Source organism: Pagrus pagrus (assembly GCF_965226575.1).
Source record: "Pagrus pagrus genome assembly, chromosome: 1".
NCBI classification, from domain to species: domain Eukaryota; kingdom Metazoa; phylum Chordata; class Actinopteri; order Spariformes; family Sparidae; genus Pagrus; species Pagrus pagrus.
The window spans coordinates 20,173,472-20,245,560 of NC_140185.1; the positions used below are offsets into that span (position 1 = coordinate 20,173,472).

A 72,089-nucleotide genomic window follows, 5' to 3' on the forward strand; every position below is an offset into this window, starting at 1 on the left:
GTCTGTCTATCCTGAGCTTTATCAGATAGAAGCTGTCATAAAAGAGACAGAAAAGTCCATTTGTACGCTTGAACCCAGCGCTCCCTCACATTATGTGGACATTAAAATTAAAAACGCATATTTCCCAAAATGTTGAACTATTCCTTTAAGGTTCCAATCCAGACTGTAACTCAGATCAGCTCTTTAAATCAGTGACCAGAGAAAATGATCATGATGATGATAATGTAATTTGAAGTTATCGTTCTTTCTTTGGAATCACAACACAGCAGTTTGGTGGTGTTGTGAAGTAGCATGAGATCATGAGAGTCCTTTCTTACATTGTTAAACAACCCTCATTACAGATGAATATATATACTGTATCTGACGTGAGTCAGACAGATATGTTCAAGGACGAGGTACTGTATTACAGCCTCACACTCGGCTGTATCATCTGGTGTTTCCTTGAAGATGTAGTGACAGAAACCACATGAAACGCACTTTTATCTCGAATAAAACAACAGATCTTTTGGTATTTTAACATTTTTGTAAACATTTTGGATACTGCAAGTACACAACTAAACAAATGATATGGAATAAAATATGTAGTACTACAGTAGTTGTTTTAAGGTGCAAATGTAACATAGCCTACAATATCTTTAATTCTGCAAAAAAAAAAGGGTGAAAATGTATTTAATTACATCTGTTACTTCAAAGAAAGAAGTGCTTTAGTATCCACCCAGATTTTGTATATTATGTATTGGATTTTGTCTTTTCGAAAGAAGCTGAATCAGAACTTAAATCCAATGTTTACTACAGGGATTTTGCAATGCAATCATGTACACAAATACTCTCCTTCACCTGAAAACAACTGCGAAGTTAACATAGTTGTTTGGAATATGTACACCTGCTTTTTTTAACACTGCTCTTTCACCCAGTCGATCCTTTTGATTGTGTGATGTCTCTCAAATCAACCCAACCTGTCAGTATTTCCTCCCTTCAGTCTGTGGTGTGAAGGTTTCATGCCAGAAAGCAACAAAAATGTTGAAATCACTCTATAATGGAAAATATTAATGCTTCAGCACAAGAGCTTAGGTCTCACCCTGAGAAAAAAAACAGTTTTGTACTCCAATGTCAAGTTATTTCTCAATTCTGAACCAGAAAAATAATTTTTAGGCAGATATGATGTGAAGAAAACTGGTTTTTACAGTTAGGTGAAGGATAAAGAGGTCAATTCTGGGCTCCAGTACAAAATAAGTTTAAGAACTTTACTTGAGTATTTCAATTTTATGCTCCTTTGTACTTATGTTGCACCATATTTCAGCTGGTAATGTTATACGTTTAACTTCACTACATTTATCTGACAGCTGTAGTTAATCAAAGGCATTTAACACGAACATATAAAACATGATGAAAATTGCACCAGTTTTATGCTGGAAGTTCATCATGTGTTTTGTATGTAAAACACTGTATTAAAATGCAAATCAGTATATAAATACAATCAGCTCCACTTCAACCAACTACAACATTAAAAATGTTTTTTTTAAAAACACATTAATGCATCAGTGTTTTATCAATTTGTGTATAAATAACACAAATTGATAAAACACTATTTTTACTTTAATACTTTTGTGCATTTTGCTGATAATACTTCAATGCATGACTGATACATGTAATGGAGTATTATCCCAGTCCGAATAATTCTTCCTGTCGAGCTAACAAATTGGATGTGTTAAACATTTGGTAAAACATCACAGTAGTATGGAGAAATTAAGGTGGAGACTGATAACCAATATCTGGATCAGATATACATTTGCAATAAAAATGTAAATCTTTGTGTAACTAAGTACTATTTACTCAAGTACCCTACCCTAAGTATGCCAATTTTGAGGTACTTTAGTTCTCTATTTTCATTTTCTGCTACTATACTTCCACCCCAATACTGTTACTTGATCAATTTAGTTAGTTACTTTGCAGATTCAGATTATTCAGTGTTGATGGGCTATTACTCGTGACATGGAACAAATCAGATATTGTTGTGGGTGGGACACTGAGTGAGACTACAGAGTGGTGACTACAGAGAAGAGGATGCTGCATCAGACCTATAGTAGCACATTTTTAAATTAATTTATTCTATCCCCAAATGGACAAAAAAAACCATAAATCAAAAATTGGAAAAATGCTGAATATTGGCCCTGATAGTCAGCCAGGTTGGTAATATGTCTACCCCTAAAGCACACACTCATGCACCACTCAGACAACTAGGACAACAATAACAATTTGTCTATTTTGTAACACTACCTATTATACTTGCTCCGGGTAATATACTTCATATTTCTGATAGTCTCGGCTCTCTTGCCTCCTACATCCACACATTCAGTTGACAGAGAAATAGAAGCACAGAGGCTGCAACAGACTTAGCAGACAGACAGACAGCAGGACGCGCAGTAGACACGCGGTACGTTTCCTGTCATGTGGTGTGATCATGTATCATTGGTCAGCATGCTGGGTCAGACCCTCGCAGCATCAGTCCGGAGAGAGGGCCCACCCTCCAGATGGCCGCGGTCCAACAGGTGGTCCCAAAGTGGGGGTGGGGCTGAGAGGTCTGACATCTGCCATCCACAGCTAACCCCTAACACACACACACACACACACACACACACACACACACACACACACTCACACATATTGCACACAGTAGCACAGAGTAGTTTGCAGCGACACCTTTTCCTCCGTGTTCTACATATCTGCTGCAGTGAGATCTGCGGGCCCCGGGGCTCAGTCTCCTACTGTCTGTCTGTTTCCTATCAGATTTCACACTCATCTCACACATCGCGGCTCAGTGTGTGCTCATTTCCATGGCTCAGGCTTCAAACAATGACAACTCATTAGCATGTATTGTATGGCCTTGGATTGTCGCGTAAGAAAAGAATGAATATGGATTCTGTGCACGGGTCTTTTGTTTTGTTTTATTTTCATTTACTCATAATCTTGAGTTTGTTGTAGCTGTTTGCGCTCTACCACAGAGCTATACTGTGCGCAGCCTTGTACTTGTTAGTTTACTGATGTTTATTTAATTGCTTATATAATAGTGATGCTACACAGGAGACGTTGCTGACTGGCAAAAACCCTATCACTATATCAAGTAGGATTTTAGTTCCTGTGCGGAAAATTCGACTTTTGGACAAATAAACCATCACAGGGAGATTGTGTTAACTCGGGTAACTCAAAACAGTAACATAGGACACTTAGCTTATATTCTCTAAACACTCAGTGCACACTTTGTTCCATTTCTCTCGCCTGTCATTAGGGGACAGATTTGTGTTGTGGCAGACTGAAAGAGAGAAAACAAACTGAAGAGCATGTTAATTAATCCTGGCATATTGACAACAGTCTGACAGAGTAGCTTTGTGTTTTGCAAACATGTTTCATAATTGTTCATATGGTAGAGTATCATCACATAATTGATAGCAATGATCATTTGAGTTACAGGAAGTACCTGCTTGATTAGCCACTGTACTAACTACCTCACCTGCCAAAATGACTATTAAAGGAGACATACAGTAGTATGCTCATTTCCATTTGGGTTACAAATATAATAGGTTTACATGCTTTATTGCTTAAAAAACACATCAGTTTTCTAATACTGACCAGTGCACCAGCACTGTATTCCCCTTCTGTCTGAAACGCTCTGTTTTAGTGTTTTTCTCTTTAAGGCCCTCCTTCTGCATATCCAGTCTGCTCTGATTGGTCAGCTCACACATGCCTGAGCCAGCACTGCTCACCATGTTTCCGGTTGGCTCTGTCATGTTTTGAAGCTTTTAGCTTCACTTCTACCGTGACTATGGGCATATATTGTGCAAATGTATGACATGGTGATGTAGTGTGATGTCACATGGTCCTGGAATTAAAGGCAGGACTACTGAAGAGGCGTTTCAGGCACTTCAGGAGCAGTGTTTCTCAGAGATCCCGTTGGCTTGGACTTTGGGTTTTTTTATTTTAAACACCTTTTACGTGCACAAGAACCCATATAACACACTGAAGGAAAGGAAAAAAACTGAAAATGCATAATATGTCTACTTTAAAGATTCAAAATCATAATGTGTCAGATTTTCCACTTCAAAAATGAAGAATTACGTCAGTTGTACACAAAACTTACACACAAGTGTTCAACCAGCCATTGTGATTCATTTTATAAACCAACTTCCTTCTCTTGCATAGAGTTGACAAAGTTAACCATCAATGTCACACATTCAAAACTAAAAATAAGGTTTAACACAGAAGGGTATCATTCTTTCCCTAAAAAGTCAACTATTACATAAATATTAGGGAATGTTTTACTGTAACTGAAAGGTTTTTGTTTTTTTCAGGACTTCATGTATCATTTAATCTGGAACAAAATTCCTAGCACAGTTTAACAGACAAAAGATAATCATGGGTAAATAATCAAACCATGTATTCTGTACAGTATGAAACTGAATCAATAATCCTTGTCTCTTTGCATCATGTTTGTGAAGATAGTGTTGCTTAAATAAACATTTTGATTTGTTAATTAATGTTGATACCATTTACAGAATTAATTTTCTTGTGAGAGACACGTGATACTTCTCAACTGACATTGAAGTGACTTTCAAATGTATTTGGAGTTCCTACGTAGATGGCTTTGTCAGAAAGGAAACCAGCAATAGTTAATGACAGGTTAATGACAAGTTTGCAAAAAGATTTTTGTGTATAGTCAGAAAAACTCCCTGCATCGATGTAAGACACTGCGATCTCACTGTGAAGGTTCTGGTGAACTTGCTGCTAAAGTTGAATTATTCATCAGATGTCACAGCCATTCTTTTCCACCTTCAATTGACAGGTGTCTAGGTGAGTCCATATGGCTCATGTGCCTGGATACACACACATATGTAACCGCGAAGGGTGGGAGGTGCTGGGGAGCGACAATAGATGATTGGTAGTATGTTGTATGTGTGTGTGTGTGTGTGTGTGTGTGTGTGTGTGTGTGTGTGTGTGTGTGTGTGTGAGAGTGTGTGTGTGTGTGTGTGTGTGTGTGTGTGGTAGAGGTCTCGCTAGCACCACAAGCGTATGGCTAAATTAGTCTCCGCTATCCCTCCATCACACCTGCTCTCAGAGCCTGCAGCTGTCACTAAGCACATGTCTGTCTGTTTATAAAGGGTTTTATGTTTCATCCATTGATCGATGCATTAGGTGCAAACTATGCCAATTCTGTGCGCTCTTCAGCTTAAAGAAATAATCATGTTATAATTTTCAAAATAACCGGATAATAATTCAGTCATCAAAACTGAATCAAAACTCAGCATCAGAGACTCTCAGCTGCACTGCTGTTACTGCCGCCAATGTCATTGAATGTCACTAAGTAAATGTACTTAAATTCTGTACTAGAATTTTACTTTACTTTACTGCTCCTTTTTTACTTCTACTCCAATGCATTTCAGGGTGAAAATCTTTAGAGATTTCTTAATCTCATAAACAATGCATTTGTTATAGATTAAAGGTGCAATATGTATCAATTTTAGTTGAAAACACTGAAAAAAGTGTATGTCTATGTCTTGTGTTGCAGAGATATCTATGCATGCTAACCAGCCAGCTCCGGTCTTCTTGTTCCAAAGCTCACACTGGCAGTGTGAACATCAACACTCCTCCTGACTTCTGAGCTGAATTGGCACCACTTTGACCTTTAACAACCTTAACTCACATCTTAATTCATCAATTAAGATAATCTATTAAGAACAAATATTTGATTATTCCTTTCTGGAAAACAATGTATTCTTAGTTGTTCATCACATCCAGTTCCAGTGAGCCTAAAACTGATAAATATCACATTTCTATTAAAATACTAAATCAAAACTAAACTTTAAGCCACCGCCTCTCCTTTACTTTCCTGCTGCTGCTGCCCTCAACTGACCTCTCTCCACTTTGCCTTGAATGGTTAAATCGCTGTATCTCTTTGCTCAGGTCTTTAATGTCTCCTCTCTGTCATCTCATTAACTAAAATGTTATGCCCGGCCATGTTTTCTCCCCCCCCCCCCCCCTCGTATTGTGCAAAACTCTGAACAAAAGAAGAGCAAGGAAGAGCAAATGGACTAGAATGAAAGTGGACAATGGACCACAGAAGTAAAAGGTTAAAAGGTCACTTCGGTCACGACCCCTATGGTCAGTTAGTAGCAATGTGGTCTGTGCTGCCACCACCTCAGCAGCTTGTTACTGCTGGTCAGGTCACCTCCGTCTGCCCCCACATTCAACCACACACAGCAGGCTTACAAATGATAAAGAATATGTGGGCAGTATATAAATACACTTAATAAATACAGTATGTATTTTTCTCATGTCTCCTTGTTACTTCTACATTAATTTCTTTTTTTATGCCTCTGCTATCTTTCCACTTATGCTAAGTGACACGGTGTGACCTTCCTCCAGTGTACAAGCTGGCTCCCAGAGCCTGCAGAGACCATCACAATATTGCTTTTGAAAGAGGTCCAATAAACAAACAATTACAAGAGAGGAAGACGCATCGGGCTGAATTGCTTCACGATGGTGAAGCGTTTAATTTCTGATTTCACAGTCTTTTGGAAGAGGGGACAGGGGGCCAAGCCAAACAGCAGTCACTTTCCCAGGAACACACACACACACACACACACACACACACACACACACACTGCTTCACTCTCTCGCACACACACACTATTATTCTCATGCCCGACTGTCTTTTTAACGGCCCGTAATTACGCCCTCATAGCCTTATGTCATGGCTCCCATTTTCAATTTAATGTATAGATGTAATGCACTGTGGCCCGAGGAAAACATCCATCTCTATCTGGGTTTTTACATGCTGCTCATATTGAATAATTCAATTTGCAGCCATATATAATCACTAAATATTGTGGAGAGTGACCACAGTTTCAATACTCACCTAATGGATTGATTCAGTTATAACAGTGGGCTGGAGTAAGTAGTTTTCCTACCGGCTTGTGTAACCACAGTGTAGCCATAAAGACCAACATTAAGCTCCACACAGATCAATACAGACCACTGGAGAGGGGTGGTGGGGGAAGATGTCTTGAGTAAGAGCATGATGAAGCTTTTTTCCTTAGTGAAAGTTAAATGTTCTTTCCATATAAAACATTCCTTAATGCTTTTTCTTCTTCTACAAGATGCATTGGTGCTACACAACAGTAATAACTGTAATTAAATCTGAGGATAACTAAAGCAGTGATTAGTGGTCACAACATACATCAGAGATGGATGTAATAAATAATAGAAATCTACCAAAAGCAAGTTCCTATAGCTCACATTACTGTTACTTTCCAGGTGATTGTGTCTAATATTAAATGAGACATGTTATGTTCATTTTCTGGTCCACAGTTTGATATTGGGTTACTACTACAATAGGTTTACATGCTTTAATGCTCAAAAAACACATCAGTTTTCTCATACTGTCCAGTGCTGCAGCGCTGTATTCTCCAGTCTCCTCTGATTGATCAGGTCACACATGCCTGACCCAGTGCCGCTAACAACAACAAAGGAGCTGTGCTAAATAACTTCTTAAGTACCAAACTAGCCACTAGGTGTTCATTATGCAAATATGTGAGATTGCATTTCTGTAGCGCTTTTCCTGTACCTCTGACCGCTCAAAGCGCTTTACAACACAAGCTTTACACAGACACCGCGTTCATGGTACTGCTCACAAATTAAACAGTATGCAACTTTTAATAAGAGATCAGGAGCAGATTTAAAGTTACTTTGAAAGGTCAAAAGCCAAAAAATACTCAACAGGTTATCTCTTCATATTCTTCAAGCTACTTGAGAAAAAGTAGAAGCACCAAAATTGAACTAATGTATTAAAATGACTGATTCAAAAAGACTGGCTCCTTCCAACTTGTTAAATATTAATATCTTAATTTGCTCGCAGCGGTGTAATGGTGTAGTTCGTCCAGGTGCTGCTCTGACTACTGCACGTTATATACTGTTGGGAAGCTGTTATGTTGTATGAAACTATTAAAGGTAGCAGGTAACTCGGGAGTTAATGTACTCCAGAAGCAAGTACAATATTTCTCTTACATCTATTTCTGCCTTTTTGCATAGGTTAGAGTTTGCACTATCGCTAAAACGTGATGAATTGGGGGTTAAGAACCCAGTCATGATGTAATTAATAAAGAAAATTAATCGTAAGAGGATATAAAAAAGAAAGTAAGGTATTTCTTTCTGAGAAATGAGAGTCTCACAAAAATGAAACGCTCAATTTTACCACCAGAACTGAAGCAGTGATACTGACTTGACTTAATAATTGCAACTTGTGTGCCGATGCAATAATTCTTATATACAGCAAAGAGTATAAAGTGTGAGTGTCTTATGGACTCATGAATCCCTCCACTTTCTCTCTGCACCCTCCCGCTTTCTAATTTTGACACACACACACACACTGAACCCATACGTGCGCTCGCCTGCCCCCATTGTTCCTGTGATATTGTTCTCAGTGGATTTGTGTGTATCATTCGCCCCCCTGATGCATCTGCCAGCCCGGGTCCATTGTGCAGCAGTGTGCCACACAAACAGGCCTCAATTAGCCAGGCTGTGCCTTTCTGTAGCAACGTGATTGTTTTGGCCTGGTCTCCATCGCAGCACCTGTCTCACACATGTTGGAGTCCTTTGATGGGCTGTAACTTAACCCCTGTTCAAATTAGCCAGGGGGTAAAAATAGCATGTTCGTGGTCACGTTCTGCTAATGATTAGTTCAGTTAAGATCTCTTTACTGCACAAATTATTACAACAAACTGTGGGTCAGTGTGCATGACACAAATGCCATTTTTTATTTGAGAACAGTTGAAGGGCATATTAGGTATTTACACATATAAATGGCTTATTGTACTTATGTCTGAGTTACCTGGAGAGATCACGCTGGTCTGATCACTGCTGTTCTCAAGGGCTTTTAGATTAGTAAGGTCAGTCGTTGTGGAGCTCACTTGAGCTGAGACTGAGGTTGATGAGCTCTGAATCACGACAGTCATCATAGGGTCACACAGGTTGTCCACTTACTACTATATTCAGAACATGTAGCTTCAAAAAATGAATCTGTAAATGTGGAAATTGTATTCCATTGTTAAGCATCATCTATTCACTCATTAATTAAAGTTATTTTAAGTTAAATTAATTCTGAATTCAAATATCCTCCTTGAGGCAAGGCTGGAAGAAACTCATTTCTATTAACACTTTCAGTACTTTAGCTATCAGCCTCTTAAAGTCTCTTGAACGATGAAACAATGAAAAACTGGATGTGCTTCAGATTTTCTTTGTCAAAATAACTAGGACCATTTGGAAATAAGGTAACAACCACTGCATAAAAGAACATTAATGTACTGGGATTCAGTGGAGTGCTTTTTCAGAGAGTTTTCAGCGGTCTCCAAAAACATTGCATGTATTACTCCCCTCACTTTTCTTATAAAACCAATACTGCTAGAGACGTTGTCCTCAATTTAATCTCATGGTCATAAATGTTTTGTATCTAAACTCTGAAAATATCTTAATACAGGCATTTCAGATGATTAAGTTGTTTTTTTTATCAAGCACTCTCAAGAGATTTCCTGCAATGAAGGTTAAATAAAGACAAAAGCTGCTATGGATTTAAGATTCTAACTAGAGCCACAAACTTCGAGGAAACAAGGGTTGCAATCAATTGTCCAATTTTTTTACCCAGAGAATGATGTGAATGCTGATCGCTGAAATGATTACCACAGTTTAAACAAACAGCAAAAGAAATTGCAATGTCTGGCCCAAGCAAATCATAAATCCAGCCTATAAATCATGTTAAATATTTGCACATTAAAGTGCCATAAATATTCCAAATGACAAACTTCATCATATTTTATTCAACAAATCAAGATTATCCATTAACCTTCCTGTTCCTTTTTAATCACATTATAATCATGAGAAAGAAACTGCATGCACTGAAGGTTTTTCAAAAGACACATAGCAAGCAAAAAAAAGAAAAACAAAAAAAATCAATCAAGGTGAAAATGTTGAGAGACAAAGAAGAGTGTGTTTATCCAGGCCCCTATATATAAAGTCTGAGCTACTACCTCAAGTATACTGAACAATCACGTGGGGTTGCCTTGCGGAGACGAGGGGGAATTAACAAAAGCATTTTTACGAGAAATGTTCTTATAACATACAATATTGGATCAATCACCTGGCCTAAATATCAATAATGTGTCTGACATTTGGGTTCACGTCTGTTAGGATCGGCTGGGAACTTTGACAAATCCGACTCTCCCAACTGAATGATGAGTGGATAATGAAAGCCAGAGCAGTTTGTAACACTTGTAAGGAGACAGTTTTCTCAACCAAAGAGGAGCCGAACAGCACTCACAACACGTGTCCAACTCACATGTACACATGAAACAATCGGAAATACACAACAGCTGACTCATGCTAGTATCCACCACAGTCTGTGACCTACAGTGTTGTTATTGATCCTTAGCTGCCATTTAGGGTCACAGTGCTCCTGACAGGACTTCAAACGGACCGAGCACACAGTTGGCTGAAATCACACCAGGGACGCTACTAACTCCCTCTGATCAAAGGTCAGTACTGAAACAATCAATACACTCTGTCATAAAAATACAGTTTCACGCTTTAATAATCTCCACATCGTGACTTTATTTGGATATTTGCATCTCATTTAATTAGGTAATCAAACAATACTTGAGTGAGGTTGTTGTTTCAAACCTTTATTTTGATATAATAAAAAAAACAACATATTTTGTGAAGAGGCAGACAAAGAAGTAAACTAGCTGGAAATGCACGATTTTCCCGTTTGTGAACATTTCATGCAAATTTAATGCAAATCCACACTGAATTATAGAAACATGAAAATACACTAATTGTGGCAGCGTAGACGCAACAGTGTGAAACAGAAGCCACTGCATATTTCACTTATCATAATATGACACTGAAACCCTCTTTGTAAAATATTAAAGAAGTACAAAGTAAAATCATTGTTTTCTTTGGTTTCCATATGTCAACATCCGCTGACATGCATTTCATCTCTGTCCGCACGGATGAAGCAGAGGTAAATATTATCTTGTGTACAAAAAGCTACTGTTAATCTGTTCTCAAACTTCATGGTTTAAAAGAACCGCAGCTAATTAACCGCACACCAAAACAGGAATACATTTTAATATTGATCCCCTTATGTCCCTGGTGCATTGTCTGTGTGCATATGTGTGTGTGTGTGAGTTTTTTTGTGTGTGTGTGTGTGTGTGTGTGTGTGTGTGTGTGTGTGTGTGTGTGTGTGTGTGTGTGCGTGCGCGTGTGCGTGTGTGCAGGCAAGAGTATGATTATGAATATTTTAAGAGCACATTTAACATGGCGAAGCCGGAGCAGGCTCGGTGAGGGATTTGCGCCTACTCTTCAGCTAATGACCCCAGGCGCTTCCAGCAAAGCTTCTTCATATTTTAAAGAAAGTCGATAGAGCTGCAGCCCAGTCAGCAGCATTAAGATTCATACAGACGCCACAGGGACCCTGAAAAAATTAATAACACGCGTGTCTAACAATCCTTCCTGCGATTTAGTGGAGCACCCAAGCTCTCTGCCTGAAATGCAAAGTAGTAATGAACACACAGATAAGATAAATTCTGAACATGTATCCCCTAACACACGTACACCCACTCTCTCCTTCATCTCCCTCTCAACAAACACACCCATCACCTTCCCACACTCCTGACCGAAGGTATCCAAACACACTCTCTTTCACCGCTCTGCTCTCTGCGATTTTACTGTCTACTTGTCTCCCTCTTTTGTCACTCTGTCTCTCCTTCTCTTAAAAATGAGAAGAAAGGACAAATCCAAGGGCTCTGAAAGACCCAAGACAGCACTACTGAACAAAAGCTTTTTTTTTTTTCACTTTGCCTGGCTATAATGAATTTTTCAAGACCTCATCTGCAGATGTGCAGAGGCATTGACAGGTCCTCTCGCTGCAAGGTTAGCCATTGTCTGGAATCCATCTAAACAGCTCTTTACTTGCTTACAGTTTGCCAGAAGTGTTCACACTATACTGCTGCTCATGCTTCCTATCGTCCAACAAGACTGGGATGCTGGGAGCTAAGTGCACACAAAACAGTACAGTATGTTTGTATGCATTCCTTACTTCTTTGAAAAAATACAAGAACACAAAAACACACTGGCACACAGGTTTTGCTCGAGCTTCACAGCAAAATAGCATTGCAGCATTCTCCTAAACAACTGATGTAGATGGGGACTTTACAGCTTGTCAGGTGTAATCCGTAATCCAAGTCTACAGAAGCCCAGAGATCCCAAACTGATTTAAAAAAAATGTTATTTAAACCATCTGCGCAAGCTCATGCACCTTCTTCAAACTGGATGTGCGCTAATGCTTTTACCTTTGCAGCTACAATGAAGACTTCTGTTTAAAAGGGGTATAAATAAAGTCGTTTCAAATCGTTTTGGGATCTCTGGGCTTCTGGAGACTTGGATTACATTGGACAAGCATTATGGAGCCATTGTATCTGTTGTTTTTATACGTTTTAAAACAAGTCCCCATCTACATCAGTTGTTTGGGAGAATGATGCAACACCGTTTTGCTGCGAATCTCAAGAAATGTTCTGTGGACTACAAAACTTCACCTGACTTTCTATCCGCATGCTGTGAGAAGACAATGACCGAATTTTCATTTTTGGGTGAACTTATCCTTTAATTGTATTTACTTATCAAGATAAATCAATCATTATCTCACTGAGTGCATGCACTTCAAGGGCAAGCTAGATGTTAGTAAGTTGAAAAATAAATTACATAAAATGCACAGAAATATGTAGAATTTAGGGAGTTTTGGAGGCGCTGTACTGCAGCGGGCTTCTCTTCGATTCAGGCTCTGCCCTCCCTGGGAGGCTAGACAACATATGGCACTGTCTCTGAGAGAACAACACACCACCCAAGCAGCCTCGCAGCCTCAGAGTGTGTGTTTGTTACTATGCATGTGTGTATGTGTGTGTGTGTGCGTGAGAGCGGGTGAGGGTGCCTGTAGTATGTGCAGATGATGGAACGAGAAAGATGCCTGCCAAGTTTCTTTGCATGGCTGAAGAAATAAATTGATTATGTATAGGAAATGTATGTTTTTTTTCCCTTTCACATAAGCTTAACAGACATTAAACATGCCAAACATTTACAAGGCTGTCAGAGCGATTATAAACAACCATGTCCAGAATCTATTTTTATCCAAGCTGTATCATGAACACATTTTAAAACTGATGGGAAATCAAAGAACTAACGGTTTTACTTTGCATCTGGATGTAATATAGTGCAAAAAATATGCAAGTGTGGCTTCAATGAGATGCTATAACCCTTTCAATGCTCAGAGGCAGCATATTGTTGAGGATGCAGAGTTAGTGAGCTGAATTAGACAGCGAGGGGGAGGCGGGGGGCGGAAGTCCTGATCGTCTGTCTAGCAGCAGAATATTTTCCATTTTCATGTGTGTGAGTTAAAAGGGAAAGAGGAGAATCAATAAAGCATTAGTGGAAAGCCATCAAAATATTCTGGAGCGATCTAAAGCTTATTACAGCCAGCAGGTCAGGAAGTTGGGTATCATTTATTTAAGGTGAGTTACCTTAAGACTACAGTTAAATCAACTTTATTCCGTCCATTTGACCACGCCGTCTGCCTCAGTTATTCAGAGAACGTGTAAATTACAATAACAAGTTGTGGCCGTTTTCACGTAACCTTTAATGTTATACAGTGTTTCTCCCTGATTAGTTTGGTTGAGATCTGCTCTCTATGTTTTTTCAACCCAACCCAAACAATGCAGACCCACACCATATAACAACATCAAATCCTCTGGTGGGGGCACCTCTCTCTTAGGCTATGATGAGAGGCTCATGTAAGCAGCTCATCAGCAGCCTGTTTGCCCATATGTGCCTCACACCCCACAGTCCCCAGTGGGTCTTGGCTCTGTGCAGTGATACCATCTCATCTGCCAACATGGACCACTTGGAAAAACCCCCAATCCCTCTTCTGGTTGGCCTATCCTGCCCTCACTGGCTAGTGTTATGAGCTGCACAGAGAATGTAGCCAGTCGGTCCACCAAGTCAAGTGCCCAGTTAAGGGCTGGCCAATAGCAGCTGAAGAAATGCAGGTGAATACTGAATAAGAGAGGTTAAGCATTCAATGAGAAGTCATCATGTGAACTGAAAATCAGTGGAAGACAATGAGAGCAAGCACATATTGTCCAACAGTAAACACACACACACACACACACACTGTGCATTAGCAGGAAGTGAATCTTTACAAATGTACTTTTGAGAGGGAGAAGCAGTAGTTTTGTTTTGTCAAATCGCTAAGGTCTGAATCCTCAGGGCCAGTGCTGATGATGACATATGCTGTGGGAAGCAGACAGACTGGATAGCAGGGTCCAGTGTCATATCTGCAGTGTGTGTCTGCAGGTCCCGCGCGGCGACGGTTCGCTTATCCCCCCGCCACCGCACATATGTTTGGGAAACGGAACAGTTGGACGTGGCCGAGGGCTAAAATGGGTCAGACCGACACAGATGGAGGAAAAACTCCCACTGGGTCACTGTCAGATGACTAACACCCACACAAAAAAGTGAGAGAATATTTATGTGTGTGTGTGTGTACCTACTTGTTTATGTGTCTAAGGGGTGATACAGTCAAATTTTGACAAATTTTAACAGCTTGCTGGCAACATCTCTGTTGAAACAAGGATAGACAAAAACAAGTTTTGAATTTAAATTGGGTCATGCAGTGCCTGAGTAGCCGAGAGCAAACCATGAACTCTGAATAAAACCAGAGGGTGTCAAAAAATGTTTAACATTACATTTGGCTTTCTGCTTTTTTAACTCCTCTTCCTTGACTTGACTTCATGTATAAACACAACCAAAGCCATATGATCATTAACTTGAGTCTTCGTCTCATTTAATACTGCAACTGTGACCACAATAAACACACTGTATTTATTTCTTTATTTATTTTACAAAATGCTTCTATCAAACTTGACCGACATAACAGCTGACATTTTGGATAAATTGAAAGCTTTGGGTTTTTGCCCTGGGAACATCAGAGCTTCTCGACAAGAAAAATCAATTGAGAGTGCAGGAAAACCCAAACACATCCCTGGACAGATGGAGAGGAGTTGGCATTAAATGCACCTCAGTGATTAAGTGGAATCATCCAGACCAGTAGATTGTATATTCCACAACAAGAGGAAGTGCCACTGAAACAATCAAGCATTAAATAAAGCAGCGTTACATTATACCGTCGTCTTTCCAAAACAAGGTGTTACTAATAAGATCTTTGGGAGCACATCTCACAGGTGCCATTGGAAATTCTCCCTCAAGAGACGAGGTAATCTGCAGACAAAGCTGTCCTATTCTTTATCAGCAATCCATGGTGTCACAGCTAAAATGTATTCAGAGCGCTTCAGGCAAATGTCCTTGGTTGTCAAAACCTCCATTAGAAATGGAATGTGAGGCAATAATTGCAGAGTTGAAAGGTCACACATCCATTTGTTCATTATGAAAATTGAAGGGAAAATTCTTTCAGTATAATCCTCGGCTGACTTTTGATTCGATCTTTCCCAACACAAAGAGATCGGCCGATGCTGCCTGACGAAGCCCGAAACGCATTATTTTGCTGCCACTTATGGGGTTTTTTTCTCACTTTTGTAGATTTGAGGGTTTAGAAAAAACACCTTTGGTAAGCCAAGAGCTTCCACTCGTCTGTCTCCCTGGGCCTTGTTGAAAAGCACTTGTGTTCGACGTAGATACAACATGTGGAGAATCATCACAGAGCATCCGCCGTCTTTCACCTCAAATGAACCATGCCATGACATGATGACACAAAAAGTCCCTTTGCGCAGGATACAAGCCATGTTGTCAACCGTGCATTAGTATGTGGGTGGCATGTGCTCTGTGAGGCAGTCATATGTTTACAGTGAATCTCTTGGATGAAAGTCAAGTTTGCAGCTGCAGCCTCGAAATAATTCATCGCTCCCCTTTTTACCCGGGAGGAGCCACAGGTAGTTGATGAAGTGGCAGTGCCAAGACTCCCAACTGGCGAAGACGAAGCGCAGCTGCCAGGAGTCAGCGCGGCCAGATGCCGCTGCTGATGTACCATGTGTTCCAAGCAGGGCAACAGTGTGTTTGTGTGTGAGCTGGGGTGGGAGGGGAGAGAACGGAGCGCTTGCCAAGACATTCTCACATTGATGCCAACCTGACACATGCTTGGGTACTCCCCACGGTTTGTGTTACCATCTCAGCCTCTCTCACAGATCTGTGGGGGGTCCCCTCTTTCCCTTTTCCTCAGATGCAGTCTTTTGCCAAGATGGGAGTTGGCGCCTGCTTGCGGCCGTCCAGCCCATCAGTGGTGAGATCCTTTCAGGTGGTCTTTGCTGAATGGTGTGTTGGCAGCAGGCCATCGCAGCAGAATGCCAGCTTCTGCTAGATACTCTGTCTATCATGTTTTCGCCATAACCGTAACCATAACTCCTCACGTCTTGTCTTCTCACCCCTGACAAACAGACGTATACGTGATGCCTTTTATCATCCTCTACTTTTCATCCATCCCTGCAGTTCTCGAGTTGCTGTAAATACGTCTCCCAATGGCTCAGATTCCAGTCCCAATATAAAACACGTCAAAAATATGGCCAACTTCCAGGAAGCAAATCCAAAAACATGGGTCGTCTGTGCCTTATTTCGTTTCATCGGAGATCGCGTTCGGTCATTTTAGGTTGAACCCAGATGAAAAAGCGGCAGTGCCATCTGCATAAAAAAAGACGAAAGACTGTGCACAAGCCCTACAAATAAAGGATTCTCTGGAAATTACATAGCTGCTGGGGTAGCATAGCATCCCATTGAATAGCGTTTTCCCCACGAATGGGAACGAGTGGTCTTTGACGATACTATTCCTGAGAGTGGAGGGGAGTTCTCTGAAACAAAGGCACCAATTTCGTTAGGAACATGCCATCCTTGTTTGCAGTGTAGGGGGTTTGGGGAGGGAAGTGAAAACTTTTTGAACGTGTGCCATGTCTGTACCATTCTCTTATCTGAGGCCCGCGACTGCCAGCTGGCGGCTGAATGTGCCCACTTGCACTGTGATGATGAAGCCAGCCAAGCTAGTTGGCACACTGAGTGGTAGGACTGGCATGTGATCTAAAGCCAAACACAGCTCTGTGTGGGGTAGCTGCATGTACGCTGCACTCTCCCTTCCCCTGTCCTCGTCTCTGGTGAGCAGCTTTTCCACTGGATCAGTCCTCAAAAATGGGGGTGGAACTTGCCAACAACCAGCAAGCTGAGTTAAGGACCACAGGATGACAGACAACAACACTGTCTTGTACCTCTATAATCAATGATACAATTATCTGAAACTGGCTGTCTGTGAGAGACATGTGACTGACATTGATCCAAGTCTCAAGTAAGCCCCAAGTCAATTTTTCTTAGGCAAGTCAAGTCTCAAGTCAGGTCACTTCCCCTCCCAAAGATTCTGCAGTCTTACTTGCAGTTTTCAGTCTTTATAAAGAGAAAGGAAAAGGTATCAGTACCTGTCTGATAATGATATTACTGGCCAATGTATCTAACCTGTTCAAAAAGCTGACAGCAAATTGTATTTGTATTATAACTGATAATCGCTTAAAAAGATTAAATCAAATCTTTTTCATTTCTGACAAATACCGACAAGAGACTAAAAAAAAATAATTAAAAGAAAGTGACTTAAAACTCAGACAAGTCATTCAAGTTATCAAGTCAAGTCAAACAGTGACTTGAGTCGACTTAAATTCAGGTCACAATGACTCTGGTATACATCTCTAGTCTGTGGAGCCATTTCATCACTGCATTGACCTTAAAAAATATCAAAACAGCAAGAAAAAGCCTGAAATTAATCTTTAAATCAAATTTAATTCAGATTAAAAGCACAATACAATTAAATGATTTTCCGCAGAGATTAAGTCGTGATCTCACAGCAGGTGCATTTAATCATTTAACGTGAAATGTGTTAAAGAAAGTATACAGCGTCATTAAAGTCACAAAATGTTCTTTGACAATTAAAAATGGTTTGTTCTGTGTACTTACGAGGTCGGAACCATTCGGGCGATGTGTGTTTCAGCTCGGAAGATTAATGCCGCTGCGCCGTCCTTCACTACAAGACGTACCGGCTTCTGTTTTAGGTAAGGTGAACATGAATTAAAGGAGATACGTGTGCAGTGAAACACAGGTCTTACTTAATAAATATTTATATGTTATTCGATGCAGAAAGTGGACGTTTATGGTCCGAAATTTTAGCCCTTATTTCGGCTGAAGTCCGTCAATTCAGGGTCGTCTTCAACTGTCAGTTAGCTAACTTACCTAAATAATGTCAGTGATTGTCACCATTAGTCACCTGTAAAGTTAACGTCACCGGTACTGAAGCCGACTCGGAAAGAACCGATCATTTTCACATATGTTTCTGAAAATAGTTTAAAACATATCTCAGCTTCAGACTCTCTCCTCTATGAAATCAACGATTATTTTTACCAAGTTGTCCGACCAACAGTCCAAAAACACGATACTGTTGATAATTAAAGGGATACTCCACTGATTTTACACATCAGCTGCACTTTAATTATCGTAGACAGCGCTACCCTGCCTGTGATAACAGCTGCACAACATCTTCTGAGGCTGTGGTGGGAGCTTTCCAGAGTCTGACAGAATAATCCCGAACATGTCATTTCAGTTTAAGCTTGAACCTTCACGTTTTTAAGAAGAAAGCTTGTGTTACGAATCAGAGGTGTGGGATGTAGTGATGGAAAATGTAGCATCCAGTGTTTGGCAGGATTGACAGATTATGTAACCAGTAATGTAACTAAGTACATTTACTCAAGTACTGTACTGAAGTACAATTTTGCGGTACTTGTACTGTACTTGAGTATTTCCATTTATGCTACTTTATACTTCCACTCCACTACACGTTGAAGGCAAATATTGTACTTTTTACTCAATAGATTCAGTTAATAATTTAAGTTACTAGTGACTTTTCAGATTACATGCTGCACCAGAGCCTTTCATGGTGTTATTCGATAGGACAGCTAGAGAGATGACAGGAAACGGCATGAGAGAGAAGGGGGGACCGCAGGTCAGACTTGAACCCTGGACATAGCCTCTGTACATAGGACGCATGCTCTACCAACTGAGCTACTGTCCACCACATCAGAAAGTATTTAGACTTTTACTCAAATCTATCTCAAGTCAATATCTTTTACTTTTACTAAACTATGACTTCTGGGTACTTTATACAACACTGTATGTAACTAATTTGGACAATCTTTTGTAAAGCATGAAAACTGCAATACTATATTGATGGAGCATTCCTTTGATTTTTCTCTCATCAACTCATTGACAATTAATCAACTAATGATGTTTTTTGTTCAATCTGCATTACATCTACAGATACATTTAAGCTGCATATAGTGAGTTTGTGTTATATAGTGTGATTCTAGATGAATGAAAGCTTAAGTGAAGTGATTGTCAACTAAATTTGAATGTTAGAGAAGGAAGTCAGGAGGATGAATAGATTTGAGAAGAAGATGTCAAACTTTGTGTGCTAACATGCCTTTTTTCCCTGTCAATTCACAGATAGTCAGTTATGAGCATATGCAGGTGACTGAGGATGGAGCCATCTTGAGGTTCAAACTCTGCAGGATCTGAACACTTTCAGACATGCTGTCAGGACTTGTTGCTGCTGCCTGCCACTCTCTGAAGTGTACTTTCCCTCACTGGAAAGTTGCTCTTCACAGGACTCATTGCTCGTCAAAGCAAAGGCAATGGCCACTGGGAACTGTGGTTCAAAGAAGGGCTCATGGATGGACTAAAGCACCTTCATGGAGGTTAAACCAGAAGCCAGTGTTTGCCAGAGCTCCAGCATTTGGAGACAGGCTGGCTATCGTAGACAGCAGTGGCAGCCACAGTTACCAGCAGCTGTACTGCAGCAGCTTAGGTCTTGCAGGTAGAATTAGCACCGCTCTCAAATCAGATTTTGGGGGTCTGGAAGGCAAACGAATCTCCTTCCTGTGTGCTAATGATGCTTCCTACACAGTGGCACAGTGGGCAACTTGGATAAGTGGTGGGACGGCAGTACCACTCTACAGAAAACACCCCGAATCTGAGCTGGAGTACATCATCTCTGACTCCCAGAGTTCACTGTTGGTGGCAGGACATCCCTATGGTGAAACTCTCGAGCCACTGGCGCAGAGGCTGGGGCTGCCATGCCTGACACTGCCCCCTACTTCTGACCTAAGTACTTTAGATGGAGCAGACTCCCAAGAGAAGGAGACAGCCATCACTGACTGGCCTGATCGACCAGCGATGATTATCTACACCAGTGGTACCACAGGGAGACCCAAGGGAGTTCTACATACACACAGCAGCATCCAAGCCATGGTAAATGTTGTCTTTTAAACTATAATGTAATTGGAGACACAACAAAATACACGCTTCTTTGACTTAACAGAGGATGGTTAAGCTGGTGCTCATTAGAGCCCGACCACTACTGGATTTTTCAAGCCGATGCCAATACTGGAACTTGGGAGTATAAACATTCAAGTATTCATATATTTACACAGAATATATACATAAACACATCGTTTTATTGCAATTATCCCTCAAATGTGGTTATCAAACACTGTCAATGAAAGTAGCATTTTTTACAGTTAAATGCACAGAAACAATAAACTTCACTGGAAACCTTGGGCATCTTTATCTACATTATGTTCTAGCAAAAAACGTTTTTTGATTCTGATATTAGCTGAAAATGTCAGCCAGTCGCTATATCGGTCAGGCTCTAGTGAGAATGGACTCGAAGCTGTGGCTAATTAAAATACCGAGCAGCAAGGGTTGTCTATGAACCAGCCATTGGCTCTTTGTGTCTACGTGGACATTTTGAACCTTAATGACAGCTAAACCTGCCACTGTACCTAAAACAAAAAAGTATTTTTTTAACTTAGTTTTTAAACAGCCAATGATGATATTAAATTCATCCAAGGGGACTTAATTAAAGTTTTTTCAGATTTAATATTATTAATAACATACTTTGTGTTCTACTCAACAGTGCTATGTTGTACTAAATAGTGAGATTATGATATTGATTTATATACTTATAGAAATATTATCTTACTGCAGATATTTCTATATTGAAGAAACCCATTAGATAAATGCTAAACTAGGTCTGAGGTAATTTGGGGACGGTATGCATCTTAGTCACATTAAAAAATAAATAAAAACAAATCTAAGGGATCCATGTAAAGATTATTTGTGTATGTGATGTGTTTATATAAAAAGATGAATGTATTATGTCAGATACTGCATCAGTCAGGCTGTAATCGATATATTTGCATTGACATTTTCAAAATCTACACTCCCACCTTTGTTTTAATTTTCTTAAACCTCCCTAGTCTGTGTCCTGCCCAGATATTCTCCAAATAGAAGAGAAGAGATTTGTTTGCAATTTAAATGTGACGGCAAATAGCAGCATTTACTTAAAACATCTTCATCTTTGCATCTTTTGCTTTGTGATCCCTCATCATTAGCACATACCTTTATCAAAATTCATGGAAACCAGTACAACTCAGTGGTTGTATACAATTTGCCCCATGAAATACAGAGTTAAGTATTAATAGCTATCCATGGGCTAAAAGGTGTGGTACCACCAGTCTAACATTTAAACACCTTTCTGATGTATTTCTTATATAATTGACAGCCAGCTTAAATATTCACGTCAGTACCATTTATATTGACAAAAATCACAAGTCTCTGTGTCTGATAATGGCCTCCAACTCAGCAAGAGTTAATTTTCTCTATTTAATTTTCAGGAAGTTCAACTAGAGATGTGACCAGAGCTCCACAAATCTAACAAATACAGACGGATAAAACGTCTGCATGTGTTTGAGTATTCAGACACCCCCTCACCCATTCGACTCCCTGATTAGCATCATTCCTCTTTTGTTCCACTCGAGCTTCTTGAATAATCACTAATTTATGCCATTAAAGATCTCCTGAAGATTTCCCTGTATATTTTTAAGTACAGCTGACCTACATGTCCAATAGTGTGGAAAATTAAATCACTCTGAAAGACGACAGAGCTTCATTTGTCTCTGGTTGGCTCAAGGAGGTGTCTGAGTGAGTGATTAAGTGAGTCTGTCTGTTTTTACTGGAAGGCAACAACATCAGGTTGTCAGAATTCCTGCAAAGCTCCTCTGCCAGGTTAATGTGAAGGAAGACTTGAGACAAATTTGGACCAGGTTAGATTTACGATTAACGTCTGATCCCTATCATCCAATCCACTGCCACCATTTCTGATGTCGTTACAATGTGTTTTTTTGTGTGTGTGTGTGTGTCATTTTCTGTATCGTTCAGTATTTAAACACCTGTGTAATGCCTACACAGACAGCAATGATGCAATTCTTCCTAGTGAATGGAGCACTGAATGCCAATTTCCTAATGTAATGATTAAGCCTGTGCCTGGGGTTTGTTTTGTACTTAATGTTAGTTACAGACATGCATCATGAAGAGTGTCAGCGGTGTACCGAGTGCCATCTTAGTGATCAGAATCTGCAGTAACATCTGTAACAAAGACCACTCCTCACTGACCCACATTGCCCAGTTGTTGGAGTTCTTATTTCGAATAGAGCCAAACATTAACACGAGGCCTGATATCTGCATGCATGTGTGTTTATAAACAGGATTATACTTTATTATCTGCTTACACAAACAAACAGGAAACAGGACACAATAACCAGAACACTGGTTATATATACAACATACTGTAATTCAGTTCAGTAACACTGTCGGGAACAAATCACCTTATAATTGCATTAATAAAAGTTAGAACAACATAAGCTTTACAAAGCTAGTGTTGAGATTAAACGTGTTGTAACATTATAGCCTATTTCAGATATTCCTCTATAACTGGACACTCACAGGCGGGAAATATGCAATCGTTTAAACAGACACAATCCCAAAATGAATTGCTGAGCAATCATTAGTGGTTGTCAGGAGCGCAAGGATTAAGTTCAATTTCCATTCCCTCCATAATCACCTAATCTAATTTTGGCAACTAAATGAACCTTAATGGTGAATTTGAGGAGTTTATCATTTTGAATCCAGAGTGGAGGACAGAGAGTGTTACATGTTGTAAAAGACAATTTTGTGATTTTGAGGGATATAGATAAAATTGACCTTATTTGACTTGAGTAGAAGGAATTCTAAGCTAGTATTCTTCATTCCTGATATATCTGGTGGCGTAATTCTTTGAGAAATTGTCCAGCAATCCACTATTTACTGTTCAGGACTTGTATGACAACACCTAAACCCATTACACCTTCGAGCCTATTTTATTGTTTGCTGGTGATTTTTCTTTTATTGCTAACTGCTAAATCCATATGATGATGTGCCACCATATTAAAAGACATATTTTCATAGCAGCTATAATGATAGCAGACACATATTTTTCAAAACATGAAGTATAAACACAGGGAGAAATTAGTTGTTGAAGAGAGTAAACCGATTTCTCCACCTAGAGGAGCCTTAATGGACCAGCTGGATCATGATAAATTTCAGTTGTTATTATTATGCTCTCCAATAGCAGCAATATCCATTGTTCAGAGGGGTCTCTGGGCAGAAGTAATTTTTTTTATGAATTACTAAGTGTGAACGCAGCAGGTTGGGAGGTAAAAATGTTAAATAAGTAAACTAAATCACAAATATTGTAATAGATGTCTGCAACAGTGGAAGCTGATTGAGATAATTCACTGTAAAGACACCCTCTCTTTCCTCCCATGTCTCATCCATCAGGTCCAGTGTCTGGTTTCAGAGTGGGCGTGGTCCAAAGATGACATCATCCTCCACACCTTGCCACTCCACCACGTGCACGGCATTGTTAACAAGCTTCTGTGCCCGCTCTGGGTGGGCGCCACCTGCGTCATGCTGCCTGACTTCCAGCCTCAGAAGGTCTCGACTGCCCTCCTCCCTTTCTTGTCTATCTTTTTCGTTTGGTACAATATACCATTCATTAACTCCCCTCAACAAAAGAGGCAGTTGTACAGCTGTATGGTTCAGGAAGTGACTGCAAGACCCAAGCTATCGTTGTCAATGAGGCATATGGACACAGTACTGCTGGGTTGAAAAAGACCTTCAGCTCTTTCCACATCACTCCCTCTTTCTCTTTCCCTTTCCACTTCCACTTTTGTCCTCCTTCCTTTCTCCTCGCTTCATCTCCTCTCCCCCCTCTTCCTTCTATCAGTCTCTCCTCCTCTTCCCTCTCTGACTGTCAAACTAAGTGTTTGGGGCTCAGTGATGAATTGCCCTGTGTGGCTTTGTATCTGACCAATGCCGACTCACGGCAGGGGCTTAAGCAGCGGATCAATCGATGAGCTGACATTGAAGGATGATAGTGCTTGTTTGGCCCAGAGAAGGGAGGGGAAGATGGGGTGCTTAGAGTGTGTGTGTGTGTGTGTCTGTGTGTCTGTGTGTGTGTGTGTAGATGTGGCTTTGGCACGTATATGGGTGTAAATGCACGTGTTTTCCAATGTATGTGTGTGTTTTGTTTTTGTTTGTTTTTTTGTATGTCAGGACCTGCAAAGCTCAGTGGCAGGGCAGGTAGATGAGAGGAAAGGTCTATAAAGGACATATGTATCTGTCAACATGGGTATTGCTGCACTGTTACAGCTATCAGTATTCAGCTGTTATCCCTGACCTTGTGCACCAAACCACAAAACCCCTCCTCTCAGTCTCAGAAAAAAACCTTTATTCTCCTCCTCCTCCTGAAGTTACAGTACATTGATGAAGTGATCGATAGTCTGTCTCTTCTATCCCCTAAGATCTCTGAAGGGTAGCCTAGGCAGCAGAGGCCGCCATTGATTTTTTCTGATATCGCCCGGAGATAGTGACAAAGATTTTCAGTGCAGGAATTGTGATCCAGTAAATCGCAGATAAGTCTATTTCAAGTGTGCTGTTGTAGACTGACAAAAGCAGATACTATTCCTGGGGACATTGGGCAGATTTTGTTTGCATCCCCATGGACTACTTCATCATAGCAGCTGAAATTGAATTTAGGAGAGGAAATTCATTCACATTGAGATATTGTTGAGCTTTTTATTGAAAGGGCATCAAAAGTATCCCTACAAACTCACATATGCCTGTTCTATATGTCAAAGTCAGAGCTGATATATCAGAGTAATATATCACACACCAGTGGTTTAGGTTGGTCTTTGGTGGATAAGGAATGTTCACAATGTTTAGCAATATTGGTCCAGACAGAAATATCTTACCAACAGGACTTCGCACTTCAACGTTAACATTTATCTGAAATTACTGCTCAGCCAAACTACAGTCCAACAGATCTGATTGCATGGCTGTAGACTCTTATTTTGATAGTACATTGAGTTTCAGTACCAGTACCAAAACTTGTCTTTTTCTCTAGAACACCTTTTCTTCCCTTTTTACCAAGATAAGCCAAATGTATCCATGTCTAACTACACAAAAACATTTTCTTGATAAAACTGAAATTAGCAAAATTATCATAGCTGATTAAAGGAAATGGATGATAGAATCAGTACATTGGACGTAGATACAAGCATCAATGGCAACTTTTGATACCTGAGATACATTAGTGGTACGAACATATTGACGTTCAACATCCATTCCTTCGCAGAAAGAATTGGCAGTTGTGTTGGAGTCCCGTGTCGAGTGCAGGGCTGAGCAGCTCATTGAGTTGTTTAGGATGCAGGCCATGGCTCCGGGTTCTCACCACATCCTGTCCCCTAGGTGGAGGCCAGCTCTTTGACGGACATAAATTGCCTTCCTCTCCCCACCAGACTGGACTTGGTGGAAGCGCTCCACTGCACTTGATAGACACCACCCAGAATGGTCGGGGCACACTCAGTTAATAATCCTCCTCTCTGCACAAAGTTTTATTCTGTATGTGCACAGGTGAACTGTGAGAGGCATCAATTTTTCAGCTTGTAATGATATTGTGAGAAACGGGATAGGGTACCAAAAAGACTGTTGACTAGTCTTAATCATCTTAGCTTTATTCATCTATATATTTCAGTTTGTTTATCCGAGGCAGAGGAGGTCAGAAGAGAAGTTGGTAGATAATAGATTAAGTGAGACTACGATGAGGTGACTCAAAGGAGAAGTGGAAGGAAGAGTTTAGAAATTGTTGGCACATTAAGAAGGATGTGGTGGTAGTGCAGGTGAGAGGGATGATGGTAAAGACTGCGTCTCTCTGTGTGTGAGTATGTGTCTAGGTGTGTGTGTGTGTGAGAAAGAGAGAGAGAGACTGCAGAGGCAGCGAAGCAGGAAATTACGAAACGGAGAGAGAAGGTAAGTGAATGTGAGATAGGGAGCGGGGGGAAAGGGGGGTAGAAAGAAAGATGAAGGGAAGATGTCGGGTCAGAGATGAAAGTGGAGAATGAAAAAGAAGCACTTGGGGAATGAAGGTAGAATGTGGGATGAAGAAGAAGTGAGGATAAGTAGACTGAGAGGGGAATGGGAGGGGAGACAGCTGGGGAGGAGCTGTTGTCTCCCAGGGGGGGAGATGGGACTTAGAGAAGCTGTCGTTCACCTTCACTTAATTCATGCTGTCGTCCCATCCTCCCATCGTCTACTGCGATGTACCCAGACTGTCTGTGTGTGTTTGTGTGTGTGAGGGATGAGGTGGAGTATGTAGGGTGGGGTGTGTAAAATGGCTTTGTCCTTGAACAAGTGAGTTTATGTGATATTTGAACAGTATTTTTATGTGTGCATTTAGTTCACGATGTATGTTTATGTCCATTAACCTCCTTTGTATGTGTGTGTATTTAAAGTGCTGCGCTTGATGCAGCAGAGGACATGAGTGGCTCCTTCTGCAACAGTCAAAAAGCACATTTGTCAAAAGTAGCCATGCGGAAGGCCTTTTAACTGGCCAGCGTGCCGGCTCTGCCCTACGGCGGTCTGCTGTTTTCTTCCCCCTGACCTTTACAAATTTCGACTTTTCTTTCTTGTCTTTTTTTGGCGTGGTGTTGACAGGTTTAATATGAGGCTGCTGTCTGGACCTTACTCTGCCATTTACATCAAAGAAAAGAAAAAAAAATGTCACTTGCACATGCACTAATGGAATGAATCTGGATGTAATAATTTAGTTTGCATGGCCCCTTTTCCTTATCGCCCTCTCTTCCTCTCCCTTCCTCCCTCTTCAGTTATATGTTGTGTTTATCTCTCTGTTTGAGTGTCTCTCTCTCTCTCTGTCTGGGTCCCAGGTGTGGGAGATGCTGTTGAGCTCCAAGGCTCCTGTGGTTAACGTGTTCATGGCCGTGCCAACTATCTACTCTAAGCTGATCCAGTACTATGATCAGCACTTCACACAACCTCATGTCAAGGACTTTGTCAAAGCGGTGTGCAAAGAGAGGATCAGGTACTCACTTGTGCGATCAATGACATGTCACCTTTCTCAGGGGTAGATGTATTTGCGGATAACGTGTCTGTGTGTGTGTGTGTGTGTGTGTGTGTGTGTGTGTGTGTGTGTGTGTGTGTGTGTCTTTGTGTCTTTGTGTATGTGTGTGCGCAAATTAAAGGAAAATGTGTAATAAATACAATAAAAAATGTTATAATTATTTATATCATTTAATTTCTATAAAATGTAAAACAAATAATTGTGAAAATTTCAAAGTCAAATTCCTTCTTTTAGTTTTAACCCAACAGTCCAAAACCCAAGTTTCCATTTACTATCATTAATGACAAAGAAAAGCAGCAAATCCTTACATTTAAGAGGCTGGGACCAGCAAATGTTTGACATTTTACTTGGAAAAACTGAATCGATTGTTAAAATTACAGAATTCTCATTCCATCAACTAGTTTATTAATCTACTATAGTTGCAGCTCTACATTACATGTGACTGTCTTACAACACAAATAGTAAGAACTTTGGATCTGCAAATCTGCACAAATTGTCTTCCTAATTATATGAAACACCTCACAGGCATTTCATAGACTTTCAAGGCCATCGTTACATCAACGTCAAAAACGACAGACTGAAAAATTGACATGTTTCTCAAAGTTTTTACGGCATAGTAGAGTGTTTCCCTCACATTCGTCCCTCTCCCTCCAGGCTGATGGTTTCGGGCTCGGCTGCTCTCCCTCTTCCCACGCTGCAGCGCTGGGAGGAGATTACAGGACACACACTGCTGGAACGTTATGGCATGACTGAGATCGGCATGGCACTGTCCAACCCTCTCAACGGCCCACGCATCCCAGGTACTCAAGTTTGACTGACTGGATACACTTACACAACCACCCACACACGCACTTAGACTTTTACTCAATATGGACATACACACATATATATAGGAGGAAACACATTGAAGTTAGATAAAGTGACTTTTTCAGAGTTGTTTATTGTTATACTTCTTGTGAAAAAAAAAATCAATCAGGCTCGGGTGTCAGAAACACTTACAGCACTAAAACAGCTGAAAGTCAAGGTCTTGATCCTCTTCCAAGTGAACTGTGGTGAGGTTGCAAGCCAACTGCTGGATCAACGGCAGGAAACCAAGCTAGAACAGAACATTTTTTTAAAGACAGGTTTGACATCTGACAATCAGCAGCTACTCAAACTTAAAAACCCTTTAATTACAAAACCACTGACTGTATAAAATATGGACAGAGCCAATGTGGAAGCGCCTTAAACCTGCATTCTTTCTAATGGCCAGCAAGACGAGACCACTGGTTTCAAGAAGAGGTCCAATTGTATGTAAGCTTATGAGAAAATGATCCTACTTCTCACTTGATTTATTAGGTCAGTAAACATCTTTCTAATGACTTTATAGTCTTAATCGCTAGTTTCAGAGCTTCTTCAGCACAGCATGATGTTCATTTTGTAAATTATAGTCAAATTTAGAGTGAAAAGACAAAAAAGCAGGGTATGCTTGATGGTGTCACTACCTTGATAAGTAGCAATCAGGATATTCTCCCTACACCCTCTAATATAGTCACTTCTGTCTCATAAAAAACAAAATGCAATGCCAAATGCCAAACTTGAGGGCTCAAAACGGTAGTCCACAAACTAATGTGTGATGCCACAGTGGGTTTACACTTGATCAAAACAGACCAAGGATGACATTTCTTCTTGTGGTCTTAACTAGCATGAACACCAATATTTACAGTGAAGAATGCAGGTGTGTTGCGGTCCAGCACACAATCACCCTGATGGATGAAGGCAGACTGTAGAATGTGGATGTTATTCACATCAAAATGTTCGTCTGAGATTTGTTATCAGAGGCTTTCCGTAAAAAAAAATCACTTTAGTGTTACCTCTTTTCTCTGTTGCTGCTGTGTAGTAATTAAACCCTACATGTAACTGCCATTGCTCTTCAGAATTTTGTAGCTAATGATCATCAATCAGCAAACTTGCAATCAGTGATTTCATCCACTACAATCACATGCAATATATATTTTTTTAATGTCCAAGAAACATGGCCTGGGAGTATGATTCTAGACAGAGCTTGAGGCTTTCATGGAGATTACTTCAAATGAAAATTACTTCCTGGAGCAGAGGATTGGGGTTTTTGATTTCCCCTCTTTTGTGAAGTTGAGTCTTATTTTAAAGCAGCTGATAATAGCACATCACAAGTGTGGTTTTGCTGATTGGTTGGTGAAGTTTGCTAGGTGTCACTTACAACAGGGCCAAATTTGATTAAAAGCCTCTAGACAGCTAGATCTTCTAGCAAGTTTATTATAAACTAAGATAGTGTTGTTTCAACACAGTTTTGATGACTGTATTTCAATGTTTAGTAGAATCCAATGGGCATGTTTCTTGGCCCAGGTTAACAAATTAGATGCCACTGCAGTAAAAACAGCTTGTTATATTCAGTCTGGATTATTCTGCACTTTTGACCAAAGAAAGCAAACTTTCCTCTTCCATATTGTTCCACCTCCCTCACCAGTTTGATTCAGCCCTTTGGCTTCACATGTTGTGTTTCGATCGTAGGCAGTTTTCTCTGGTGTGATGTCAGATAAAACCCCATGATCCCAACTACACCTCCCTCACACATGCACAAACAAAGGCAGGGTCTGAAAATGAGGTCAGACAAGCGGTGGTTGCTTTCTTCTCCTGTCTTCTCCTGTCCTCCCCCCTTCCTCTCTCTCCCCACCTTCTTCTTCCCCTCCTGTTCCCCAGCCAACTCTTCCTCTTTACAGGTAAAGCTAATTAGCTTGCAAGTGGATTGAGTAATCCTCTGTCTGGCTGTTTTGTTGGGGTATTGTTTTGTTTGTTTGTCAGGTAATGTTTGGCATAAACTGAGCAGGCTGTGTTTGATTCCTCTCCAGTGATTATTAAGAATGGCTTCAAGAGGTCTATTGATGTTTCCACTGCAGCACAGGCACTTTTTTGGAAGATGTGTGTTTGCGTGCATGTGTATGTGTATATGTGTGTGAGTGTGTGTGGAGGTGTGAGTGTGTGCGGGCATGAGCTTGTGCCTGTTGAGTCAGTGTGTTCCTGTCTTGTCTTTAAGTAGGTTAAAATGGATCAATAGCAGCTATAGGAAACACTCTCAGCTGAGTAGAGGTGTGCAGTCTCTTCTTCTCTTTCACACACTTACTTTCTTTTCTTAATGTCCTCCACCAAAGAAGATAACTCAGCTTATAATACACTTATTGACAGCAATATTATATTACATAAATACATTTCTACTATATTTAGGACATCTAATTGGCCCGATTTTGTTGTATAGCATACAGTTTTGGAGCATTCCAGATTAACAACAGTGTGGCTTTCTAGGTCATATTGCCCCTTTTAAGATGTAAATATGTGAGATTAGTTCAACCTAGTTTTTATCTGTTTCATTATCTCACTCTGCCATCCCTTTCATCTTTTCGATTTGTCTTCTACTTTTCAGCCTCTTTTTTTTGTATTTTTACCAGCGGTCGACAGATATGGCTTTTTCCGAGCCGATACAGATACCAATTATTAGAAATCAAGGAGACCGATACTCAAAACCGATATTCATTCGCAGTAAAAATGAAAATCTTTTAGATTTTAAAACAACCAGTGATGGAATGACCCGAAGTACGGTTTACTTAAGTACTGCAATTAAGTACAATTTTGAGGTACTTTACTTGAGTATTTCCTTTTTTTGCTACTTTAAACTTACTTTCCACTACATTTATTTGATACATTTAGTTTCTGGTTACTTTGCAGATTAATGTTATTTTATTGTTTATAGGCTATTAATTGTAATGTTTTACCAATCGGATGGCTTTGTGGGTGGGACATTGTGTGAGAGGATGTTGTATCAGAGCCAATATAGCATGTTTTCGAATTAGTTTGTTTTATTGGCAATCTAACAGAAAAATCACTGATACCTATAAAAATGCTGAATATTGGCCCTGATAATCGGTCAGGTCGATAATCAGTCTCTTTATTATTATTTTTTAAGTTCCTGTATTTGTATATCTGCCAATACAGATTCCGATACCAATAACAGAGCTCAGTCCTCTTGAATATTATTATTATTATTATAAATATTACTATTACTATTACTGTTATGGTAGGTATTATGTGTAAGGCACCTCAAGGTAAGGCGTCTCAATTAATGTTTGAAAAACAAAAAAAAGGGCACAGAAATGCATTTACAGCTATTAGTCAGTAGATTTCTATACATTAGTTCAAAAGTCATGAGAGAGTTTTGAAGAATGCAGTTGGACTGGTACAAGGATCGGAGACTCAATCTGATACCTGATAAGTGAATTGCTGATATTGGATCGGATTGGTCCCAACATTTTACTGATCTACAGAACAAAGACGAAATCACATTCTGTCATCTTGCCAAAGCTTTATACCATTGAAAGCCTAAAATTGTGCATTCTTGCAAGAATTTCTCGAAATAACTATAGAACAATCCTATCTGGACCTTTGTTTTCCCTTCTCCACTCTGCACAGACCTTTTCTCATGCAGCATGCAGCATTTATAACCTGACTGTGCTCTACCAACATGCACTCAATCTTGTTGAATCATCGAAACCAGAACACTACAAGTCTCCAAGATTTCTACAGCTCCTGACGTGACAGAAATAAAAATGATTATAGAAGAGGCCGTAGAAAGGCGAGAGAGATTCCCCGAATGACCCTTTAAATGGATTTTGGAGACTTTGTCATTGAGGGAGAGGAGTCTGTTTTTTTTCATTTTGTCGATGGCAATTTTTTGCTGGACAGGATGAAGAACCCGAGGAAGATTACTTGTTCTACACCTTCTCACTCCAATCGGAAGAAAAGAGAACAAGAAGCTGAGAGACTGACCTTTTTTGTTTGGGTTTTAAAATCTCTTATTTAAATTCTATTTATTCAACCATGACGGCCTTGATCTTAAGGAGGCCTATTTTACTCAGGTATTAAGGGTTGGGTTATGCTAGTGAAGAGCTAGTTTGTACCCTGTATTGTTGAATCATATCTGAAATTAAATGGTTATAGTTGTTCTGAACAGTCACACATAAATGTGAAGTGAAAAGCCAGCTGTCGCAAATAGGTGGAGACATAATGTTGTTAAATTATGGGGATAATGGCACATTTTCTGGCAGTCTCTCCTGGAAGACATTCAGTGTTGTACTCAGCTGTTCATATGAAAGTTACAAATGAAAAAATAGATGAAAAGAGAAGTTCAAACTCTGGCTCTTAAAAAAACCCACACAGCTGCTCAATTGCAGTGTGAAGTTGGTAAGAACATCAATTTGTCAGTTTCGTAAAGTTACAAAAACAGTCAGACACAATCCTTCCAATCCAAGTCAGAAAAATGTCAAGGGAGGGGGTTTCCAAGCTAGTCGACCCTGAGACCATCACTTCAGATGAAGCATATAAGTGTCCTTCAGCTGTAGCTGAACCTGTCCTCCAAACTGTTCCTCTAATGAAAATAAGACGGCAGAGCCACCTCGTGCTTTAGGTCCCAATTAACCTTGTCCACACCCCCACAGCAGTTCAGGACGCAGTGATCATTAAAACCTTGCCAGATTTAACTTGTCAGACCCTCTGACTTGAGCTTGTTTGTTATCCTGCGTCTCCACCGACAAACAGTCTAGTTACTTTTGTGGTCAGTTGGTTTTCCCTGTTGGACCAAGCGCAAGTGATGGAGGGTGTGTGATAGACATTGCCCATCAGGACTGGAGTGGATTAGATCAATATGAAGTGAGAGAATCACTCTTTAATCAGGACCTGACCTGCTCTTTATTGGGAGAGCAGTGGTCTGTGAAATGGCATAATAGCCTTAAGGCAGGCACGCACACACTCACAGAAAAAGCCACTGAGACCTTCTCTGTGCATCCCCTGTGCACTCTTTGCTATAATTACTTAACTCAGGATGTCACACTTGCACACACAGAAAGATGGAGACTGCAGGTGGTGTCAGTACATGGGGGAATTTTCAATTTGTAACACTTTTCTTTTAAAAAAAAAACACATTTCTTATTAAGAGTTTCACTTAAAAAATGACTGCAGCTCACAGTTGAGAACAATTGCTGCATTTGACAGATCTCATTGTATTTCATAATTTGTTGGCTCATGTAACATTTTTATGCAACTGTGCTGAAATAAAAAGCCTTGTCAAGCACTCAGCAGTAGTTGACTGGAAGATTGAAATCTACTGTTCAGTCACTGCTTTCTTTCTTCCATCAGAAACAGCGTCAAACAGGTGCAAAATTGGAGACTATTATTTCAGTGGATGGTTATGGAGGTTTATGGAGTATTACGGGCATTGTGTGTGTTGGAGGGGGGTGATATCATGAGCTTTGGGTTGACTAGATGCTGTGGATGCTGCAGATCTGTGTCATTTTAAGAAGACTCTGTCAGTACTCTTGATATATCAGAACGTATCTGTTCTTACAAGTCTTTGACAAACCGTCCAATACACAGTTCTCCATTCAGAATTTACTCGATGTTGGAGAAAACAGCTGTGTAAGGCCATTGACCCAGAAATCCCCACTACTGTCCAAGTAAGCTGACTGGCAACTGAGACGAATAGCTTTCAGTTTAGTGTTTCACAAGCTCAGCAAACCATTTAGTGACCAGTTATGCCCTGCAGACGGAGGTTAATGCCATCTTGGAAGAGAGCACTCCCACAGTAGTAGAAATCCTGCACTAAGGGTTGATGACGATCATTCCATTGGTCATTGCCTGTACAAGTGTTCACCTTCTTTAAAGTGGAACAAAAATCATCCCATCTTGCTTTCAACTTACTATATTCCCTTGTACTCATGTGCTTTTGTGTGTGTTTCTGCTTGATTTACTGACAGGGGCTGTGGGGTTGCCGCTACCGACTGTGGAAGTCCAGATTGTCATGAATAACACAACCAACATCACGATTGTGGAGGGCAATCACAGAGAGACTCGGGTAAACACTGAATTAATACATTATAAGCCGACTTTTAGAGGCGGGCAGTTTTAGATTTTAGATTGTGAATTGATGTTGAAGGTGTCCACAATCTTATGACAAATCATGGAAATCACATGATTTAACATCTTTACTCCTGTTTCTAAACTTCACATAAGCAAGGTAACATTCACATAACTTGTACATTTGCAATGTGAGTTACATTTAGTGGCATGTCGGATGAGGAGCTTGTGCCAAAGATAAAGGTCTAGATTGTGATTGTAATTAAATAGATTGTGGGTTTTTATTTTTTTGTAGAATATTTTGCTTTCATAACTCTGCAACTGCAAGCTGGTCTCTTACTCTCTGAATATATTGCAGGTACGTCCAGGTCTGGAGGGCAAAGAAGGGGAGCTCCTAGTTCGGGGTCCGTCTGTCTTTAAGGAATACTGGAACAAACCTCAAGAGACCCGAGAGTCTTTCACTGACGACGGCTGGTTCAAAACAGGTACCCAACCCTCCTCTCCTCATCCGCCTCCTCCCCCCTTTTCTCTTAACTCACACTTGAGCACTGTACATGCACACATGCACGCACGCATTCACACACATTCCCTTGGAGGGAGTGAATCCTGCCACTAATTGCATCTACATGAGTTGTACTGTCGGAGGGATTCACAGGAGGGGGAAAGATGTCAACAGATTTTTTCGTCTCTGCTGCAGACTTCACTTTCAGGGCTCTATTTTAAACACTTAAAAACCAGGAGACCAGTCTAGGAAAGCACACACATACACACACACACACACACACACACACACACACACAAATTGTGTGTACCATATGTGTGTGTGCACATTTTGGGGTACTATGAGGGAGTGATAAATGGACTATGTGTGTTTTTGGTGCTGCAGGGCATTTTTCCTCCTAAGTGGTTGTGACTGCTCTGGGTCTTGAGAAACCAAGTGTTGCTCTCTCTCTCTCTCTTTCTTTAGTGTGTGTGTGTGTGTGTGTGTGTGTGTGTGGCAGCACATAGGGAAGCTGTCATCAGAGGCTCTCTCTCCCTGCAGCACAGCAATTCTCTTTTTGCCCCCCCCTCCCCAAGGAGCTCTGCTTTACTCCAAAGCCACCAGTAGACAGGCGTTTCGTTGTTTGTGTGTAGAGTGGTGGAGGCTGGGGGGCACAGAAGGGAGGGCAGAACCAATAGGAGCTTTTAATTGTCATGTAGACAACAAGAGATACGAGCCAGAAGCAAAAAGAGTGAGAAAAGAGCTGGAAGTATTGAGCTTGGAGATGTAGTGGTGGACGGGAGAGAGAGTATGCTACAAAGGGTGGCATGTAAGGCTCCCGAGAGAGTGGGGATGGACAAGGTAGGGACGGGGAGCTGGCAATGGTGGAGGCGGGGAAGGGCAAGTGAAAAGAAGCAGGGAAGGAGCGAGTGGTGGAGAGCGAAGCAGGGCGAAGCAGTGGGAGAGCAGGGCAGAGTGTGTTTAATTGGCTTTGCAGGCTGGAAGGACAGAGATCCAGAGCACAGCACGCTGCTGTCACACTCCATTACAGCCACTGGCCACATAATGAGAGCCTGTGCAATCAGCTCCCCACAGACCGATCCCTCAAGCCACACACACACACTCACACACATATACACACTGTGGACTACTCTATAGGCAGCTATCAAACTCTTGCCCACCCACCTGCCTGTGTTCCCTGATGCCAACTTAAACACACACACACACACACAGGCACACACATATAGAGTTGTGATGTGGCAGGAGTTCAGTTTATGTTTTCTGTAGACAATGTTAGGTGACAGCTGAAGCACTTTAGAAGCTCTCCTCTTGTGGTTGCATCATTAGGTAGAAAATCTCTGGTACTAAAAGGTCTGTATAGGGGAACTCCACCGATTATACACAGCAAACTCTGTTTACAGGTCTCAGGGAGTACTGCATATGTGGAAAAAGGTCGTATTGTGACCCCAGAGTAAGATGCAGGAAATCTGATAAATTGCCTCAGGTGATGTCATATGAGTCAGCATCAGTTGGGGCTGAAGACTGCCAGTTTAAAAATGGAAAAAAAAAAATCTGCATTTGTGGAGTTGGAAAGAAGTGATCTTACCAAACCTCTGTAGCCCTCTACATTAACCGCCACTAGCATAACTTGAACCTCTGAAAGAACTATCTGAGGATGAGTTGCATTGTGGGTAATGTGCCAGATCAGTGGAGTACTGTTTAAAATGTGTATTTCCAAAAATATCAAACTGTTTTATTAGCTAATTGTTATATTCTTAGTCAATATTAGATTAATTGGGGATCTACGGCGCAGCATTTGTTGAGAAAGTGTTTGTCACAGCTCTGAACGACATTTCTGCCTTCTTCTGAGACTCGGGTACTGTAGTTTTAACAGCCATCTACCATACCAGAGTGACAGAAAAGTTCTCTTACACAAAGAAAGAGCATTTTTAATCATTTAAACTGTTTGCCACAGTTTTGATAAGATAAGATAAGATAAGATAAGATACGATACGATAAGTTCAGATAAGATAAGACTTTATTGATCCCTCACCAAGGAAATTCACAAGTCATAAGCAGAGGGAAAAACAGTTTACAGTACGGAACAAAATACTTGCAACCTAAAGCTGTGGACACAAGTAACTCACATGAACCCTGTTTGTGGATGTGTGTGTGGGGGTGTGACTGTACTCTTTTTAACGTCACACCTGCTCCCTGTTTCACACTCCACCTTCCTCTCTGACACTGTCTCATCCTCACACTCCATCTCTGACTTGCTAACTCTTGGCTGATCTCTTGTCACCTTCCGACGGAGCTTTCTCTCTCACTTTTTTTTTTTTTTTTTTTCCATCCTCCAGGTTTTGACCTTCAGGTCAGGGAGGGGGAAAAAAAGTGTTGAGACTGCTTTTCAGGGATCTGACTACGATGTCCATTTTTGGACTTTTACAATGAATTGCAAATATTTGACTTGAGTAAAATACGCACACCATCTCATACATCCACTAAGTGTTGAAGAGACTTTCCTGCCATGAATTTTGCCTCGAAGCTGCAGCTACTTCCAGGCTCCCACCCTCCATCAATTAGTTGTGAAGGAGTTGCAAAGGTGTGACTGAAACGTGGAGGATGAGAAAAAAGTTATCTGATGGTCTTTAGACACACTGTATCTAAGATCTAAGCACGCAATGTTAGATTACAGCAGAAGTAATATACAGCCATTAGGCTCAATATATTTAATTACAAAGACAAAAACAGGTCATAATGGGAAAATAATGTTCAAAATCATGCCATTAATTATATTCTAATCAATCAACACACAGGCTGGATTCCATTAATGTTTTGTATATATAAGATTTCTTACCCATAGCAAAAAATAACCATAATACTGTATATCTAATGCCTCAAAAATTATATAGACCATTGTAGTTCATCACCTCAAGAAATGTGTGTGTTTCTGTCAATACTAGAGGAAAGAAATAGGCATTTGTAGATTTTTCTGTTGTTTAACTGATAAGCAAGTTTATCGCTGCAGTTCTGAAAATGTGCATTTCCTGTTTTTATCATATGTAATTACACAGCCAAACTGATAGCTTCACTTTTTGAAACCTACCTTTCTGACGAATAATGCATCACATGTGCATTAAAAGTATTATTATCTATTGAGCTTCAACAAACAGCAGTTCAGTGCTGAAATTGTACAGATCCAGTTTGTTATGTGCATGTTTTCTTACTTTCTTTCTTACTTTTTTATAATGCTGATGGCATATTAAGATGGTATAATGAAAAGAATGCCAGTCAAACCTCGAACAAAAACAATATGGGAAATGTGATGGAAAAATGACATTTACCTTAGTTTCCTGTATTAATTATAGCCTCCTCATCCCTCCACAAAGATCTTGTGTTTTTTTCTGCCAGTTATCTAATCTCCTCTGAGACTTCAGTGGTTGTTTAAGTCCAACGTTTCATACATTTCACAGGTTTTTTACTAAGTCTGTTTCCATTGTATTTCTTGACATTTTCTTTCAATCAATATATCATCTTTCCCACCTCAGCTTAGCTTAAAAATATTCTTGCAATAGTATGACTTTTTTTCAAATTTCCAACATATTCACTCAGCGTATCCGATGCACAAATTGAAATTGTGCATGGAAACAGGGTGATGTAGCAGGCAGATATGTTCCTCCCTGTTATCTAAAGCTGGGTTAAGTAATTCACCTCAGGCTACTACATTCATAACCTAAAAACTTCCTTTAGTTAGATCACCCACTAGAACTGTGTCAAGTCTAAATAATAAAAAGAAGGTTTTAAAATGGTTTTAAATTCCATGAAGGTCTTAAAAACTGTTCTGTGTGGCCTAGTGGAAGATGACATCTGAGCAGAAAAAAAAGCTAATAGGAGACTGACAGGCCAATAGGAGAAGGAGGCAAAGGCGAGATTGCTAAAGAAAAGTGAAGTGTAAGAAGTGGAGAAGGAGTGTGAGAGTTTGGATCAATAAGTCCTCAGCTGGCAAGAGGTGTCTTCTCCAGTGCAAGCGGGTGCTGTGTAGCATGACTGGCAGCTCTATAGAGAAGCTGTCACCTTCTCCTGAGTGCTCCCTCTTTCCACTCATCTTCACAAACATCTCTGAGCACATTGATCCCCTCTCACCTTTTTTAACCCTCTTTTTGTGCTCATGCTACAGTCCATCTGCTGTCCAGAGCTACAGTATGAGGTCAGCTCAATTTGACAAGTGGACTGCTGTTGGATTTGTTGCACAATTGTAAATACTATAACAAGTTAAGGCAACATAAGTGAAAAAAGGGATATAACTAGTGATTGTGCTGTAGATTTGGGTTTAGTCAACCAAGAGAGCGCAGCGCTCCTCCTGGAATTGATTATGATGTTCTGAAATAAATCATAAATAAATGTATGAATACATAAATTAGTAAGGACTTGTGGGAAGAGAAGGGAGCTTGAGCATTAGCAATTTTCAAATTTTGCGTTTCAGTGATGAATAATGGAAGCTTAGTTGTAGCAGGCAGTGTGGAGGAAGCTGTGTTTGGGGGCTGACGATTAACCCTGTCTTATCTGATGTTTAATTATTTAATTAATTGGAAGGGACTCAGACTCTTGGGCATAAAAGTTAACAAGGGTGTTAAATCTTTGTCTTTTTACCTCAGTTTCACACTCTTAATGGCGTATTCCCTGCAGAAACTACCTATGTGAGACAACTGAATCTTGTAAGAGCAAGAATTAACTATAAGTGTGGCAAAATATGTTTTGGTGACTTATTTTAATATTTTGTTGCTGCAACCATTAACGGTATGAAATATGGGCAGAACTTTTAGATTAGAAACCAAAGGCTAATGCAGCAGTGCCTGGAGTCCTTTTGAATGGCCAACATGGGGCGACGGTTTCAAAAAGACCTCTGATTATATGTAAGCTTATGAGAAAAAGACCCTACCTTTCACTTGATTTATTTAGTCAGTTAACAGTTTCCTAATGAGTTTATTGTCTAAATCGTTAGTTTCAAGTCTTCTTCAATACAGCATGATGTTTATTTTGTAAATGATGCTCCCTTTTAGATTAAAATAGCCGATAAAGCAGGCTACGCTTCAGGGCGCAGCTACTACTAGCACAGGAAGCCCTCATGTTCACATCAATCAGGACATCCCCACAGCTCCACCCTCTTGTCCAAATATGGTCACTTCTGGCTCCAAAAAACCAAGATGGCAATGGCAGTAATGCCAAACTCAAATCAAAATGGTAGTCCACAAACCAATGGGTGTAAAAAACATTTTCCTTTTATTTAAAGATGCTTCTGCCAGGTTGATAATAAAACATGTTTTAAGCTTATTGGTTATTGCTGCAGAGGTTTGTTTTTAAGCATTTACATTCTTAAGCAAACCTTATTCCTTTTTTCATTTGACAAAGCTTGAATGTAAAAGCTAAAGCCCACATAATATATGGATTGGTCGATGTTGGCCTATCACAGATATATCAGAATCAGCATATATGTTGATCAATATGTGCCGTTTTTATGGAATGTAATGCAGAAAAAGATGCTCGTAGTGATTGTAATTATTAAAACTAAAAGTGTTTGATAACCACATTTGCAGGATCATTGCAACAAATGTGTGTATATCGGGCGATATATAGCGATGTCAGAATTCCTAATCTCAAAAATCGAGTATCGTCGGGCTCTAATTAAAACAAATTGAATTGAGATTGTGTGTGTGCCTCTTGATCAAGCTTGTGTGTCTGACTGTGGCTGCTTGATCGAGACTTAGAGAGATCTAACCCCAGCTGTAAAGGTGAGCTTCAGGTCTGCAGGGTAAGATCTCTTCACAGACAGACAGACAGACAGAAGTGTGGCTCATATCCTGCAGAGCCATCACTAGTCATTTGTGCATCGCTCTTTTGCTCCCAGCTGCGCTCTCCTCTTCACTGCCTCCATCCCTCTCTGTGTTCCCAATGTCATATTTCACCCCGAGTCACATTGTGTCCTCCCAACTCCAATGTCAGAGCTCCCTGTGGGATCCACCAGCACCCCATCCCTCCTGGCACTTCGTTTCAAACCAACCAACCCTGTAACATGTACAGCCAAGGTGTCAGCACACAGTGCTCCCGGTCTTATTACCACCAGTTGCAGGTAAATTTAGTAAAATGTTGCATCATGTGAGCTACTAAACTAAACTAAACTCACAACTAAAGTTTTTAGCAAACTGTTGATGCAGCTGCCATTTTGTTCCTGCAGAATGGAAACATTAAATAAGATATCTCTTCTGGTCAAAAACAAAGAGACGAAAAACTTTGAAATCAAAAGTGCGAAAAGCAAAACGAATCTGAGTTTCGAATCTGGTTTGTTCAGGCTTTACAATAGACTGCTGTATGTGTGTCTGCGTTGACTCAGATTGATCAGATTTGTGTGATTCAGTGCAGAGAAGGTGCATGTAAACTGCAGTTAAGTAGTCTGCTTGATGAACATGGCAGATCTGAGACAGACATCAATCCTCAAGTTCAGCTTGTTATCTGCTGTTGGAGAGGCAACCCAGCGAGGAATATAATCAGTGACATTAACATAAAGCAATTCAAGCTTCTTTAATTGCATTATATTAAACAAATTAGATCACTCATCCAAGTGCAAAGTGCTTTCTTGTACGATATTAATTACTAAAAAAAGGAGCTGTGACAAAAGTTAAGGATGATAAATAATGTCAGAGCTGAGATTTCACTGCTTGGCTGTCTGTTATTTATCCTCATTAACTCTTCCATCTAGTCATCTGGGCTTTAATGTGGAACATTAATATTCATATATGCTAAGTGTTTACAGTCACTCTGAGAAGAGGCACGACTCACTTTTAGACCTCTCTCATCTTTGTTCAGATATCAGGCTCTCCTCTCCACAGTGATGGAGGGCACTCAGCTTTAACCTGCAGTGTGAGAGTTTAGGTTTGTGTCGAATGTGGTGAAAGAATGTGACTCTGCTCGTACTCACAGTGGAGAAGCATCTCCTCATCAGGCTCGCTTTTAGACACTTCACTGACACTAGTGCAGATACACTGATAAACAATAGTCAAAACACATTTAACAGAAGGTAATTTTTGTAAAATATATTTAACCTTGATGTCTGCGCTGTTATAATAATACTGTAAAATTTAAAGTAACTGGCTGGCAGCAATAAACTAATGACATGCTGTAATATATTCAACAGTATGCTCATTGTAAATTGAATCACAATACCTATAAAATACTGTAATTGTCATCACAGTAGGGTTCTGTATTTTGCATTACAGCAAATATGGGACTGTAAATTAATAACCATAAATAATTACACACTGTAAAATTAAGTCACTGTTTTTGCCAGAAAAATGTCATTTGTTGTATCACTTCATTCAACTTTAGAGTGTTTTTACATTTGAATTCTTAGACTTGACAGTCACATGCAGAATTGATTGGTAAGGGAATACATTTAATGGGATTACGTAATCAGGAAAAAAAAAATAGGTAACTGTGTTCCGTTAAAGTTAGAAAGAAAGAAAGAATTATGTAATTAGTTTACAGGTACATTTCTTAAAAATACTAACAGGATTACAATTTAAAACAGAGAATGATATAAACTTTTTCCCTTTAACAGACAATATCTAAACTTAATGTTTGACTCCCAGCCAAAAGCAGACAGCTGTTTTATTGTTTTGTCAAGATGCAAAAATGGTACTAGGATCCCAACTGACTTCAAAGGCTAAATGTGCCCTAGATAGATAATTAGAAAGATAGATAATAAGGGATCCTACATATTTATAAAGCATTTCTAAAAGTAAAACAAGAGCTTTATATCATGTGTTTTTAAAGGTATATGTAAGAATTTAGAGCGTAGGTGCTTATACCTGGGCCAGGGCTAGCTGGTTAGCATGCTAACTTCAGTAGAGATCTTTTAAATGTAATACTTCACATTCTGTTGATAATTTTGGTACATTTTTGAATGTTTTAAAATAAAATTCTTACACATTGCATCTTTTAAATATACATTTTCTTCTCTAGAAACATCGGGCGGGCTGAATTGAACCTAATGGCGCGCCAGCTTTGGCCTACAGGCCCCACTTTGGGCAGCCCTGTACTACTGTGTAACCATGCAAACATGCAAACATGACAAAAACTTCACAAGTCTGACACAACATCAATCTGTTCTTGAATGAAACTAAATACACAAGTGTGTATCGTTACGGAAGACACACTTTTGTATTAGGATTACATAACTAATCTTATTGCTATTTATTTTCTTCTTTGTCTTTATTTGCATATGTTTGGTATTGAGGTAATCCAAAAGTAACGGAAAGTAATCAAGTTACATTACATAATAATATTGTGATACTTGCACTATGGTACTGAATACATTTTTTAACAGGTAATTATAAGCTGTATCTGAATACAGTTTAAAGTAACCCTCCCAACCCTGGTCACATGTATCCTAGTTACATTGATTCAGTGTGAGAAAGCACAAAAACATCACATTGTGGAAAATTTTGAGATATTTTAATGTACTCTCTACAAACAGAACATGAAAATCCAAGCAACGGAAGCAATTAAAAAATCTGTTAAAGTGGAAATCTGGGTGAAAGTTCCCTATAGCACAAAATAAACAGAAAATACTTAAAGTCTCAATATTCAGGGGACAAGAAATCAGTGAGAAAACTAATGTTTTGGCAATACTGTCACATTATGAAAAAAAAATGACTTTACACATTAAGTATTTAACATTTTACAAAGAGTAAAACATTAAATATATTGTCTTTTTTCAACTGAGTATATGTCAAAAAGGAAGAGCAAATTATCACATTCTGTTTATGTTTTATGCAGCATCTCAACTTTTATAGAATTGGGTTGGTATTTCATTGTATAATGATGGGAATTAAAGACACGCAGGCTTAGGAGAGATGTGCATCTTTATAAAAAGTCTTTTTAATTTTAACCGCCCACTTGAGTGTCTGGAGCTGGATTTTTTATGTACACTTTATCCATGGATGAGTTTGCAGTCTGAGTTTGAGTCAAAACCAGACTGAGAAAAATAATGTGAGTGTGGACATGTTTTTATTTTATCACTCAAAGTGCACTTTACAGGAGGCCACATGCCAGACACATCTCCAGGGTTGAGTGGAGGGGGTACACAAAAAAACAACTACATGGTACTTAGATCAAGGTCAGACTCAAATCACATTCAATTACAAACACTCACATAACAGTTATTTCAGAAAAAGCAGAAATCTGTTATGGGGTCAGAATGTCCTGACAAACTAATGGATGACTCCTGTCACCTCCACAGAAACTGTTTTTGTGCATTTTGAGTTGCCTCTCTGCCTCCCCGACACCTCTAGTTGTAACGCTCGTGGCAGACAGGCTGAAGTGTTTTTGTGATGTTGGCCTTTGTCATATGTCACACTATGCCCTTTTCTTTCGCACATTTTTTGTCTAAGCAAAGCAACATGTCTAGACTATGTGTGTGTACGTTTGTGTCCGTGTAATTTTGAACAGTTGTGTGGAGCGAGGCTCATGTGTGCACCCAATTAGACATAAATTGAGAACGCCGGGCATTTATGGCATCAATTAATGATTTGGGGGAAAGCATTGAAAATACAGCTACTTCTGAATCTTGTCAAATCATAGTACCCATTTTCTGAGGTAACATCAATGGCACCATCACTGTGGAGCCCCTCTGCTGCTTTGAGAGTTTGTTGAGTGGGTACTCAGGGAGAGAGGCAAACAGTTGGTTTGATGGATAAAGAGCCCACAGCCTGGTTCAGCCAGGAGGGACTCACCTGCCTTGTCTGGGATAAATTTAAGCTCCAACCTGAGTGCATCAAATGTAGCAACAGACATTGCATGATCAAAATTGTGTTAAATATATTGGCATGTGTGTATTTTTTGTCCCTTTTTTGTGTGTGTATGTGTGGAGTGTATAGAAATCATGTTACATATAACCTTTCATTTCCAGTGAGGGTTGCAGCAATATTCCAGTTTCAAGATTAACCATGGTATGAAATCAAATTAAACATAAAAAAAACATTTAATCCACTAGATCTGGATTTTAATTTGGATTCACATTGGGTGTTAGGATATCAGATTTTCACTACACGATGGCCAAACAAATTCACAATAATGATATTATTGCAATATCTATAAGAATTTGAAAAGAAAGCGTTAGCAATCTAAGCTATCTTTAACTTAACTTACTGTGTGTCTTGAATAAAATACCCTCAAAATATGAGTGTATGGGGGGGTAGAGAGAGTCTGTTACCATGACTGTAAAACAAATGTACAAAAAGAGCATTTGCTATTAACTACTCAGTTTACTGATGAACAAACGGATAAACTCATGAACAAAAGATGCACAAGGTTGAACGTCTTTGGCGGATTATTCACACAATATTATCATATGCGTGCCAATCACACAATATCAGTACGTCATTTTTAGTATCTCTGTTATTATGTATATGGCGATATTGCGACACCCCTAATTCACATCAAATTGCACTCACTCATAGATACCAGTAACTTAAATATGCCTCATCTTTTTCAAGATCCACGTTATTTGCTGAGAAATTAACAAAAATGACAAAAAAAACACCATGTCGCACAATTTTAAATTAAAGTGAGAAAAAAATCCTGAATCCATCCATTTATGCAGGAATCCACACACAAAGTTAATGAAGTCTATTCTGGGATGAGACCAATCCTCCATCCAAGTTTCATGGAATCAGATCTGATATTTATATATATATATATATATATATATATTTTTTTTAATAACATTAATGCATGTCTTACCTTCTGTTTTCATCCCTTTAAGGTTCATTGTAACTGATAATAATACACTGCTCAAAAAAATTAAGGGAACATATCGTCACAGTACAACACCAAGTCAGTTAAACTTCAGGGATATCAATCTGTCCATTTAGGAAGCACGGAAGTGTTTGTGAATCAATTTCACCTTCTTTGGTGCAAATGAAAGTGACAGGTACAATGGAGAGGCAAAAGCAAGACAACCCCCAAAAAGGGAATGGTTTTGCATGTGGTGGCTACAGACAACTGCTCTCTCCTTATCCTTCCTGACTGATTCTTCTCTAGTTTGTGTTCTGCTAGTGTCCTTGTCACTACTGGTAGCATGATGCGGTACCTGCAGTCCAGTCAGGTTGCACAGGTAGTCCAGCTCCTCCAAGTGGGGCACATCCATACATGTGGTCGCAAGAAGGTTTGTTGTGTCTCCCAGCACAGTCTTAAGAGTATGGAGGAGATACCAGGAAACCAGTCGTTACACGGAGAGAGCTGGACAGTCATGCGGTGTTCCCTTAATTTTTTTGAGCAGTGTCTTAATAATAATGTAATACTGTATACCGATCATGTGAAATCATGATATTTTCTTAGACTGCTACCAAACTGGTCCCTAGGTCCGGTATAAATAATTACAGCATATGGCTGTGTAATGCTGTATGGAGTGAACATGTTTTATAATCGATTTATCTTCTACATTTTCACAGTTGATGTTTACAACTGTCACTGCAGACAATTCATATTTCTCCTCTTTTTCCCATCCAGTTTGTTCAATGTAATATGCTTGGTTTACCATGGAAACCGTCAAGAATTACACACATGTAGACATCATTGTGCAACCACAAATCTGACTGCAGGAACGAAGGCCAATCACCAGAGTTCTGTTAAAATGTCACACTCCAGCAAAAATTCCTCTTAAGGCAATTTTGTATTCATCTGAAAAATTGCTGGAGCTGGATTTTTTTTTCTTTTTAAAACGTTGATTACACACTTCTCTGCACAATGTTGTTTTTCCCGTTAAGAAAATGATAATTAATGGCTTAAAATAATTTTGTGTTGATTGTCTGAAATTTCAATTAACAGAATAAAGTTTTCTGCAGAGCCAACTAATGTCATTTTCTAGTTTTCTAAAAGACATTATGGAAGTTTCTCTGCCCTCCATCCTCCAGTCTTGATCTGTTTTTATTTCTTTTTTTTTCCACACTGTGTGCCTTCACTTTCTTTAATGCCTCAGAATGAGATGAAAGCCCAGTGCAATTAGGCTTCTTATCGTTTTAATTAAGAAAGCCATTCGGCCATATCTGCCTCCGACGCCATAACACATAATGGCAGAGAGTCTCTGATGCCTGAAGTTGTGTTTGTGTGTGTGTGTGTGTGTGTGTGTGTGTGTGTGTGTGTGTGTGTGTGTGTGTGCATGCAGCGTGTGTGTGTACATACAGTATCTGTGTGTGTGTGTGTGTGTGTGTGTGTGTGTGTGTGTGTGTGTGTGTGTGTGTGTGTGCGTCCTAGTAACACAGTTCCCAACAATCTCTCTCCCGCCCTTCTTTCCTCTTTTATCAGTCTGTGTTCTCCAATCACTATTCCCACTTGTGCCGCTCTGCAAACATGCTGTTCTATCCCTCGTTATTTCCTTCTCCTCAAAGAGACAAGGTCAAAGAGTCCTGTATAAGTACTTCAAACTCAATCCAAGTATGTTGTCTGAGTGTTTCTTTTCAACCCCTTTGTCAAACATTGCCTCATTAATGCCATTTCCTTCCTCTATGTTTAAACATTTACAGCCAAATGGACAAATTGTATGGTATTTTTTATCTGTTTTAGCCCGTGCACACACTAACAGTTTATCAGTGTGCATATAAACAGCTCTTTTCCCTATATTTATTTGCATACGATGAGTGCTACATGGCTGTAACCAAATTAGTCCCACATTTTATTTTATTTTCCCCTCTCCATCCAAAAGAGGAGGAGAATAGAGGAAACTGTACTCTGTTAGTGGTGTTAACACCCAAACAAGCTCCTCTGCTCCCTCCTCCTCCTCTCCCTCCATCCTCCCTCTCCTCCCCTCCCCTGTTACCCTGGCCTATCAGTGCGGAGCAGTGGTCTGTGAAGAAATTCCCAATATCTAAATTTACACACTGTATCAATCTTGTTTAATAGACTGGAAAGCTTATAGCCGCCGTGGCAAGCCGGCAGAGAGGGCAGCGGTGATAAATTGTCGGTGTGCAGGCGACAGCCGCCCGTGATGTATAATGAAATATTTATGATTTATCCCAGCTAATAAACTGAAATGAAGTGCGTGATGTATGGGAACAGATGGGCCCTCTATTGATGCTGAAGCGGAGAGGCAAGAGGGGGAAGAAGAGACGGGAAGATAGGTGGAGAGACGGAAACAGGAGATGTGATGAGAGATGCTCCAGAGGTAGTGAGAAAAAATGGAGGGCATGGATCGGAATAAAAAAAGTGAAAAAAAAACATACTTGTGTGTGTTTGGCTGAAAGTGGAAAAAGTGGACAAAAATATAAGATGGATGGAGGGATATAGCATTAGAGTAGAGAACAAATGAGATTAAATGATGAAGTAAAGGACAGATGGAAGATGACGGTAAAAAAGGACCACCGCCAAAACAAAATCCTTCTCCTAAAATGCTTCATTGTGTTGATTCCAGGTGAGACAGAACCAGTTGTTTTCCGTTATTGATTCAATATTTCAAGTGTAGACTATTTCTGCTGTAGTGTCAGCAAACACACACAGCTGAAGCGGGTGGAATAGTGCTGAGAAGGGCTGCACTCGGGATTTTCGAAAGGCTGAGGTAACAACTCCAAAATCTCCCAGTGACACCCCAGATATAAAGAGGTAGTTCAGCATTTTGGGAAATACACATATCCTCTTTATTGGCTGGAGTTAGATGAGAAGATTGATACCTCACTCATATGTGTTCATTCATTATGAAGCTACACTAGCTTAGCTAGTTTAGCTTAGCTTAGCATAAATGACAAAACTTCATATCAGAGAGTTATCCGTTTTCTGATCTTACTCTCGGCAAGGAGGTGAACAAGCTCATTACACAAAATCTCAAAGTATTCCTTTAATGTCCACCAACCAAAAGCTGTTGAATTTACTTAATATTTTATTGACATTTTTGCATTTTATATATTCATTTAACCATTAAATTATAATTTCCTTAAATCTAATCTCCCTGCACAATTCTCTGAATTATTCTCCAAAACAACATGTATTGAATTCTGGTTTAATTTATTTTGGTATTTAAATAAAACAGTCTTGTATGTCCGCAGAGGGTCTATAATAAAATCTTGCATCTTTAATTAAATAAAATGTACAGATTCTAATGTGCAGAAGGTGTTTTTGTATTACTAAGTATGAAAACTGTGATATTTAAGGATATTTAATTAGCCTTAAAACTTAAAAACTCACTGTGTCTATTTGTCCTCGGATCATTGAACCCCCAAATGTTCAGAAACAGCGGACATGAATTGTCCTCTGTGTCCTCAATCATACTGAAGCTACCGTCACGGCCCCTAATCCTGAACTCTGCTGACCTCTAAGTCTACCACCTAACTACAGCATCAGCTTGACCTCATCACAGTGTCTCACACACACACTCTCACACACACACATCCATCCATCCACTTCCTCCTCGGTCCCAGCTGCGGACATGCCACCTGTAATAATCCAAAAGGACACCTTCTTGTTCCTTCCTTTCTCCTCCCCGCTCCTTCGCTCCTCTGTCCATTTTTCTCCCCCTTCGTCTCTCTCCACTCATCCATACTGACCCATTTCCTCCGCTCGTCATCCCCCGGCCCAGCTGAGCCCCTCATCCCACATACTGTACTCATCCTCCCCCACACCTGTCCCCCAGACACCTAAGTGTGTGTGTGTGTCTGGAGGATGACGTGAGGGGATCTTAAACACTTATGTATCCACTGCACTCTCTCTCTTAAGCACGCACTCACACACACCTTGTATTCAATCAACTTTACTTACCCTACATTCCTTGTTTCTAGTCATAAAGGTGATATGAATATTATTTGTACTGTATATTCTGTTTTTTGTTCGGTTTAATTGGGTTTCACAAAGATTTTTCTCCACAAACTGGAAAGCTGTTGTTGTCTCCTGCAAGAAACCACTCATAGCAATTATAGTAAATTAGGTTGTCTTGCGGAAAGCATGGCTCAGAATAAGCTTCAAGTGATGACAGAAAGAATTAGGAGAAAATGCTAATAAGTTGCTGATTGCGCTGCATGAATGTAACTATAAAAAAAGTAAATGGTCAAACTTTGGCATGTTTACGATGCAAATGGTACTTTTTGCCAGATTTTCACTCATATTTAGCCATGCTAGCAACTAGGTTTAAGGGAAAGCAGAGATGGCGGGGCGGTTGATGCACCACTTTGGTCCGAACTGAAATATGTCAGCAACTATTTGATGGATTGACGTGAAAACTGGAACACTTATCCATCCAATCATGGTTGAAGACCCTTAGTCTTGTTTAAAAATACAAGATTAATACCAATTCACAAATTCACAGGTTTGATTAAATGTCAATCCATCCAGTTTTCTAACCTATTCACAAACAAAACACATACGTGGACCCTGACTCCGTCTTACTTTGTGTGTACTGTTTCTCTTTTTGTCTTTTAGGGGACACGGTGGTCTATAAAGACGATGTATATTGGATCATGGGTCGCAGCAGTGTTGACATCATCAAGAGTGGCGGCTACAAGATCAGTGCACTTGAGGTGGAGCGTCAGCTGCTGGCTCATCCAGACATCATAGGTAAGAGTGCTGTACTGGGTTTGTGTCTTACCAGTTGTTCTCACCACGGTCGCCAAGTTCTTGTTCATGGAGCAACATCAGGTCTCTGTAAACAAATTAAAGAGTATGGTCTCAACCTGCCTCTTTTGAAAAGTGTCATGAGATAACTTTTGTTGTGACTTGCCACCATATAAATTAAATTGACTTGACTTGTAAGTAACTGGCCAGGGATCCTTTTTTCATAGTTCTGTCTCTCTTCCGTAGCACAATGGATGTAAGATAATCTTATTTAGTGCATTCAAATCAATATTAGGTTAGCGCTGTAGCCCTTTTTATCCTGTAAATAATCCCCAAATTTAAGACAATGATCCTTGTCACACAGACAAGACAACCAAGGAGTTTTGTATGAGTTATCAGTGGCCTATTCCTGATCTTCATGTAAACACCTTCTTATGAAAGATAATAATCAGCATTAATAACCCCAGTTATTGTTCTGTTTTAAAATCAGTGTGCTCAAATACAGACGAAAAACGTGTTCAAGTCCTAATTTTAACGCCCTGCACCGCAAGATGAAAGAATATGAGTTAAAACTTAACAACATGTCTGCTTTGTGTGATTTTAATCTTGCAGACGTGGCTGTGATTGGGGCCCCAGATGCTATTTGGGGTCAGAAAGTGACTGCAGTGGTGCAGCTGAAGAAGGGGCAGAGTTTGACCCTGCCAGAGTTGAAGACCTGGGCAAGGTACTGTGACTTTCAGCTGGATAATATAATGGCTTCAGTCAACAGTAATACATGAAAAAACACACCTACTTCATTCATCCATCCATCAGCTTTGCTCGCTTACCTGTTCTAAAAGGATCTCAGGTGACATTAGGCAAGAAGCAGGTTATACCTTGGTGAGGTCACCAACAAGCGTCCAGAGAAACCCAACAAGCATGGAAGCAAGCCAACTCCACCCAAAAAGGCATAAGGCTGGTGAAGAGGTTCAAAACATTAGCACTATTAGGCGACAGAGCTAACCACAGCACCGCTGTCCCGCCCATCCTCCCTTCATTCATATCTGGCAAAAAAGTTTCGCCTGGCACAACTTTTGCCGTAGTGAAATATATTGCAAAGTTTAAATTAGAGTTTATTCTTACTTTGACTTTGTAGTGTGAGCATGAGTATTGTACAGTTTGCGTTGCACTTTACAGCAGCTGATGAAATAACTAATGCACTGTCCTGCACCATTCACAACAAAACACAAAAAGAGCACCGATTCCCATTATTGCGAAGGAGTGCTGACCCTGTCTTGGTTAATTCTTGTTATGTTCGATTCGAAAAGAAGCTCTTTGCCAGTCCTGTGGTAAACAAATGAAGGCTCCTAATGCGGACGCTGCAGCTCTCCAAGCAGTTCTGCACACACATCCCCCAGTGACCAGCCCCCGAAGTCCTCAGATCAATACGAAGGGATGTGAGAGAAATAGAGGCCAGAGATGGACTAATGAGGGGAGCTGAAGGAAAGACAGGAGATGAAAAAAGAGAGGATGTGGAGGAAGCGGACAAATGATTGTTATGGAGGGCTTCGTCTTACGTGCTAACAATTCGGTTTTTTTTTCTAAATGTCAGGAGAGTTTATTTTGTCGAACGCAGACAGTCGGTGGTGTCATGCGGCCCTTTGCTTTGGAGTGACCGAAGGCACAAATACTGCTTGTTTTTTAGTTCCCCCCTCTTTTACTCACCCTCTACATAGAATTTTGTCCAACTCATTTGTCCACATATTTCTTCACTTTTCCACCATCTGGTTTTTGTCTGCTGCACTATCCATCTACTACACACCACAGTAATTTATTCACTTCTCTGAATTCTGAGTGCATTTTATATGTGTGTGTGTGTGTGTGTGTGTGTGTGTGTGTGTGTGTGTGTGTGTGTGTGTGTGTGTGTGTGTGTGTGTGTGTGTGTGTGTGTGTGTGTGTGTGTGTGTGTCAGGGCTGTGGGCTCCATATGGTGTGGGGGTGTTAGATCCTACTGCTGTGGCCTGCTGGTCCAGCATGGTGGATTACTACTGCTGCCTGTGACCCAGGTTAACACACACTTGCACAGACACACACACTGTGATACACACACAGTGTTTGCAGCCAGAGGTGCTGCCAGCAGACAGGCAGTGCCAGCCCACAGCCCACTGCTGAGGCCAGGGCATAGGGGAGAGAGAGGGAGATAAAATGAGACATAAACAAGTAGATGGATGCTCACTCTTCAGTGCCCTGGCTTCAGCTGTCAGTCTGAATCTCTATCACACCCTCTGCGCCTCACACTGCCTTCAACACACACACACACACACAAACACCCTCACGCACACACAAACACACTGCCCTGGAGAAATTGGTGACACGAGCAAGCCCCATTACAGAGACAGTGTATGTATGCACATATACTCACTCACACTTTACTCACTGAGTCAGAGAGAGGGAGAGACGGAGACATCTGCTGAAAGGAGTGTTTGATGGCAGCAGTATGAGTCATTATGCTCCCTCGCACCACACAGGGACACACACACACTAACACACACTCAGGCACAAACAAACAAACAAACAAACTAGGTTAGAAGATAATAGAAAAGCTCCAGGCTTCAAGACTTGACGTAACAACCGTGCACTCAAAACGGAAAAAATAAAACACTTTTAATTATCCCAGCCTTCTGTTTTTCCCTTTATTATTTGTTTTTTTCTTTTTTTTATTTCATCTCACAGTGATTATATTGTTTTGTACGAAGGGAATTGTCTGTGTCTGGAAGGCGAATTGTGGATATTAGGGAGGAGAAGCTGCAGAGTGTATGAAGGACATTTCTTTCCTTATCTCGACTACTCTGCCACAGGGCTAGCCTTTGTTTTGCAATTGTTTTTCCGCTTTTGTTTTCTTTTTTCTTGTTGCATTTGTGTGTGTGTGTGCATAGTCCCATCCTGTATGTGTGCACATTGATCAGTGTTGTGTGTCCTTGTGCATGCCTGTCTGAGTTGAGTCTGTGTTTATCTTCCTCTCTGCAGTAAACAGTCTTCAGTGTATTAACATCACTGTTTATTGCAGGGAGCACATGGCGCCCTACACCATCCCCACAGGCCTGGTGCTGGTGGAGGAGATGCCAAGGAATCAGATGGGCAAGGTCAACAAGAAGGACCTCCTGCGACACTTCTTCCCATAACTGGACCACTTTGATATATATGGCAGCGTAAAGGTCCCTGGTTAAAAAACACAGGTGTAGCTTCCTGGCTACAGAGAAAATACAATGTGTAATGGGTAAACACTTTGTAAAAAATGACTTAAAGGAGACATATTATGCAAATTTTCAAGTTCAGGCAGGTCACTGCCAGAATAGGATTACATGCTTTAATGCTCAAAAAATGCCTCAGTGTTCTTATACTGTCCAGTGCTGCAGCACTGTGCTCCCCCTCTGTCTGAAACACTGTTTTAGTGTCTGTCTCTTTAAGGCACCCCTCCCGAACACCCAGTCTGTTCTGATTGGTCAGCTCACACACACCTGAGCCAGCATCTCTAACAACAACAAAGCAGCTGTGCTAAATTAACTTTTATGTGCCAAACTAGCTAGATTAACTACATTATGCAAATGTGTGACGCGGTGACGTAGTGTGATGTCAAGGAAGTCACTGAATCAAAGGCTGACGAGGCGAACCCATAAAAACACTGAAGAAAAGAACAAAAACAAAAAGCATAATAGGTCTCCTTTAACCTCTGATGTAACTTAATCACATTACAAAAACTGTAACAAAGGTAATTCTGTTAAATTGAATATCACTCATACCATGCTTTGTTTATCAATTACTGTCTCAGATATGTAATTTTTTGAGGCACTTTGAAACATCATCAAGAGGAGAGAAATTTGCGCCCTAATTGCAAATGAATTTATCAAGAAAAAGTCTAAATAATCTGACGTGGCATCCGAAACAGTCCAACATGTGATGGACATACAGCATGTAAGAAATTGTCAAGCAGTGTTAATTGGTACACAACCAAATGTGGCCCACTTTTTTAGGGTTTGCAGTTGTAGTAGTGTCCCAGTTCAGTACTACATACTGTATGAATACTAAACAGGTTCACACCAGAAACATGACAAAGAATACCCAAAACAGTATTCACACTGACTGTTTTCGGTATAACACATGATTTCAGGGTGCCCCAGTAGTTCAGTTGGTGGAGCGCCCGTCTCATGTGCGGAGGCTGTGTGCTTGCCACAGCGGCCCAGGGTTCAAGTTCGACCTGTGTCCCTTTGCTGCGTGTCTCAATTGTATGTAGTATAATACATGCGATATATGCACTTCAAGCCAGTGTCCTTTATGAACTGTGGGATGCACTGTTCAGTCTGCCTTTAAGAGATGAGAACAGCTAGTGAAGTCTGCTTTGGCTCCTGATGAATAATTGCACATACACTGAACAGAATGTTCATCTGTTCGAGTAAAAGTACATAAAACACAGCCGTACCTACTGGTAAAGAGTGCTATGAATACTTTTATTAGAATATTCTGATGTTTTTTTTGTGAAAATGGTGTGATTAGAGAATACAGAGTGACAGTTGTGGTGGTGTGACTTGAATCAAGAATTGTAGTGAGTCACACTCGCACCAGACAAAATCAAAGACAATATGTTGGAGGAACAGGAGACACGATGAACTTTGAAATGTGATCAGTGAGCAAACACTGTTAATATTATGTAAGGTACACAATGTTGCTTTTTTTACGGGCCTATAAACAAACAGAGACACAGCTGTTGATATACGCAATAGTAGTTTGCAAGAGCTGACATGAGCTTTAGATGTACTCTAAAGCCATATGTTTACGTTTGTATTTGACATTAGAGCGAAACAGTTATGGTGGTTATGTGATGGTGGGGTACGAAGAAAAACAGCCCATCTTGAAGTCCTAAAATGCTAGAGTATAGGACTATCTGCCAACATTGTTCTAAAAAAAGTTCAACACACAACAAATGTCAATAAGTCACAATAAGCTCCTTTTACTGTTGACCACTGTGGTAATTTTTTCTGACGAGGACAGGCTGAAAAAGTTACATTGTGCACCTTTAACATTGTTCACACATTGATGCACTTGAAATAATAGATAATGTTTATCTGAAAATTTAAAACATTTTTGAGAATTTGAGTCAGTGTTTTGGAGTTATTTTTGTTTGCTTCTCTCTCATAAACTGCAGTGTCGTCACGCATGTTTGCTGTGCGTGTGTGTCTGTGTGTGCGCGTGTGTGTGTGTGCAGCTGTGGTTACACAGGTGTGATGAGAGCCCGAAGGCGGATTCTCTAGCAAGGCACAACACCACAGCTGGATGCCCCACACTCCATCTGACTAACCCTCTCGCTCCGCTCGCTCTTCTCACCTCTCATCCTTTCTCATCTCCGTTTCTCCAATACTGCTGCCTCTTCTGTCTTCATCACAAGTCAAAACAGATTGCAGTGGCACCGGGACCAACTCGACTTGGAGACTCCTTTTGAATGAGCCCTGGCGTGCTGCCAGAATAGGCAGAGAGTGGGTGAAGAGATGAAAGAAAAGGCACAGAGAGGAGATGAAAATATAAAGCAGGACAGTCGGGAGCCTTAACAAGAGCTGGCTAGAGAGAGCTGATAGAGGAGAGGGGGGGTGACGGGACTGAAGATGGTGAAGAAAAAGTTGGCGTAGGGTTTTGAGCAAGTGATATGTAAAAGGATTTCGAGGGGCAAGAGAGAATGAGGCACTAAAATACAGTTGAGATAAACAGTCGTGATGAACAGCCAGACAAGTGAAGATGGAAAGAAACACACAAGTGTAACCCCCAGCCAATACAACCTCCTGTCCGCACACACACATCCACACACTCTTGTCCGCCCACAGTCACCAGAGACCTGATTAAGAGAGCAGAGCTATCGATCTGTGGGCTGGCAGGCCAGGATGGATGAGCAGGCAGGGCTGTAGGAGCACCAGAGGACAGCTTCAGTGCCCCCAAACCCCCCCTGCCGCCCCACCCAACCACCCACGCCAGGGCTAGGACTTGGCCAGGGCCACAGGCAGGAAGACAGGGGCGGCTGCAGAGGGTCAAAATCAAAACTGAAGAGCAGAGAACTGGCGTGCAGTAATAGATACACTCTACTGTAGGTGTGTGTTTAGAGGGGCACTCAGGACGGGTTCCAGTGCCTCCCTGGTGCACACAAGGGGGAGGGGAAGCTGGTGGATATTCCCTGGACTCCAGCTTGATGGAGTACTCGTGCCCTTGAACTACATCCACACACACACATTCAAACACTCCCTGCCTGTGTTTGCTGGAGCGTGGTGGGAAGAGCTTGTCTGCAGATGGCTGCTTATTGGGCCCCAGGGTCCTGGAGGGCGGGTTATGGGGGACACCGGTGAGGTTGTTTATGTGTTCGAGTCACATGGAGAGTTTGGGTAGAATGGCAAAGGTTTAAAAGAAGCAGGTGATGTTAAAAAGAGACAACGGGAGGGTTCATATTGCCTGTGTCTTTTTACTTTGTCACAGTTTCACTTTGAATGTTAGCCTGCCTGCAGGATGATATTTAATTTATCATCTCATCAGATGATGCACACATTAGGTTGTAACAGGAACCAGCTGGCATCACAAGCTAACAAAGAATTGAAACAGTATTACATTTCAAAGAGAGATTTTTTATTACAGCGTGTGCACACTGATTGAATGCCGGTTCATTCAATCATCGATTCATTTTCTCTACCCACTTTTCAGAATCAGATCTCAGCATACACCTGGTCGAAGGCAGACAGAAAGACTTGACAGTTTTCAGCCTCACCACGGGGCTGACAAACACCACTGGGCAGTCAATAAAGTTGTTATAAACAGACAGAAGGACCAAAGGATGGGTATGAACAAAAAAAACCCTCATGTTATCAAGTAATGATTTAACTATATAGAAATGTTCTGAACAAAAATTACAAAGCACTTCAAAATAAAAGCTGTTAAAGAGAAACTTAACACCAGTGGACTTCCAGTGTTTTAACCTCTCACTTTGCTGCAGCGATGTAGAAGTTTCACCCATCAGTGAGTCTGGGTGACGTCAGTTGTGCAACAGACTGAAAAATTTCAAGAAAGAGCCAAACGTAATGCTCAAGAAATCGTTGGGGAAGAGGATTATTTGCTTTCTTACTGAGAACTAGATGAGCAGATTGATACCTCTCTATGTGTATGAATCAAATATGAACCTAGAGGCAGCAGCCTGTTAGCTTAACTTAGCAAAAGACTTGAAAAGGAGGCAAACAGCTACACGTCAACGTGAGGTTGCAAGACAATAGACGCTAGCTCTAGCTTCATTTTTAATGTATAGACATTCTCGTTGAGAAAGAGATAATGCTATTTCCCATCTCATATTTACTGCTCAGACATGTTGAACAGTTGAACTATTCTTAACTAACTGAACTATACATAAAAAAAGATTTATACTCATTTCCACTTTCCCCTGTCCTAGCTGTCGTTGTGGTATCACTGCTGGCAAAGACCGGAGTGTACAGTTTCCACAGATATTCCAGTTGTTCCACAATTACCTGGGGACCCTGGAAAACAATGCCTTGTCATGTTTTGGTTGCGCAATGGCAGATGCTCTGCCATTATTCAACCTTTGTTTTTTCCGGGAGAGTTGGTGCAGACCAAATAGCAATTTTTACATTGATGGGGTCATCTATCCAGAGTTTTTTGTTTTTTATGTAAATTGAGTGGAATTATCCCGAGATAAAATAAAAGTGCCCCCAAAGTTTAGGGGCAAGGACAGCAAATGCAGTTTCCCTCATTTTAAGAGGAGCCTATGGAAAATTCATTAAATACGGAGACTCTTAGGCTACGACATGGACAGAACAATTCAGAAAAGTACTCTATTTGATATGTATTTACTAATATTTAACTTCACAATCCAGCCAATACAGAGAGGTAAACACTGTACTTATGTTCTGCCTTTACTTTGAAAGTTTGTATTTAAACTTAATACAGTGAGTTACTGAAACTCAGTCAGACTCAGTCAGCCCGTCATCCGCTGCAAACATGAAAGACATCCATCATGAATGATTCTGGAGGAGAAAGAAGTTCCTCCCTCTTCTCTTTGTACACCGAAGGTCACTAGACTGTAGTAATGAGCCACAGAAACATAGGAACCTCTCAGTGGCAGAGCACTTATACACCTCTGGTCCGTTGTACATCAGAGACACAAACGGAAAATCAGGCTACAATTATTCAGTCAGATATTCACATGTGCACACTTTTGACAATCACAAAAGGCTTCGGGCCTGTAGCTACTTGATCAACATGACAGGCTTTATGGATGTAAGTGGGTAGAGAGAGGAGTGATGGGAGGATGACAGGCAAGGCTCTTCAGCCCCAGGGACAGCCTGAGTATACAGTGCACACACATACAAACACACATCAGTGAATCCAGAACCCCAGCAGGTCTGTGTGGGTGCGTAACCGATGCTTGTAGTGGCAGGTTGTTGTTTACATGGAGCTCATGTTTATTCTAAAGCTGCTTACACCTCACTGGCTCGGCCTCGGGCTTCGCTCCTGTGAAACTCCTGCTGACTCGCTCTCCGTTTTCTCTTTGCCTTTTTCTCTGTTGACCTTTTTCCCTCTTTCTCTTTCTATTACTCTCCCTTTTTTTCATTTCCTGTCCCCCGTCATTAATATCTGTTGATTATTTATTATTATTATTATTATTGTCTCATTGTTCATGATATTCCACAACAGGTTTTTGTAAATGAAGGTGACGACAAATCAATCCATTATTTATGAGTGAACCGAATGCTGTAAACTAAACAAGTTCACACAATTAATATACTTAAAGGTATACTATGAAGGATTTTCCTGAAGAAAAAAAGTATAGAATCTTACAAAAGGCTGCCCTCCGCCTGTGTCTGTCATGGATGTATGAAGTTTGTTTGACTGAGGGTGGGGCAGAGCTACATATACACACACACAGAGCAGAGAGGCAGCTGAGCAGAGGCTTTTCTGGAGGTGTGGGTGTGTTTATGTTTTGGAATGTGACCACAGAGAATCAGTCAGAAAATAATGTTTTATTACTCTGATTCACTCTCTTGCTCGCTCAACCACCGCTGCTCTCTCTCTGTGTCTTGCTCATTGAGCTGGGGAAGAGGGACCAACTATGAATGGTGTGTTTAACAAATGGGACTCCCTAAAAGCTCCTTATTTACCTGGGGGACGCCGCCACAGAGTGTTGTGTGCCTGAGGTGCGCTCTTGTTGGCTCGCATTGGGTCTTCTCATCACCTTGTCATTAAACTAGCAAGCCATAACCCTACGATTAAACCTAAAGAGAACCTCACTAACCTGCATAATTGTACCTTCAAACAGATTTGTTTGTGATCATTGTTCATGTCCTGTGTGAAACCAAAAGTTTATGTTGACTTATTATTTTAAAACAAACCACAATCTTTTCCTAAATCTTACCAAGAACTTTTGTTGCCTTAACCTAAAACTCCCAAACTACAACTGAAAACTGAAAATATATATTTTTATATTGTGATATTGCTACTTTTGCTTAAATAACTGATTTTGTCTGTGTCTGTCTGCAGTTGAACACAGCTAAAAAAAACTTTTTTGCAACAAAAAACAAAAAGCAGAATCAATAGTGAATTATCATGTTCTAGCACTCATAACTCGGCCCACTCAACAATGGAGAGAGACAAGGTCATGAGAGAATAAATAGCAGGCAGACTAGCTAATGATCTATCATTCTGGACAAGCGGCTGCACCCGAGAGCGGGCTGGCTGACAAGATCATTAATAAAAGCTGCTGGGAGAGTGATCGATCGGCTTGATGGATGATCAGAGCCACAAATACTATAAAACACCTGGATGTCAAGCCTCGTCTCTTTGAAGAGAGGGAGGCAGGGAGGGAGGGAGGGGAGCCTTAAAAAAAATCAAGACCCCAACGGAGAGTCAGCAGGGGGGATCAAACCCTGGTGCTCAACCTCTGTGCTGTGCTGGAAAATGAATTCAGAGCTGCAGCCGCATGTATGATTTTATGTATGCATCTGTGCATAGCTGTGCTCTGTGTCAGTGTGTTGCAGTCCACAGAAGCTCAGTGTGAGAGCATCAGTGTAATTTGGGGTAGATCAGGGAGTCAGCGTGGTGTCGTGCTGTACAGGCGGCTGGTGCGATTCAATGTGGTGTAATGGGAGGTATTTATTATTGACGTGCTCCTCTCACACCATTACTGAGCTCTGTGGTGGTAATCTGTGTCTGCACTACGTATCTCCACTCCCTCCTTCTTCTCTCCTCTATCTATTGTATCTGCCCGTGTGTTACAGTGTCTCTTTTGTCATCCACAAACACACATGCCTTACTCAGCAGTTCATCTCGATCCCTAATCTTTGCAGTGAGGGAGAGAATGAGTTCAGAAGGAGTGTAGTCTCCTTGCATGGCTGCGTGTATCAATATCTGTACATTGATCTGGCCTCGCCTCTCCTCCTCCATTCGTCCAGATATAGATTGGTTTTCCCAGCAGGTATCTGTGCCTACAATCTGACTGATGGGCGGAGTGCGTGAGGGAGGGAGGGTGTATTGAACCGGGGTGTCCCACATGCCACTAGAGTGTGTTAGACCGCTGAGCAAAAAGCGCTGGAGGAGGAAAGAAGGCCGAGGTTACACTTCATACAAGACCAACAGACACTGGGAAGAAGATTGACACTGTTATCAGCAACTGAATCAATATAAAGATAAAGGTGTGTCAGGCTGCAACGATTATCTTCATTATCAGTTGACTTGTTGATTACTTGTAGATTTATTGATTGATTGATTATAGTTTATAAAATGTCAGAAAATAGCAAGATGACTTCTTCACATTTCTTGTTTTGTCCAACTAACAGTCCAACATCCAAAGATATTTAATTTATGATCTTATAAAACACAGAAAAAACGCAAATCCTCACATTTCAGTAGGTCAGGGTATCAAATTACGATACTTTAATTGCACCGAGTGAATTGCCTCGATACTATCAAGTATTGGAAAAATGTCTCATCATTGGGTACCAAATTTCAATACCTAAGCAGTTAATCTCATTAACGTCAGTGAGCCAATAAGCATGCAGTATGCTTGTTCCGCCAAGATCTTATAGTGGTGATGATTGGCTGTCTCGAGGCATGCAGGAAAACCACTATTATGCCAACAGACGGGGCTCACCCCCTGTAAGTGTAATGTATTCTTTTCTTAGAAAGGATTGCAGAAAATTTGTGTCGACAACATTCATTCGTTCGGGAACCGGTTTCAAAGTTAAGGTATCCGTATCAGAATTACATTTCCTTTTAACAATACCCAGCCCTACATTTGAGTGCACAAAAAGTGCTTATATAACATGTGTACAGGGCTTTTGGACTCTTAGATAAGTGGGTGTTTTTCCAAACATTCCTACAGCCCTACAGTACGAATCTTACAGTGAGTCTTAAGTTGCTAGTTACTTTGCAATTTATATGCTGCATCTGAGCCAAAGTATAGCACATTTTTAAATTAATTTATTTTATTAGTTATCAGATTTAGAAAGAAAATATTGATGACAATAATCAGGAAAATGCTGACTATCAGATATGATATGATATCACATACTTTTTGACTTTCACTTAAACCAAAGTAATATTTTAACTCAAAATCTGTACTTTCACTCAAATATGACTTTTGGGTTCTTTTTACAACAAGATTGTGCTATGTACTTACACCTAATGTTTCCAACTATTTTCAGACCCAGAGATATTCTACAGTTTTAATCAAGGTAATCGACGTTTCATGTGATCGCCTGTCGCCATAACCTCCAGGAAAGAGTCAGAAAGACAGGAGGGAAGTTGGCTAACATTACTAAACGTAACATGAGTACAGCATTAATACATTACGTTATTCATGAACATTTTTGCCTGAGTCATGTAGATGGGTTTTCATTTGCAATGAGGTAAATGTTGTAAATACAAATCCCAGGTCTGTAACAGTTTGTCAGATGTAATGTAGGTGCTGACTACAAACAAAACTCATTACGTCATAGTGATGTTACAGTATGTGTTGAAAACTTGTATGTTGAAGTAAACATGTATGTAACGCTGTGATCTACCCTCTCACTGAATTTATAGTGCAGAAACAAGTGATGGAGGGCAGAGTGGCTGAGACAGAGACATCATTCACCCTATTAAAAGAAACTGAGCCATCAAAATTATTTTGAAGCTGTTATTTTAGAGGAAAAAAAGTTCCATAATGTTGCTTTAACAGTGAAGACAACAGCTTGCATGATCCCACAATATTTACGTCTTGCTTATTTTGATTGTGAGACCCCTAGAGGCAGAAAGTACATGCTGTGCATTTAAGTAACCTTGTTTCGCTAAAAGACAATATAAACCCCCAAAACACGTTTTTGTCATTTTTTCCAACAACTTACTGATGCCAAAAAGTCTTTTTATCAAAACATATTATCTTTCAGCATACAGTTGCCTCTAAATGTGTATGTTTATTTACATATTGCATTGTGTTATGCCTCTGTTACTGCTTAGCGACTGACCAAACACAATTAAGTAATCGCAGTGGTCGCAAAACCCAGTCACAAAACAGAAAAAAAAAACAGAAAACAGAAAGTATTTGGGGGAAGAAAAGAATGCATTTAAGGGTAAGGAAGAAACAAGTAAGTACATGATCATTATTAGATCACCTGTACTACTGTTGTGTTTACTGTCAATCAATAAAAGCATTTACTTTATACAGTTAATATACAGTAAATAAAACTGGGCATAATCTGAGTTTAGGTTGTTTGTATGTTATTGTAAGAGGAGAGGAGATGCATTCTGTGTGAATGCATTTTGTCTGTACGTGTCTGCGCCGTCGCCATCAGTGCCTGACCATAAATCAGAGGCCCTCAGGCCGTGGGATTGCCCAGCTCGTGGCTCCATGTGTAATTACAAAGCTGACATTTAAACAGCAGCAGCCATATTTCACTCTCGCCAGTGCTGGACGCAGAGTGGTCTACGGATGGAGTAAAAGTTTTCAACTGAAGAAAAAAAAAAAGACAGGAAAAAATCAATAAGAGATAGAATGCATTCTAATGCCTTGTTAATGGACCCGCATATTAATTATTCAACGGTGGCCATTTTGTCTGCTCATTAAAGTGGCAGCTGAGAGGAGAAATGTGCAGCATTACTCTGCCCTGCTCCGCTCTGGGCAGCGTTATTACCACATTCTCCATTTGTGCTGCTTATCCTCTCATAACACTGATTTGGATTTGTTGGTTCTGTGTTTGACACACATCCGCTGTGTCTGTATCACTCACATGCTGCTGATGAGACACTATAATCACTTGTAACATATTTTTATAAAAGGTCAAAGACATCATGTAAAATCATCTGTAATGTTATCGATTGAATAACTCTAACCACAGTCATGTCATTAATTTTACTTATTTGTATGAGATGTGGTTAAAAGGACAATTATTCATTTCTTCTCATTGTGGTTGTAACAACGTTACTGCCAGCAGCAATCATAGCAACTTTGACTTTTTCTCAAATAGAACATTTGCCCTCTTCAGATGCTTTCTCTGTGACATGAAAAGTGTGTTGTTTCATGTTAGAAACCATGTCAGAAATGTTGGAAAGACTGGAGATGCAGATGTATGCCTGACGTTACTTATCTGTATTACAATTAAAATGTTGATGCATGAATAATTAAGAGAATATAACAATATTTATTTGTTCTGTTCTGTTTTGTTTTGTTTTGTTTTGTTTTGTTTTGTTTTGTTTTGTTTTGTTTATTTGCCTGTCTTTCATTGCCCTGATATGTCTATATGTTATGATAGCGACAGTAATTATTTGTTGGCATATACCTGCAATTCATGTAGAAAATAAATAAGAAAATTGGCCGCAAAAAAAGAAATGTTGGAAATCATTTAACACAGAGAAGGTAGATGAGGCAGAATAAGACTATACAAAGCCAAAAAACATTTGTATACTTTTTATATGGAGCAGGGTTGCAGAAATGTATTAGTCAATAACTAGTTATTATAGTAGATCATCAATCAAGACCTTATCTTTAAAACTTAGAGAAAAGAGAAGTGAAGAAAAATTTGTTTCTATACCAAAATATTTAGTTTGAACATTTTCTTGCCTTCTGTTTTTTCTCCACCAAATCTCTGTGATCAGAGTGTATTATATCGTCATGTTATCTAAAGAGGAAATGTTGGAAATCATTTCACACAGTGAAGTCAGATGAGGCAAAGTAAGAATATACTAAAACAATCAAACAAAAAAAATAATATAATATAATTATCATTATATGACTGACCTCATCTTTGGTTTAAAAATAAAGTGACAACTAGTGATTCAGAAGCTGCACTGCAGACAAGATGAATTTAATGTTATTGATTTAATAATTTCACCTCAGCCGTGTCATGTCATTAATTTTACTCATTTGTATGAAATTTGGTTAAAATGATAATTTATTCCATTGTGGCTGTGACAACACCACTGCTGCCAGCAACTATTGCAACTTTTTCTCAAATAGAAAAATATACCTTCTTCAGTTGTTGATGAAGGTTGTCAGTGTGTTGTAGTGCTGTATCACAGGCAACTGGACAGTGCAACTTTACGCACTTAACTCGTCAGAAATGTTGGAAATCATTTTCATTAAACATGAAAAAAACTTAAATTATTTTTTTTTCTATGGAGCATGGTTGCAGAAATTATGTAGAAAAAAACTGGTAATTATTGTAGATATAATCAATCAAAACCTCTGTAAAAGAAAAAGTTTCCTTATCAAATCATTTTTTAATTGTCATTATATTGAACAATGTGATTCAGAAGCTGCATTGCAAACAAGAAGAATTATCCTTTGCTTGATTTCTCACTTTTGTGTTGAACTTTTGTAAAATTACAAAGAAATGAGCCGCTTTAAAAACTATTTAACCATATTTTCTTCTTGCAGTGATCCTGTATTATTATTACACTGAGAAAGGCTTTAATCCAAGAAGTGCCAGCAGCTTTGAGGATGAGTTTGAAGGCTACTATTGGCAGGGTGGGCCAGTAGTTCGAAAATGTTTCTGAGGTGGGAGCTGGGAGACAGGGGAAAAAATTAAAATTCCTCTTTGGCCTGCTGTCAACCTGCGTCTGCTGACTGCTCAGAGGAGCTGCTGCGTGACGGGATTCCTAATGACACTGCAGCAGCTATTGCCACAAATTGCTTTGACTTGATTTATTTCTCCTTTTACAATCCCCCCTCACCACCACCACCACCACCACCCACTGCTGCTCCTCCTTTCTTCCTCCCAACATCGCCAGTCAAGCATTCAGTTTCTCTCTGTCTGTCTCTCCCTCTGTCTTCATAGACACATATTGCTGCGTGCACATGGGATACCATCTCCTCGTCTGCACCATGCCAGTGGCAGGGAACATCTGTCTCTAGGTCCCCCTGCCACACAGTGTTAGAGTCAGGGTAGGTCGCTCACTCGACTGGCCAGTCTGGAAAGGCCTGTGGGCAGAGAAGGGCAGGACTGGCTTAGATGAGGGCGTCCAGGCGGAAACTTGTCCCCAGGTCCATCCTGCTTTGCCTGCCTCATGCCATTTGTATCTGTTTGTCTGTGTGTGTCGGGGTGTGTGTCTGTGTTGTGGCGATTTTGCGAGCATAGACAGTGAATTTGTAGGTCAGAGGGCAGCAAGGCATCAAAAACAACTGAAGGCTGCTTCTATGTGTCCTCTGGCTCTGCGTGTCTTTTGCTGAGCGTCTCTGATGCTCGTGTCTTTCTGTTTGACTTTGTGAAATTTTGTGTGGGCCGCGCACAAGCCTGCATGTGTGTTCCTCATTCTCGCAGCAGTGCATAACTAGCACTGATGCATCCCTGTGCTCAGCCACTGTTTGGCCAGTTTTAATCTCCTTACATTTAGACTGTTTAAATTGTCTCAGTTCAGTTAAGTTCCTATTTACCTAACCAAAGTGGAATGCTATCAGAGGCAGCAGGCAGTCGTCTGCCAGTCACACAGCAGATAGCTCCTTCATGCAGCGACAGCCCAGATAAGGGGGAATGGGGGGAAAGTACTGTTTAATCAAACAGCTGAGGGAATAGGGGATGAGCGCAGGGAGCCTGGACTGGGTTGTACCTACAGCTATTCATAAATCCATCCCTAAGTTTCTGTCTTAAGTCCTTTTTAAGCTCTTGGTGACTATAACTAGCTTAGAAACTTGTGATATGCTAAATTTTGTTGCACCTTGATAGCTGAAGGAATGCGAGGACAGTTCAATCGACTATGTAAACAGGAAGTTACTCAGTTTTAGCGTGGCCTAACCCTAACCCAATCTGAGTTACACGTGCGAGAACAGCAACACCACTTGAACAAACCTAATGTAGAACTGCAGTAAAACCAGCAAGTTTCAGATCATGAGTACATTTGCTGTAGATTATTTCAGACAGGTGTGGTTTCCTGTCGTGGCATAGCACTTTTTTCAATGTTCATATTGCAGTTATTGTGTACTGTCCAACTATTTGGACAAATTGTACTTTTATGCTTTGGCAATATTGTTCTTTAAACTTTGGTGCCAATTCACCCCCAAGAACTAGGGGGTATTGAAGTGAAAAATGCTGTGCTACGACAGACAACTACACACCACCGTCCAAATTATCTTCAGCAAAAGTAATCATAAAATTGCTGGTTTTACTGCAGTTCTGTGTGTGTCCAAGTTGTTTTGGTGTATCTAACTGTCCAAGACCGCGGACGCTCTTGCGATGTCTGATTATCCTAACCTCACCAACGCCATTTTTTATCATTTAGACATTTTGTAATTTGAGGTTATTTTTGTGGCATGTGATTTAATTTCTTCCCACTTTACATCATTTTGATAAAATGTCAGGTCAGATATGTCGACCGTATTTCATCATTCTTACTCCTCTCCAGAGGAGAGACGTGGACTCAAGTCACTGTTTTGATGACTTGTAACTTGACTTAACAGAATAGAAATTACCTTAGACTCTGTCAGAATTTTGGCCAATAGTATCATTTTTAGACAGGTACCAATACCTTGTTTTTTGTCTTTCTGGGAGTGGCTTGACTTGACCTGTCCAAGAAAAACACGACTTGGGAACTGTACATAATTACTTGGTCAGACTTGGTCTGAGCAGGTGATATAAGTAACAGTATGAGCAAGTAAACATTAGCTTCGTCTATTCAATCTGTTAGCTACATAACCTACGTAATACACACACTTGGCAGTAAGTGGATGTTAATATTTAGTAACAACTGATCTCAGCCTAAGAACTAGTTTGTATGGTGCAACTCGTTTTAATTTAGTGACGTGTAAATCTTAACTTACTAAACACTTAGGTTATAACAAAGATAAGTTGTCCCTTTCTCTGTCTTCTGTCTCTATCTTTCTTCTTGTATCTGTCCTCATTTTTCTCCATCGATTCTCCTCCTTTTTTTCCCTCAATCACTCCATTTCGATATCTGTAACTGTCTCTCTCTTTCCATATCCATCCATCTTTTTCCTTGCCCTTTTCAGGAGGTGGGGTATTTATCATCTCTATACCTGGAGGTTTGAGGGCCGTGCATCGGCCTGATAGATGGGCTAGCCACTGATGTGCAACCACCTCAGGAGACACAAACCAGACAGCTATTTAGTAGCTGAACAAGACACAGTGCTTTTCTTTTATTGTTTTCAAACTGCAAGGATGTGTGTGTGGGAGGGAGGGAGGAGAGAGCGAGGTTTAAGAGGAGGAGGAGGAAGGAAAAAGCGAAAGAAAAAAGAACAACAACAGATGCTCCTTGGCTGTCCAGAAAAATGTAGCAACTGTGCACAAGATGGGCCATTATCCATCTACAGTGTATCACTATGTTGTTGACAAATCAATGGCCCTGACAGTGATGATTCTGTGTTACAGCAAACATAAAGCACTCAGACAGTCTCCCTGCCTGCTATGGAGACTGCAGCGAGGGAGCACTCGGGGCAAGGGTGCTCATAGCCGGGAGGGGTGTGTGTTTCAGTGTGTGCGTTTGTATCTGTGTGTGACGGAGGGAGTCTTCAATGAGAATGTTTGTATTTTCTGTGCTTGTGTGCAAGCGAGGGCGTGAAAATTTAATGTAAAAGCACAAGAGTTGCTCCTGAAAGCTCAATGCCATTGATCACGTTTTATGAATCATACATATTATTGCTAAGGCTAAATATTAACATTGATAACAAATGCCGCTCAGTCTGATCCCCGGTAACTAGAAGCAGCGAGGGCGGCACAGAACTTCAATTCTTTAACACAAATCAGTCTTTTCACAAGCAGTCTGCTGAAGCTTTAATGTGAGCCTTGACCTGCTCCCTGTTAAAGCTGCTCTGCATTAATATCCTACAGACTAGACATCTGCAGACATGGTTGTAGCTCAGCTCAATAAGGAGCCACAACTGCAGCCTGTAGCTGAACGTGCTACAGCGCAGTAATCCATTCATGCAGACATACATACTGTACACTATATGGGATTTATGGTTAACATGCAACATGCATGCTGAGACAGGGAGGCGGTGCGCTCCAGTGGGCACGTACAGAGATATCATCTGTGTGTGGAAAGTCAGAGATGAGTGGGGGTGGGATGTAATGAGTTAGCCAAGACTTGCATGGTGAGTCCTAAGAAAGGATGAGGGGCAGAGAGGGGGGGTCATTCGAGTTTGATTGACAGGTAGTCTCAAAGCCCCCTGTGGCAGGTGCCAGGGGCAGGTCAGTGGGGCAAGAGCACTGTTACCCATACAGATAAAAACGCTTGACTGCTGTCTACGTGCCTCTCAGAACACATGAGCCCGGTGGTTTCTCACTCCAAAGACAGGAGAAGAGACTCAGGATGCTGGTTTATTAGTTTATTCACTTATTTGTCGGGGGGGTTTTTTTCCTGTTTTTCATCTTTTGTCCCAGTTCAGATGTTAAAAGGCTCCAGAGAAACTGAATGTATCACAGAAGCTACACAATTGTCACAGTCACATAGAATAAATATAAGATAAATAGCATGCAGAGCACAAATAAATGTGTGTACAGGTGTACAGTACAATGCAGCCAATGAGGGAAAATGACAAATAAACCACATTTTAAACATTTTTAATCTGTTATCAAAAAACACATCTTTAAAATTAATGACAAAAATAGCAGAAACCACTGCAGACTGGATTTAGTGTAAATTGTAAAAGTTGATTTTACTTACTAAGAAAGTCAGGAAACTAATGAATTAAGGATTACCAAGTGAAGTGGACTATTCAATTAAAGATGTACAAGCTGAAAAGCTTTAAAACTTGACAATTTTTAGTCCACATCACCTGGAAATGTCAAGGTATTCGGTTTTGTTGATTTTTTCAAGTAAGATCACTTTGTCAGATTTTACAGTGTTGTTTTAGATTTGTAATAATATAAAAGTACGATTTTAAATGACTGGTCCCCCGCAAATTACAAAAAAAAGGTCAGTCAGATATATTTTTGTCAACAAACTCACCAAGGATAAGCATCTGATTTTCTGAAAAATAAACACTTTAAAACAAACCCAGGAGGTTGTGTGACAACACTTACTGCCGTTCTGATTATCCTCGCAGACTCTTCTAACCATCTGAATAATCAAAAGAAAAGGTTTTTTAATCGATTTCTCAAGTTGCAATCATCCTTCCAATCCAGGTATGACCTAGTTTTTTTGTAAAACACAAAAAACAAAATATTAACACTTTATTTTGTATGAAAAAAGACAACATTAGAAAGAAAAATTAATATATAACAATTACGGTAACACATCAGAGGAGGGATAAACTGAAGCTCAGAGACATATATGAATTAAAATGAACTTGGATTGCTGTTAAATGTATAAACTTTTTTTTTTTTCTTGTTGTACATCATTTCCCCGTAGTGGCAAGTTTCTGGGAGTTCAGGGAATGTAAAAACCCACTGAAGGACAGACGTACCACCCTGCTGGCCAAATTAAAGAGGCCACAAAATCTATTGTGATGATAAGAGAGCAGAAAAGAGGCAGGGAGACAAAATCATGCCCGAGGTAAAAAACAAAACCAAAAAAAAAGCCTAATTCTCGACTCAACTAAGCGGCGCCTCTGATGTTATCCAAACACAGGGAGAGGAGAGGACGGGGGGAGCTGGAGGGGTTAAAAGGGAACAACGTCAACGGCGCACAGGCAAGAAGACAAGTGTCGACGGCGACAGGAAAAAGACGGAGGCTGCCCATGTGCCTATGTCCCCTCCACCCGACCCCCCAACAACCCCGACCCCCCCTCCACTGCAGACAAGCATATGTGGGCTGACAACATGACATTGCCTGTGAAGAGAGAGAGGGAGGGAGAGAGAAAGAGGGAGGACCAGGAGCCTCGGTAGCCCTGACATCCCCGACTCTGACAGTTGATGGAGGCAGATTAGGCTCACGCATGCACACAACTGTCAACCGTCTCCCACCCCGCACCCATCCTCTATCCACCCCCCCAATCCAAAAAGCTACGCAGAGGCCTTCCTCCCTCTTCTCCATCCCTCCCTTTCCTCCTCCCCAGCCATGCAAACTCTCCTCCCTATTTTTGTTTAAACGCTGATACAATTCACACTTTTTTTTTTCAAAGAAAGTGAGTATTACTCACTTTCTCAGGGGATGATACAGTACATGGTTAGGTTGTACCGATGCAATGTTTATGCCTTTGCTTAGCCAGCTATGAGGCGGTCGTATTGATAGCCAAGGTCTAACAGCCGCATCAAGATGCAAGTCAGAAACAACAACGTTGAGACCCGACTGCTGAGAGCAAGTTCACGCAAGCCGTCTGCCTATTACTGCACGAAGCAGATAGACTATCCATTACTGTAATGTCTGTAATCCCCGTGACTCAGGTGCCCTCACACAGCCCAGACGCCTCCTGCGGGGTTAGCTAGACGTACAAACACAGTTAGCTGATGGATTAGCTTTACATATAGCTTCACTGTGTTTTTTTGCACTAGTTTCTTATCTCACCGTGAACAATAGGCTCATTTTTTCTGGTTGGAAGTTATTGTTTATGGGAGAATAAAAGAAAGAGAGCAGAAAGCCTTTAAGTGTGTGTGTGTGTGTGTGTGTGTGTGTGTGTGTGTGTGTGTGTGTGTGTGTGTGTGTGTCGCATGTATATTTCTGTGTGAGAAACAAAAAGCTGACATTTTACTCTGTGACAGATAGGAGGCAGAGAAGGAAGTAAGGAAGAAAGAAAGGAAGGAAGAAAGAAAGAAAGAAAGAAAGAAAGAAAGAAAGTGTGTTGAATGCGTGTGTGTGTGTGTACTGAGGCAGACATCCACCCTGGGACAGTATGTCATCGATTGAGCTGCAGGAAGAGGCCTATTATCTCCAGCCATGGTTCAAGCGGGGGAGTCAAGTGTGTCATATGTGTTGGCTCTAATTGGCAACCCACCCTGGTGGAGGCTGACTGGGGTGAAGGCAGAGCTACAGTAACCTCACCACCTCCCGCTCTCTCTCTCTCTCTCACACACACACACACACACACACACACACACACACAAACACACACACACACATACGCACTCACCTCCCTTTACTGCTGCCTTAAGAAATGATACATTGCTTTTGTTTTTCTGTGCTGACAAAGAAATTACAGATTTGTTAGTCATTCAAAGCACATCCAGAGGCATTATACCCAACACG

General features: G+C 40.5%; 1 protein-coding gene across 1 annotated transcript; it reads left to right on the forward strand.

Moving 5' to 3' along the window:
• The first annotated feature begins 18,119 nt into the window (after positions 1–18,119).
• Positions 18,120–55,598, forward strand: acsf3 (acyl-CoA synthetase family member 3). Its single transcript, XM_084362523.1, has 10 exons — positions 18,120–18,185; positions 19,630–20,433; positions 23,842–23,997; positions 27,288–27,442; positions 28,136–28,281; positions 34,300–34,397; positions 34,758–34,884; positions 50,337–50,471; positions 51,081–51,192; positions 53,515–55,598. Exons 2-10 carry the CDS (start codon positions 19,714–19,716, stop codon positions 53,627–53,629), a joined length of 1,764 nt encoding a protein of 587 aa, XP_084218649.1. The 5' UTR covers positions 18,120–18,185; positions 19,630–19,713; the 3' UTR covers positions 53,630–55,598.
• Positions 55,599–72,089: the final 16,491 nt, after the last annotated feature.

Bases quoted from the DNA above. Each gene is read 5' to 3' on its own strand.
- acsf3 (XM_084362523.1), top strand. From the start codon at position 19,714: ATGCTGTCAGGACTTGTTGCTGCTGCCTGCCACTCTCTGAAGTGTACT. The intron at 28,282-34,299 runs GTACTCAAGTTT...ATTTACTGACAG, and splicing joins CAACGGCCCACGCATCCCAG to GGGCTGTGGGGTTGCCGCTA. The intron at 51,193-53,514 runs GTACTGTGACTT...TGTTTATTGCAG, and splicing joins GAGTTGAAGACCTGGGCAAG to GGAGCACATGGCGCCCTACA.